The following is a 60,948-nucleotide window of genomic DNA, read 5'->3' as shown; positions in this document are numbered from 1 at the left end:
GAGTTGGAGAGGAAGTGGAGAAACTGGAACTCAGATTGCTTATGGGAATGTAAAATGGTAAAATCACTTGGGGGAAATAATTTAGCAGATTCTTGAAAAGTTAAACATATTCTACTCAAAATTCCACTCTTAAATATTTACCTCAAAGCTTGTACATGAATGTTTTAGCAGCTTTAGTCAAAACACATGGATGAATCTCAAAAATATTATGCCAAGGGATAGAACTTGGAAATAAAAGAGTAAATATTATATATTTCTATTTACAGGAAACTCTAGAAAAGGCAAATCTAATTTACTATATCGACAGAAAGCAGATCAACAGTTACTTAGTTATAGGAGATTTGGGGTGACTGAGAAGGCATACAAGGACACCTGTTGAGGTGATAGAAATGTTCTAGATCATGTCTGTGATTATAGTTGTATCAGTGTATATGTTTGTCAAAAATCTCCAATGTATATTAACTATTCCTCAGTAAGCTGATTTTTTCAAAGCAAGGGAAATATAAACAAAATATTCAGAGTGGTTATTACCTCTGAACAGTACATGAGGGTGGGTTAGGAAAGTCACACTCAAGTAGATGCAGTAGTATTTATGTTTTACTTCTTAAATTGAGGGGTGGATGGGTTCATGGTTTTTCATTTCATCATAACATTTCATAATCTGTATTCATATTACATTTTTTAATATGCATGTATCAACTATTACATTATAAAAATAAAGGTATGGCCATGTTCGGTGACTCATGTCTATAATTCCAGCACTGTAGGAGGCCAAGGTGGAAGGACTGCTTGAGGTTTGGAGTTCGAGAGCAGCCTGAGCAAGAGCAAGACCCTGCCTCTACAGAAAACAGAAAAATTAGCCAGGGGTAGGGGTGGTGTGCACCTATAATCTCAGCTACTCAGGAGGCTGAGGCAGGAGGATCACTTAGCTCAGGAGTTCGAGGTTGCAGTGAGCTACAATGACACCACTGTACTCTAGCCTGAGTGACAGAACGAAATGCTGTCTCAAAAAAAAAAAAAAAAAAAAAAAAAAAGAAAGAAAAGAAAAAGAAGCGTGAGAAAGCTTAAATTAACAAACAATGTATAGCCTTTAAATCTGTATATGAAAGAAGACATTAATTGGAAGAAATTGTGAAGGCACTGGAGCACAAGAGAAGATTTCATATGGAATCAACCTAAGTGTCCAGCAACAGATAAATGCATAAAGCAAATGTGGTATATATGTATGATAAAATACTATACAGCCATAAAAAGAATGAAATCATGTCACTTGTGACAACATGGATGAACCTGGAGGACATCCTGCTAAGTGAAATAAGTCAGACACAGGAAGATAGATACCACTGATCTCACTCATGTGTGGAAGAAAGTTGATACAGAAGCAGAGAGTAGAACAGTGGTTACCTGAGTCTGGGGAGAGGCGGCTGGGGGAAGGGAGAGGTTAGTCAGAGGTTACAAAGCAACAGTTAGGAGGAATAAGTTCTGCTGTTTTGTTGCACAATAGGGTCAACAGTAAGGTGCTGGCCGGGCGCTGTGACTCATGCCTGTAATCCTAGCACTCTGGGAGGCTGAGGTGGGCAGATTGCTTGAGCTCAGGAGTTTGAGACCAGCCTGAGCAAGAGTGAGACCCTGTCTCTACTAAAAATAGAAAGAAATTAATTGGCCAACTAAAAATATATAGAAAAAAATTAGCCGTGCATGGTGGCACATGCCTGTAGTCCCAGCTACTCGGGAGGGTGAGACAGGAGGATCGCTTGAGCCCAGCAGTTTGAGGTTGCTGTGAGCTAGGCTGATGCCACAGCACTCTAGCCCGGGCAAGAGTGAGACTCTGTCTCAAATAAATAAATAAATAAATAAACAAACAAACAAACAATCAAACAAATAAGCAGTAAGGTATTGTACACTACAAAATAGCTTAAAGAGAGGCATTTGAATTTTCTCACTACAAAGCAATGACAATGTACGAGGTGGTGGGAATGCTAAGTATCCTGACTAGATCACCATTATACAGCATACATATTATTGAATATTATGCCACATAAATATCTACAACTGCAATGTGTCAATTAAAAAATTTAAAAACAACAGATAAAAATAAGAGAGATGTGAAATAGTGTAGTGTATGCAAATAGTGTATGCAAAACAGCTTTACGGCCTGGGTTTACAGGGCTCTACATTCTCACTGAGGATTTTCTGTATCGGTCCTGAAACTTTAAACTAGGCAAACTTATCCCAAACGCAAGCTTCCCCAAACCAATTAGCAAAGCTGTGGGTGTATCCGTCTTGTTTTCAGGCACTGTCCCTGGTGCCTTCAGCCTGGCTCCCAGCATTGCTCCCTCCCTTTTCCTTCTAGTTTTGCACATCACTGACCCCTAGTTTCTTTCCTCATTCTTCCTCTTTGGATTTGATACCTTGCCTTAGATGTCATTACTAGATAACACCTTTCCATGTCCCCTAATAGCTTAACTTCCACATGTTGTCTGGTTGTTCTTAACCCTAGATACTGAAAGGTTTAAGAAATGTTAATAATTAAGATAGTTTATTCTCTAATCCATAATCTGAATTACATACAGGTTCCTGGTGGCAAGAACTGATAGCTCCAATGTGCTAAAGGAAGCAATGGGAGAGCTTATAGATACTCCGATTTGGGGTGAAAGGAAAGGCAATATTACAAATGTCTAGTTAGTGCTAATGGTGAACTCTTCTCAAGTGCCCCAAAGCTGATTGGATATGTTTATTTTCTTTTTCTTTTTAGTGTATTTCTTTTTCCCTCAGATTGTAATTTCCCGTGATATTGTTTCTCAGCTATTTAATGCTCATTTATTGGTACACTAAAACTTTCAATAGGGAAGCTTGCATCTATATGAACAGTTTGACCATGTACAAATCGTCATATGCAACAACTGTCAGACACTACACACAACCTGGGTGACAGTCCCCTTAGTCCCTGACTTAGTGCCATGTTTGCATAGTGTGACTGTACTAGAGAAAGTTCGCATAGTGTGACTATATCTCTGGGAAAGAGGGATGTGCTGATTAGACGTAGTCGAGGAGACATCCTTATCAAAGATGAGAAGTATGCTGTTTGAATGTCTGCAGGACACAGCCTGATGAGAGCCACCAAAGTCAGAAACTGCATTTGGAAATTTCCTCTGAGATACCTAAGTTCTTGAAGAGGGCCCTCAAATATTGATGTGTCTTATCTCCAAGTTGTGGAATTGAGCCAAACTATATAAAACAGCATCTTTAATTTTCTTAGCCATCACAGAAAAGGAAATGAATGGAGACTGGCCATTGGAGGGCTCTTCTTCCTCCTTCTATTTCTGTAGACTCGTGCTGAAAGGTAACTTCCTCAAACCTCTGCCAAACTGCTGCCGCTTGTCTGAGTTGAATTCTGTTTTTGATGAGAAGCATTTCCGGTCACCATCCCTGACCTGGTCCTCATGCTGCTGAGGCTCTTGCTGCTGATCTGTGGTGAGTGGGACAACTCGGCAGGGTGTGGGGTGCCATCCCACGGGCCCTGCTTCCTGAGGAGCTGTGGGCAGGTCTCGGGACTAAGCTCTGCCTGGTGCTGCTCAGGGCTGCTCAGAGATGCTCAGATCTCTACTTCCAACCGGGGGTTCAGCATCAGGCAGAAAGTGATAGATAAGCAGACTTTTTAAAGAAAGCCATCCATTTAGTTTGTATCTATTAGGAAGTGTTCACTGTCTGTCTTCCTTTCCACCATTAAATCTGTCTTAGTTCTCAGTGTATTCAATAGCCACAAAGAAAATCTGCACAGCAAATTGGCCTCTGAGTTCCTTGCCCTTCTTATTATCAACATTAATTCTTTTTATTCCTCGTTGAGTCCCCATTCCTACTGTCAAACCTCAGGACTTAGCATCATCCCTTTGTTTTCAGCGTCCACCCTCCCACAACATCATATTCCTAGCTCCCTTTCTCTAGCTCTCTATCTATCTCCAACACACGTTCAACTCCTCAGGATCATTTTTCCAGTATCAGTTACTACACTGCATGTGCTCACTTTTCACGGTGTTAGCTTAGATTCTGCAGTCCACCACCACAACCCTCCCTTGGGTACACCTTCATCTCTCTTCCCTGTAGCACTGTCCCGAACAACACATTCTTCTGCATGTGTCGCACCCATGCGTAAGCAGCTGAACGTGACTTTAACAAAAGGCACAACCTTGTTGACTTATCTCCTTTTAAATGTAGAACCCCAAATCTCAGGTGGCCAACAGCAGTGGCAGGCAATCCTCCTACACGTTTGCACTCTTGAGGACCACTATTTCATACCTTACCCTTCCACCTCAAACTTCTCCCTTTTCACTCTCAATTTATAGTCTTGCTTCATATTTCATTGAGAAGATAAAAGCAACAAGAAGAACATTTCCTCATCTTTCTATGGATGGCCAGGTCTGTCAACCCACCGGTCTCTGTGTTCATATACGCTGCCTTCTCTCCCCTGCATGAAGACATTGCCCCTCTTCCTATTGAAGACAAGACTCTCCACCTGTGCTTTGGCTTCAAGACCCTCTTACTTTCTCAAAAACTTTGCTCCATTGTCAAAATGTTTCTCCATTTTAGATTATTTCCATAAATATACAAACTTGCTATAATATATTTTAAAAATTATTTTATCTAGAGAAATTTAGAGGATACAAGTGTTTTTTTATTACATGGATAAATTATATCCTGCTAAAGTCAGGGCTTTCAGTGTACCTGTCACCAGAAATTCTCTTTCTTTTTAAATAAAACAGCTTTATTGAGATATAATCCACATATCATACAATTTGCCCATTTAAAGAGTACAATTCAATGATTTTTCGTATGATCATAGAGTTGTGCAGCCATCAGCACAAATCAATTTTAGAACATTTTCATCACCAAAGAAAGCAACTCCATAATCATTAGCAGTCATTCCCAATTTCTCTCCCAGCTGCCCACCTATCCTCACATACCCCAGAGCCCCATGCAATCGTTTATCTACTTTCTGTCTCTATGTATTTATCTATTCCAGACTCTCTTCCCTTCCTATCTAACTGTAGTTATTGTACTTTGACCAACATTTCTCCATTCCCCTTTCTCCCCTAACTACCCAAGCCTCTGGAAACAACTATTCTACTCTGTCCTTCTATGAGATCAGCTTTTTAAAATTCCACATAGGACTGAAATCATGTGGTATTTGTCTTTCTGTGCCTGGTTTATTTCACTTCACATGATGTCCTTCAGGTTCACCCATGCTATTGCAAATGACAGGATTTAATTATTTTTTATGGCTGAAGAGTATTTCATTGTGTATATATACCTCATTTTCTTTTATAGATTTAGAGGATACAAGTGCAGTTTTGTTACATAGGTATATTGCATAGTGGTGAAGTCTAGGATTTTAGTGCACAGCCTTATACCCATTAATTAATTTCCCATCCCTCACCCTCTCCTCACCCTCTCACCATTCCAAGTTCCCAATGTCTTTTATTCCACTCTTTATGTCCATGTGCGCATGTTACTTAGCTCTCACTTATGAGGGAGAATATGTGCTATTTGACTTTCTGTTTCTGAGTTATTTCACTAAGATAATGGCCTCCAGTTCCATTTATGTTGCTGCAAAAGACATGATTTCATTCTCTTTTATGGCTGAGTAGTATTCCATGGTACATATACAACAACATTTTCTTCATCCATTCGTTCAGTGATGAATACCTACTTTGATTCCATGTCTTGGCTATTGTAAATAGTGCTGCAATAAACATGGGAGTGCAGATATCTCTTTAAAATAAATGATTTAAATTCCTTTGGGTATATATATCCAGTAGTGGGATTGCTGGATCATATAGTAGTTCTATTTGTTACAGTTTGAAGAGCTTCCATACTGTTTTCCATAATGGCAGTTCCAATTTACATTCCCACCAACAGTGTGTAAATGTTCCCTTTTCTCTGCATCCTTTCCAGCACTTGGAATCTTTTGTCTTTTTGATAACAGCCATTCTAACAAGTGTGAGGTGATACATCATTATGGTTTTGATTTGCATTTCCCAGATGACTGGTGATGCTGAATATTTTTAAATATACCTGTTGGCCATTTGTATGTCTTCTTTTGAGAAATGTCTGTTCAGGTCTTTGGACCATTATTAATAGGGTTGTTTCTTTTCTTATAATTGAGTTGTTTGAGTTCCTTGTATATTTTGGATATTTACTCCTTATTGATGTATAGTTTGCCGATATTTTCTCCCATTCTGTAGGTTGTCTTTTTCACTTTGTTGATTGTTTCTTTTGCTGTGCATAAGTCTTTTGGTTTGATGTAATCCCATTTGTCTATTTTTTGCCTTTGTTCTCTTTGCTTTTGAGGTCATATTCAAAAAAATCATTGCTCAGACCAATGTCATAGAGATTTTCCTCCATGTTTTTTTCTTGTAGTTTCACAATTTAGGGTGTTACATTTAAGTCCTTAATCCATTTTGAGTTTATTTTATGTTTATGATGAGAAATAAAGGTCTAATTTCATTCTTCTGCATGTGGATATCGAATTTTCCCAACACCATTTGGTGAAGAGACATGTTCTTGACACCTTTTAAAAAAATCGGTTAGCTGTAAATGTGTGGATTTATTTCTGGGCTCTCTATTTTCTTCCATTGATCTATGTGTCTCTTTTTATGCTAGTACCATTGCTGTTTTGACTGCTTTAGCTTTGGCTCTGTAGTACATTTTGAAGTTATAGTTAGGTAGTGTAATCCCTCCATTTAGCTTTTTATTTTGTTTTCTTTTTGATCAAGGTTGCTTTGGCTATTCAGGGTCATACAAATTTTAGGATTGTTTTCTATTTCTGTAAAGAAGGTCATTGGTATGTTGATGGTGGTTGCATTGAATCTGCAGATCTTTTTGGTTAGTATGAACATTTTAACAATATTTATTCTTCCAATCCATGAACCTGGGACATCTTTTTATTTATTTGTATCTTCTTCAATTTCTTTTGCTAATGTTTTATAATTTTCAGTGCAGTGATCTTTCACCTCCTTGGTGAAATTTATTCCTAAGTATTTTATTTTATTTGTTGTAGCTATTGTGAATGGGAATATTTTCTTGATTTCTTTTTTTCAGATTGTTTGCTATTGGTGTACAGAGCACTACTGATTTTCATACATTTATTTTGTATTCTGAAAATTGACTGAATTAATTAATTAGATATAATAGGTTTTTTTGGTAGAATCTTTAGGGTTTTCTATATATAAGATCATCTCATTACAAACAAGTACAATTTAACTTCTTCCTTTCCAACTTGGAAACTTTTACTTCTTTTTATTGCCTATTTACTTTCAGGAATTCCAGTACCATGTTGAATAGAAGTGGCAAAAATGGGCATCCTTGTCTCATTCTAGATCTTGAAGAAAAGTTTTCAACTTTACCCCATTCAATATGATGTTAGCTAACTGTTCATTTGTCATATATGGCCTTTATGATGTTTAAGTACATTCCTTCTATACCTCATTTGTTGAGAGTTTTTAACATGAATGTTGAATTTTGTTGAATTTTGTCAGATGCTTTTTGTGCATCTATTGAAATGATCATATCCTTTATTTTGTTAATGTGATGTATCATGTTTATTGATTTGTATATGTGGAACCACCCTTGCATCACCCACTTGATCATGGTAAATGATCTTTTTAACGTGCTGTTGAATTTGGTTTGCTAGTACTTTGTTGAGGATTTCTGCATTTATGTTCATCTGGGATATTAGTCTGTAGTTTTCTTTCTTATTTCATCTAGTTTGTTGACCTTGTTTAACTTTTTAAAAATTCAACTCTTTGCTTCACTAATCTTTTGTATTGCTTTTACAGTCCTATTTCATTTATTTCTGCACTGATCTTTATTATTTCCTTCCTCCTACTATTTCTGGGCTGAGTTTGCTCTTGTTTTTCTAGCTCCTTGTAGTGTAACATTAGGTTGCTTATTTTAGATCTTTCTTTTTCACTGTAGGCATTTATTGCTATAAACTTCCTCTCTTAGAACTGCTTTGTCTGTATTCCATTGAATTGGATATGTGTGGTTCCATTTTCACTTTTTTTAAGAAATTTAAAAAATTCTCTTTTAGTCTATTTATTGAATCATTGGCTATTCAGGAGCATGTTGTTTAATTTCCATGTATTTGTAAAGTTTCTGAAGTTCTTTCTGTTACTGATTTTTAGTTTTATATGCTTGTGGCCAGAAGATACTTGATATGTTTCCAATCTTCTTCAATGTTTTAAGACTTGTTTTGTTGCCTGGCATATGATCTATCCTTGAGAATGTTCCATGTATAGTTAAGAAGAGTGTATATTCTGTAGCTGTTGGATGGAATTTCTGTAAATGTCTGTTAGGTCCATTTGGTCTAGAGTGCAGTTTCAATCTGATGTTTCTTTGTTGATTTTCTGGTCTGGATGATTGTCCATTGCTGGAAGTGTGGTGTTAAAGTCCCCTAATGTTATGATATTGCAGTCTACCTTCCCTTTAAGGTCTAATAATATTTGCTTTATATATTTGGGAGCTCCAGTGTTGGATGTATATATATATTTGTAATTGTAATATTAATATCTTCTTGATGAATTAACCTCTTTATCATTATATAATGACCTTCTTTGCCTCTTTTTATAGTTTTTGACTTAAAGTTTATTATATCTGATATAAGTATACCTAATTTTATTCTCTTTGGTTTCCATTTGCATGGAATATCTTTTTCTATCCCTTCACTTTCTGTCTAGGTGTGTCCTTACACAAAAAGTGAGTTTCTTGTAGGCAGAATATAGTTAGGTCTTGCTTTTTAAAAAATTCATTGAGCCATTGTATATCATTTAATTGAAGAATTTAATCCATTTATATTCAAGGTTAATGTTGATAGGTGTGGACTTACTGCATCCATTTTTGTTAATTTTTTTCTGATTGTTTTGTAGATCCTTTGTTCCTTTCTTTCTCTCTTGTATACCTTTGCAGTTTGGTGTTTTTTATAGTGCTAAGTTTTTATTTTTTTCTCCCTCTCATTTGTGTACCTGCTCTAATATTTTTCTTTGTGGTTACCATGGGACTTGCATAAAAAAATCTTATAATAGACTATTTTAAACTGCTAACAAATTAACGTTGGTCTAGTTCAAACTGATAACAATTTAACTTTGGTCTAGACTTACCCTCTCCTTCACAATTTATATTTTTATTGCCTGAATTTATATCACTTTATATTGTCTGTTCCTTAACAACTTATTGTAGCTATAGTTATTATTGACCATTTTGATTTTTAACCTTTACACTAGAGAATTGAAAGTATTACATACCATCTTTACAGAATTGGAGTTTTCTGAAATTAATTATAAATTTACCTCTACTAGTGAGTTTTATACTTTCATATGTTTTCATGATAGTAATTATTGTCCTTTCACTTCTGATTGGCGTACTCCCTTAAGCAGTTCTTTTAAGGCTGGTCTAATGAATTATATTAGCTTTTACTTGTCTGAGTGAGACTTTATTTTACCTTCATTTCTGAAGAATACCTTTGCTAGGTATAGTATTCTTTATTGACAGATTTTTTTTTTCTGTCTTACTGACAGTTTTATTTTGGCTTCATTTCTGAAAGATACCTTTGCTGGGTATAGTATTCTTTACTAACAGTTTTTTTTTTTTTTTCTCTTTCAGCATTTATTTATTTGAGACAGAGTCTCAGTCTGTTGCCAGGGCTAGAGTGCCATGGTGTCAGCCTAGCTCACAGCAACCTCAAACTCATGGGCTCAAGCAATCCTTCTGCCTCAGCCTCCTGAGTAGCTGGGACTACAGGCATGTGCCACCATGCCCGGCTAATTTTTTCTATATATTTTAGTTGGCCAATTATTTTTCTTTCTATTTTTAGTAGAGACGGGTTCTTGCTCTTGCTCAGGCTGATTTCGAACTCCTGACCTTGAGCGATCCGCCCACCTCGGCCTCCCAGAATAGGAGGCCCATAATTCCTGTAGGCTTTCTTCACTTTTTAACATAGTTTTTACTTTTTTACACCTGAGTTAGTTAAAAAAAAAAATCTATGTTCAAGGAGTTGAACATAGGAGTTTAGCAGTTCTTTCTTCCTCTTGATCTAGTCTTCTGTTGAAACTCTCAATTGTATTTTATTTTAATTGCATTCATTGTATTCAGCTCTAAGATTTCTATCTGGACTTTTTTCATGATATTTATCTCTTTGTTGAATTTATTATTCAGATCATGAATTATTTTTCTGATTTCATTAAATTGTTTATCTGTATTCTCTTGTATCTTGCTGAATTTCCTTAAGATCATCACTTTGGATTCCTTTTTGACCAATTCATAAATTTCCATTCTTTGGGGTCAGTTACTGGAAAATTATTGTGTTCCTTTGGTGGTGTCATGTTTCCTTGTTTTCTCATGTTTTTTGTGTTCCTGCTCAGTATCTTTGCATCTGGTGAGCCAGTTGCCTCTTGCACTTTTATAGGGTGTTGGTTGGAAAGGGTACATTGGCTTTGGTTCTAGTAGTGTGGGGTCTGTGTAATTTCTTCAGCTGCAATCAATGTCAGCAATGCCTGTGTGTCCCTCAGTGGCCTAGGCTGCTGAAGTTTGTGGAAGTGGTGGTGGCAAGGTAGATTGTTAGTGTTCTCAGTGGCAAGGGCTTTAGGGAACCTCCTGTTCTTTTTCTCTTTATAGTTGGGAGACTTACCTGAGTGGATCCCTCTTGGTGTTAGGTCTGACCAGGGCTACAGGCATCTACAATGGTGCTGTGTTCAATGATACAGATGCTCAGAGTGGCTGTGGATCTGGGGTCCTGGAGTCAGTGTCTTGTTGAACTACTGTGGCATGTATGCCTGGATGCAGTTTCACTCTCTTAGGCATGGATGAACATAGCTCTCCCATCAAGCCAAGGACTATGACTTGGAGACACCCCCTAGTAGCTTGGACCCGAGGGGCAGGGATGTAGGTGTGACTTTAATCCTGGTGCTCAGGGCACTGCACTGGCATGGCTCCAGCGATTAAGGATGTTCCAGAGGCTCAGACCTTGGGGAGCAGAACATACCTACAATTTGAATTCTTGATCTAATAAGCCATAGAGGCAACTCAGGCACTGAGAGAATACCACATAGTTGGTAACTCTGGACTCTGGAACAGTGGGACACAGCAGTGGGCTGGGCTCTGTGAGGTCACGTATAGTGGCAGCAAGGACCCAGGAATGGTGGTGGGGAAGCTGTGGCTTGGGCTCTTGGTGTGGGCAGCAACACAATGTTGGCTTTACTCCCCAGAAAGGTGCTGTGCTTAGTAGTTCCAACTCCAGAGGGCTGTTCCAGATCCAGGGAGTCAGGATACTTAGGCTGTTTGGCCCAGAGGGCAGGGTAATACAGATCAGTAAAAGCTATGTTTCCTGAGGTCGGGGGAGGCAAAACACAATCTCAGGCACCATGGTTGTGCCTATTCTCCTGGGCCAAAACTCTGTTTCCCCAGGCACGGAGTGCTAGCTGGTTTGCATACCAAGGAGGCATCTGTTTGGTCTAACAGCTCAGCTGAGCTTCCCTGGGGCGAGGGTGCTGGGCTGGTTCACTTGCTGAGAGGGCACATGGCTGGTTTGCTGGCTCAGGCTTGACTTACCTGCTGGGCAAGACAACCTGTTCTTTGGTGGACAGGGCACCATGTGGACTAGGGTGATAAAGTCACAGCTGTTCAATTGAGCCTAGGATTTGAGTAGCCAGAGTTGGGGCACTGCAGCCACTTGGATGGAGAAGATAGAGTGCCTCCTATGCAGCTCGTTCCCAGGGTTTAGGGAGCTACAGCAGCTCAGCTAGGGAATGGTATGCTACTATGTATGAGCATGGTGCAATGAAGGCGAAGCCCCAGGGATGGAAAGATGCAGTGGCTATTGGCCCCCAGAGAAGGATGCACTCTAGAGGTGGCTCCAGTTTCAAGATGGTGCCATACAGTAGTAGGTTGGGTAATGGGGGTGGGCACAGTGTGGGCTCCTTCTCTGGAATAGTGCAGCAATGTGAGCTCCAGGCAGTCTCCTAAACTGGGCTTAGGGCTTGTGAAGGCTGCAGGATTTTCAGTAGCAAAACAGTAATGGGAGCTTCTGGGGGCCTTCTGCTTACCTTTCCTTTGCAGGGAAAAGTCCCTGCTGGTTTTGAGCTGATCTCAACTAGGGAGACATGGTGGAGAGGGAGAGTGTTTCATTCTCTCCTTCATGCAGCCATCCTGAGTTTCTGTGTTCCACAGAATTTCTGCCATTCTCTTATTGTACTCCAGCACTCTCCTTTAGACAATCTAGCCAAAATGTAGCTGTTTATGCATTGTTTTGGTCCTTTTCTGGGGATGGGAGGAATGAAGGTTAAGCACCTCCAGTCAGCCATCTTGCTGACATCTCTTACAATGTCTTTTATCTTAAAATAATAGAAATATGATCTGATAGTCTCCTCCATTGACTGCACCACCTCTCTGTCTCCCTTTATAAAATTTTCAGTGAGTTTCTGCCTTTGTTTCACTTCCTCCCAGCCTTTCTTTCTTTGAAATTCATTTTTCATTTATATTACATTAAGATTCACTTTTCTGAAACATTGCTGATGATTTTTGACAAAGGTTTGGAGCCATGTGACTACCAGCAGAATCAAAATACAGAATATTTCTGTTACTTCAAAAATTTCCTATCCCATCAATCCATTTATTGTCAAATACTCCCCCGTCCCTAACCCCTGGTGACTATGAATCTGCTCTAAGTCCCTGTAGTTCTTCCTCTTCCTCTCCTGAGCCCACTGTAATCAATTATTTATCCTTACCATTCCACTAAAGTTGCTCTTGCTAATATCATCAATGACCTTCATGTCGCCTCATCCAGGAGTCAATTTTAATTTCTTATTTTACTCAACCTCCCAGGGGTATTTGATCACTCCCTCTTCTGGAAACACATTTTCACTTGGTTTCTGGAATATGATATTCTGCTAGTTTTCCTTCTAACTCAGTGTCTGCTGCTTCTCAGTCCTTTGTTGGATTCTCTATTGGCCTCAAAATGGTGGAACTTCCCAATGCTGATACCCAGACTTCTCTTTGAAATCCATACTCAGTTCTCCAAATTATATAATTTTGTCACTTTATGGGTTACTTTATGCTTAAACTTAAGCTTATTTCTCCAGCTTTGACCTCTGTTTTGAATCCTTCTCATGTATTCAACTACCACTCAGGTGTCTAACAGTCATCTTAAACTCAAATGTTGCACCTGTACCACCACCAAAACAAAACTGAACTTCTTTCTTCCCAGAATTTCTCCAATTCATTAAATGTCTATACCATTCACTGTGGCCCCAACTCTAGGAGTCATACTTAATTCCTCTCTTATTTTGAACTTTTTATTTAATCCATGAGCAATTCCTATTGATTCTACTTTCAAAATTTATACTGAAATGTGACCACTTGATAGCACCAGTACTGTCCAATCTGAGTCGTTATTCTTACTCTCCAAGACTACATTCCCACTAATGGTCTCCCTGCTTCTCTAGTACTTCTATGATCTGTTTTCCTCACACCATCAGAGTGATTTTACTGATGTAAATTAAGTCAGAACTGCCCATAGCTGCCCATCACATCTAGAATGAAATCCAAAACTGTTGGCCACATCTCCAGAGCCTCCCCATGACTGGCTCCTGCCTACTGCTTCCACATCAGTAACCACCAGTGTTCCCCTCCCAGGAAGTTCCAGGTGCACTTGCCTTCTCATTGCCACCTGGACAAGCTCATTCCCTTCTCAAGGCTTTTGCATTTGCTGTCTTCTCTGCCAGGGATGCTCTTTCCTAAACAGTCACAAGACTTGCTACCTGATTCCATTCAAGTTGTTACTGAGTTAGAGTCTATCTAGTCAAGACTATCCTAAGATAGTCTATAACTTATTTCTCTGTTTTATTTTTCTTATAGCACCTTATAGTATTTCATCCTCTGAAATAATATTGTATATTTCTTTTTAAATTGGCCCTATTCCACTATCATGCAAATTCCTTGACATTAAGGACTGTCATTCATGTTCACTCCTGTAACCCGAGCCCCATGCACAATGCCTGGCATGCAGTAAGCACTCACAATTATTTGTTGTATGGATGAATATATAAAGTATGATTTTTATGCTGGCTCCTATTGGGTCCCTCCTCCTACCTGGGGAGCTAATTATTCAAGTAATCATTTAACCTAAAAAAGTAGGTATCTCAAACTAAACATGGCCTAAAATAGATAACAATGAGATAATATTTATTGATTGCTAAGTAAATTCCAGGCACTATTCTAAGCTCTTTATGGATATCAACTTATTTAATCCTCACAAAAATTCTGTGAGGTGGGTACTATTATTATTTACATTTTACAGAAAAGGAAACTAAAGCATAGGCATCTTCGCAGGGTCACACAACTTGTAAAAGGAAGAGCCAGGACTCAAATCTATGTCATCTAGGTACAAAGCCTGCATTCTCCCCAGAATTTTTCCTTCTTGATCATTATGCCATAATATTATGGTCAAATCCTTGGGATAGAAGAAAATTTTCGGAGAAATCTGAATATCTTCTCTGGACCTAAGCCTCCTCTGATCTTCTGTTAGTAAACAAAGGGGCCCCATGCCTTGAGCAAGAGAACTTGCACTCCCCTTGCCTGAGTCTGCTGTTAGCATGAGACAGTGAGTCTGGAGCTGCATTGTCAAGACTTTTGAGAGGAGGAGGTGGGAGCGGGAAGGAGGGGCTTGAAGAGGGAGCTGCTGATTGGTTAAGAACAAAGACTCCATCTCCCAATCACAGATGACAAAAATTATTGGAAGTTATCTTATGATCATTAAAAAAAATGCATTGTTTTGTGGGCAGGTGTCCTGCAGTTGATAAGGAATTCGGGAAAAGGAACAGAGAGAAAGAAGGAAGGCAGGCAGGAAGGATGGGAGGAAGATAACCAGGGAGGGAGGGAAGATGAAAGAAGGGAGGGATGAGGAGAGAAAGAGGAAAGGCGGGTGGAAAGGGGAGAAGCAGGGAGGCCACGAGGGAAGGAGGGTGCATTGCTGGGAAGGCTCCTGGAGGAGTGAAACTTTGTGGATGTGTGGATTTGCTGCTTTGTACTGATCTCTGCTGAATTCTCTTCCAGCTCCACTCTGTGAACCCATCGGTGAGTTGCACTTCCCTTTCTTCTTCATGGTCTGTGGGTGCCTTGTCGCTCAGGGTAGCACAGGAGGCCTGTGGATGGCTGTCTGAGCCTCCCCTGTCAGACAGCAACCTGTCCAAGACCACATCAGGTGGCAGCTCCCTTGGCCCCGGGCAGCTCTGGGTTCACACCAGTTGTGCACCTGACACATGCCCGTTCCGCGAGGTGAGCGGGTCTTGCTCCAACCTTCCTGAGAACACAGTCTTCTCTCTGAGACGTCCCAGCATAGGGAGAGAGATGCCGTTTGCACAAGGAAGGCAGAGAGTACTGAAGACTCATGGTAGAAGAATCTCTGTCCTTCTAGACTCGGGGACTCCAAGTCCCCTGTGCTCCTCAGCTGGGTGCTCCACCAGGGGTGGTGGAGGAAATGGCGAAACCACACATCCGTGGAGAACAACAGTACAGTCGATCCTCGGGCCACGTGCAGAATGAAGTAGTATCGCTGCCTCTTTCCTATTTTTAGCTCCACTCTGCAGACACACTGGTTACCCCAGCTTGTTTTCTCTCTCACACCCCAGTTTATGCAAATTATTTCATTGCTGTGATCCTGATTCAAAGTCATACCATTACCAGAGGAGGAGAGGAGAAAATATTCCCTCCCTTCAGAAGAAATCTTTCACTAAAGCATGTTCAAATCTAATATAGGTGAGAACTGCCCGTCTGTGCGTAAAATACTAACCATGGGCTTAAAAGAGATTGTCCTGCTACCCCACGAACACAGGCTGCAAGTGCAACTAGGGAGCGCAGGGTCTCTGGGTGCTGTGGCCCCAGCCCTACCCCAGCGCCACCGAGAGGAGTGAGTTACAGGTGGCCAAATGCCTTGCTTAAAATTTCTTTCTCTGCTCATCTCCAAAAGCTGTGCTGCTGGTTGGTTTTCTGGCTACCACAGTTTTCCAAGGAAAGAAAGTGACTCTAAAATGCGAGGTATTCCATGTCCTAGGACAAAACAAACATTCTCATACCAAGGCTGGAACTGGTGTTTAAAAGTTCCCAGGGAAAAGTATGGCTGTAGAAAGGCTTGGTGATTAGATATATTGGGGCTAGGAATCTCCCCTGCCCCCTGCCGAGGAGATAAAGAGGCTTCTTTTAGGGAAATTATTAAAAATTCCCACAAGACAAAGCCTCTGAGGATTGGATAAACAAAGGCCTCCAAAGTCAATCCTATCAGGGATTGTGACATTTTTCGTGGGCTGCTGCAAGTAGGGGAGATAAGGAGGAGGGTGAAAGCAGAGCACAACTTTAGCCGTCTTTATTCATCAAGAAAAAAGTCTTTAAGACCCCAAAGAGCTTCAGATATGGAGTAACTGTGCTCCTCATGTCCTGGTTTCTACAGAGGTTTGTCTAGAATCCCAGACCGATGGAGCAGGGCTGTATACCCTGCATACAGGGTATTCCGGGCCAGTGGACCCCTCTGCTTCCAATAAAAATAGCAATAAGAGGGGCAGGACGGAGCCAGTGAGGAGAGGATTGAGTTGCTCCATGCCTCTCCCTGACTGACTGAGCCTCCAGGTCCCATACTCTGTCTTTGAAAGAGGTAGTGTGATTCTGAGATGTCAGAGGAAAGGGAACAGAAGAAAATTGCCAATATGGCTTATGACAAGGATGAAAGAAATGTGTTCGCTTTTACTACAACTTCAAGCTTCAGCATCTCCAATGCCAGGTCCAGGGACAGTCCTCAGTATTCCTGTACTGGCATCGGGAAAGGTGTTTCTAGCTCATGGCTAGAAACGTCAAAAATGAATAAGTCAAAGATAAGCATTGCCTTCTGGTTGGAGATGCCACTGCATGGGGCAGGATGTGCCAGGGTGAACAGGGTGAGTTCATGGCAAAGGAAAGCCCCCGGGTGAGGGGTGGTCGTGACATGAGGGGTGGTATGTGTGCCCAACCGGCTGTTTCTTTGAGTCTTGTCTGCACGTGCTGAGACACAAAGTGCCTCTCACCAGGAACTCGGAACCCCATTGCCCTGCCGTTGTGTTCGGTTTCTCTCTCCAGAGCTGCTTCTGATAGCCAGCCCCTCCCAGCCCACAGAGGGGAGCCCAGTGACCCTGACCTGTAGGACTCAGCCCCATCCACAGTCGTCAGATGATGGGCCCCAGTTCCGCTTCTTCAGAGACGAACGGGTCCTGAGGCTGGGCTGGAGCCGCTCCCGGGAGCTCCAAATCGCAGCCGTGCGTAGGGAGGACTCAGGCTTCTACCGGTGTGAAGCCAAGACAACGGCACCCAAAGTCTTGAGAAGCCGGATATTCCAGCTGGACGTGCGGAGTGAGTGCGGGTGGGGCCAGTCTCCCCGGGTGGGCCGAGGAGGGGCAGAGGCAAGAGGCCGGTCCTCCCTGTCTGTCGGGGTCTACATCTGAGAGTAGGAGCCGTTTGGGAGATGCACCTGACTTTCTCTTTGCTAGGGTCCTTAAGAGACCTTCTCTCGTGTTCTTGCTGTTTCCCTTTGGCAAACGGAATATTTAGGAAACCCTTCCTGTGTGTCTTCACTGTGCTGGAGGGTGTGAGGGGAAACAGCTGCACACCGCTCGGTCCCTGACTACAAGAAGTCGGTGCCCAAGTCCTTTGCCCATTTTTTAATAGGGTTATTTGATTTTTTTTCTTGCTGATTTTCGTGAGTTCTAAGTATATTCTAGTTATCAACCCCTTATCAGATGCGTAGGATGCAAAAATTTTCTCCCTTAAATTAGCCGGGCATGGTGGCGCATGCCTGTAGTCCCAGCTACTCGGGAGGCTGAGGCAGCAGGATCACTTGAGCCCAGGAGTTTGAGGTTGCTGTGAGCTAGGCAGACGCCACGGCACTCACTCTAGCCTGGGCAACAAAGCGAGACTCTGTCTCAAAAAAAAAATTTTTTTTCCTCCCACTCTGTAGGTTGTCTGTTTACTCTCATGACTGTTTCTTTGGCTGTGCAGAAGCTTTTTAGTTTGATCATGTCCCATTTATTTATTTTTGTTGCTGCTGTGATTGCCTTTGGGGACTTCTTTATAAACTCTTTGCCTAGGCCGATGTCTAGGAGAGTGTTTCCAACTTTTTCCTCTAGAATTCTAATACTTTCATACCTTAGGTTTAAGTCTGTTATCCAGCGTGAGTTGATTTTTGTGAGAGGTGAAAGGTGTGGGTCCTGCTTTAGCCTTCTACAAGTGGCTATCCAGTTTTCCCAGCACCATTTATTGAAAAGGGATTCTTTTCCCCAGCATATGTTTTTGTCTGCTTTGTCAAAGATTAGATGGCTATATGAGGATGGTTTTATATCAGTGCCCATCAATCCAAGAATGGATTAATAAAATGTGGTATATGTATACCATGGAGTACTATTCAGCTCTAAGAAATAACGGTGATATAGCACATCTTATATTTTCCTGGTTAGAGCTGGAACCCATACTACTAAGTGAAGTATCCCAAGAATGGAAAAACAAGAACCACATATACTCACCAGCAAACTGGTATTAAATGAACAGCACCTAAGTGGACACATAGGTACTACAGTAATAGGGTATTGGGCAGGGGGGCAGGGGGTGGGTATATACATACATAGTGAGTGAGATGTACACCGTCTGGGGGATGGTCATGATGGAGACTCAGACTTGTGGGGGGAGGGGGAAAGGGCATTTATTGAAACCTTAAAATCTGTACCCCCATCATATGCCGAAATAATAAAAAAAAATAAAATAAATAAATATCCCATTTAATTAAAAAAAAAAAAGAAGTCGGTGGCCAACCAGCACTCTGAGCAAGCAGGTTGGGCTGTGGGTGCTTCCTTGTGTCAGTAGAGGCTTGGGGGGCGGGGAGGGGAGACAACTGACTGAGGTGGTGACGAAGGCCCTGCAGAAGAGGAGCAGAGCAGAGCTTGTGGAAGGGAAGTTGGAGCTTGATTCCAAAAGATGAAAAGAGAAGAGTGTTTTGTGAGTTTGACCCATGTTACTCCACATCGGGGTTGACACTCCTGACATCCTCTCCCGTTCTCAGACAAAGACCCACCTGTGTGCCATGAGGCCAATGTCTAATACCTCCAGAAGGCTGGGCTTCCCAACCTTGCTAAGAATTCCACACCGGTGAAACCGGACCACCACCACAACAAAAATCATGGAGCAGTTCATATGCGGCAGGCCCCCGTTTTAAGGTTTCGCACGCTTTGTATTATATAATTGAACCTTCGCAAGCACAGGAGATAACTACAATTACCTTCTCCGTTTCACAGACGGGAAATTGAGTCTCAGAGAAGTTAAGTAATTTGATCAAGCACACACAGCAAGTAGGAGAGTTGGAACCAGTATTCAAATAAGGCAGGTTGACTTACGATTTGGAATTGTAGTCACTATACTGTTGTGCCTTGAAAGCTGAGAGTTTGCAAGATCAGGGTAATGGGAGTCGTGTTGTGCTGGGGAGAGAGGCAATGCCACACCCTCCGTAGTAATATTGTGGTGTCTTTCTTGCCCTACAACCACCAACCCAACCTATGCTGATTCTAAATCAGCAGAACTGCACCCTCCTCCATTAAACTATGTAATCACTGACTTTACTCGCAGGCTTTGCTTCCAAGCCTGTCACACCTACTCCATGTCCCTGAAATTCTCCCTACTCAGGGGCCCCCTATGTCATCTTGTGTTCACACAGGAGTCCCCATCTCTGATGTGAGCTTGGAGACCCAGCCCCCAGGGGGACAGGTGACAGAGGGAGGCAAGCTGGTCTTCATCTGCTCGGTGGCTAAGGGCACGGGAAACATCACCTTCATCTGGTACAAAGGGGCCCTGGGTTTAAACCTGGGAAAAAAGACCCAGCACTCACTGACAGCGGAGTTTGAGCTCCCAGAGGTGAGGAAGAGTGATGCTGAGCAATATTACTGTGCGGCTGACAATGGCTATGGCTTCATGCCCAGCGGACTGGTGAGCATCACTGTCAGAAGTAAGTGCCACGACCCCACGGCTCAGCCAGCACATCCCAGAGTGGGCTCCGCATTTCCCTGGGGCACGCTGAGGAAGTTCACGGGGCCGAGCCTCGGTGGGCAGGGACTATGAGTCTGTCACATGGTCAGAGGCCCGCTCTGAGAGTCCACCATCTCTGTCAGTTCCAGTGTCTCGCCCCGTCCTCACCATCACGGCACCCGGGGCCCAGGCTGCGGTGGGGGACGTGGTGGAGCTCCACTGTGAGGCCCCTAGAGGCTCCCCCCCGATCCTGTACCAGTTCTATCACGAGGATGTCACCCTGGGGAGCAGCTCGGCCCCCTCTGGAGGAGGAGCGTCCTTCAACTTCTCCCTGACTGCAGAACATTCTGGAAATTACTCCTGTGAGGCCGACAATGGCCTGGGGGCCCAGCGCAGTGAGGAGGTGACACTCAACTTCACAGGTATAACTCAGGCTGTGGGGTTGTCTTGGGCGGCGTCTCTTTCCCAGCATCCTGGGAGAGTTTCGCTGTCGCCGCCTGCCTCTGGAGGTGGCTACCCAAGTTGGGGCTCCTGTGGGCTCCTGTGGTGCTGTCATGGGTCATGTATTGGCACGGCTTGGAGGACAAGAAGGTTGGGTGCCTCTCTTCTTGTTTCATCAATGTGATAAGTTGCATGTCCCCAGACAAATAAGCAAGTCCCGTCTTGGAAGAGCAGACCTTGGGCGTGCCCCACATCCAGGATGCCTGCTCCCCGAACCCCTAGCCCTTCCTCTGAGCAGCTCACGCGCAGGTCTTTCCCCCCAGTGCCTGTCGAGGAGAGAAGGGGTCATCTCTCATCAGGAGTCATCGAGGGGCTGCTTGGCACCCTGGCTCCCTCCACAGTGGCCCTCTTATTTTGCTACTGGCTCAAGAGAAAAATAGGTTAGTATTTATAGGGACGGATATTTTGTTACGGTGACCTTTGTTTTCACTGAAATGGGCTGGATTTGTGACATGTATACTGCAAAAGATGAATTCGTGTTGTTAGCCACCTTACCTAGGAAGCTGCTCACACCCCTAGCACACGGGAACAGGGCCTATTAAAATAGTTCAAAATTTTTGGTAAAGTTCTCCACTCTCCATGTTATTAGTTGAGGCTCAGCTGACGTTTTGTACTTTTGTTATTTAATTGCTATATGGAAATATAATTCATTTAAAATAATTAATTGGTCCCCAGAAGAGAAATACAGTAGCAGCTCCAACCATCCTAACAACCTCCCAGTTCTTAATGCAATGTGTCAATTCTTATGCACCTTAGACTATTGTCACATGCTTTTCCTTTTCTCTGAAATGCTTATTCACACATCCACACACTCTACTCACTATTGGATTTTTCTCACTTTTCTGCTGAAGTGCCATTTTCTCCAAGATTCTTTACCTGGCCACCCAGCCCACAATGGTTCTCTTCCGAGATGCAAGTTATTTAGTTTCACAGTTTACCACAATTGGTAATCACATATTTATTTGTATGTTTAATCTTGGTCTCCTATTCTTCATTCAGCAAGTTGGAGACAAGGCAAAAGAAGACAGTGTGAGACTCTCATTTAAATTCTAAGTGTTTCTGGCATCTTTGAGCATCTCACTCCACCCGTAATATGGTTGTGTCAGCACATGCTTTCGAGGACCTTAGTCACGATAAGATTGGGTGGTGTGGTTGCAAAACCAAAACCAAAACATTTAACATACGTGAGGGCTCAAAGACTTAGGTTCAAGTCCTAGATCTGCTACTAATTGGCTTTGGGAAGTTCGCTTCATTCTCCTGGACCTGAGTCTCCTCATCTCTGCAGTGAACACGCTACACATTGCCAGGATGTCTGCAGGGCACATGGTGGCATCTGCAACAGGCATCGGGGCATGAGGCACACCCTGCACAGGGCTGTATGAAAGCACTGAGGATTTCCCTCCACTGATGTGTGTGCATTTGTTTGGCTTGCAGGAAGACGTTCAGCCAGTGACCCACCCAGGTGAGGCCTCTACTTTCTTCATATACATCAATTATGCAGAAAATCCATTTTTTTTAAATTAAAATTATTCTTTCATGAATTTTTTTCCTGTCTTATCATACCCGAAACTCACTCCCGCATTCTCCCACTGAACATTCACTGACATTTCCCATCTTTAAGATCTACATATTAACCAATTACATTAAATCTTTTCATTATTTTTCCTACTGATCCTCTTAAATACTTATCCGCAGAATAAGAACGTTGCACTGATTGGACCAAAACCATGCATTTATTCACTCAGTCAACCAGTATCTGAGAGCCTGTAAGTCTTTTTGTTGAGTGCAGGGAGGTGTGAAAATATGGAAAGATCATGAGAGTCTTAAAAAATTTTAGGGTAAATAAGATATATACACATTTCTGGAATGCAAGACACACAGTAATAAACATACTGAACAGATTGTTGATGAAATTCTTCAGAAGTTTAGAAGAGAGAAGGAAAAGATTTAAAGAATACTTCCATCTAGAAATATCAATGTTTAGTTGATCTATTTTATAGTGTATTATTATTTATACCAACAATTAGCAGAGAGTTTTTCCAAATCAGAGTAGCACTCTTTCAGTGCTACATGTACATATTCATGACCATTTTCTTCTGCCCCTTGCTCAAGTTGCTTGTTCTGTCCAGACACCTGCTTTCCACCTGGGGTGAATTAATATTTCTTCATTTAATATTTACGGGGCACCTATGATGGGAGTGGCACCATTCTGGGTGTGCACCTTACTACAGTGAGCCAGTCAGATAAGGACCTTACACTCGTGGAGGACACTCTCGTGCACGCTCAGCAATGCCCCATTCAGCCCACGGACGGGCCGTGGCTCGTGCCACACTGCTGTGCCTTCCGGTTGCCAATTTCCCCATAAGTTTACGTTCTGCTCCAACCCATTTCTTCTAACAGGCGTCTCTCCTTCAGCGTCTTATCCAAAGTCTCAAATAGCGATGTCTGTGATGTGGTCCCAGATAGATAGCACCTGTTTCTGTGTTTGCAGGACCCCTCCCAGACCTGTACCCCGAGAATTCACCTACCTCAACTCACCTGCCCCCGTGCAGCTCCCGCCTACATACGAAAATGGTGAGGCTCCCCAAAGACCTGGGCCAGAGTGGGTAGAGCACGCCAGGGATGGGGCAAGGGGGTGACACCTGCTAGCCAAGCCTGACCCTGCTGGGCCACGGCCTGCTCTGCAAATGAATGACTCAGCTTTCATCATGGCTGTGATAGGTGGCAGGCGTGGAGCAAGTCGAAAGGCAGGAATGAGGGACTATGACTCTGCCATGATCTTGCCTTTCTTTTCTTCCAGTGAATGCTGTCAGTGGGGATGAGATTTATTCGTTGGTGTACAGTAACCAGCAGGAACAGGCATCAGCAGCAGGTGAGACACGAGGGAGCAAATTCGTCTCTGATTTTGTCTCTCCCGGAACCCCGAGGACACTCAGTGTCTGTGCGTGGCAGATAGCAGCTGCTTCTGCCCTGGGAGCTGTCTAGGGGCATCATCACTGTGCCTATTTGGAGCCTGATCTTGGGTCTGGAAGCTGCCTCGAGTAGAGCCCAGGGCTGGCGCCGACTTGGCCTACTTTGTGCCTCCCTCCCCAGTCACACAGAAGCGTCAGGATGGTGGCTTCCGCCTGCCCTCTTAAGGCCGTCCCGCACACTCCAGCGCCTCGTCACAGTGGCCTCGTTGGCGCTGTTGTCTCCTCCCACACAAGGCAGGCCAGAAACGCTGAGAGGTAGAAAGACCCGTTCTAGCATGGGACCCTCCTGGCATTACCCTTCTACACCCAGGCTGCCAATTTTCCTCTGGATACTAAAGAAACCATCCTTGCTATAAACGGAAAAGTGAGACAGAACTATTAATGGAAATCAACCCATAGGAAACAGATGGGAGAGGAAGAAGCCTTTACTAACACAAGTTTAGTGAAGGACTTTCAATATAAGTGGAATCTCACAGCACTTACATTTTTTCCACAGTGGTACCCCTGGAGACACATATAGAGAGTAAGGTAAGAGTCCCCCTTGTTCTTTCCTCCCCGTTCTTTCTCTCTTTTCTCTGGTGACTGGTTCTCAGACTTCCTAAAATACAGCCATGTAGGGAGAGCAGAAATTCCATGGTCTGCCTCCTCCTCCCTATTGCCTGAAATAATGGAGGTATTAAAAATGTTTGGTTATCTCAGGAGTTCAAGACCAGCCTGAGCAAGAGCGAGACCCCGTTTCAATTAAAAAAATAGAAAGAAATTAGCTGGCCAACTGAAAAATATATACATAGATATAAATTAGCCGGGCATGGTGGTGCGTGCATGTAGTCCCAGCTACTCGGGAGGCTGAGGCAGGAGGATTGCTTGAGCCCAGGAGTTTGAGGTTGCTGTGAGCTAGGCTGACGCCACGGCATTCTAGCCCAGGCAACAGAGTGAGACTCTGTCTAAAAAAAAAAAAAAAAAAAAAAACAAAGAAAGAAAGAAAGAAGTTTGGTTATAACAATAAGATATCATTGTACACGGAAACTTTGGAGGGTTACATGCATATTCACTTTAGCAAAGGGCATATGGATGATTTGTAGTCAAACTGCAGTGCATGCTTAGTCTAAAATTCTATTTATTTAAAAACCTCTATCCTAAAATACTGTTGAACCAAACATCCATCACTTTGTGCTATAAAGCACACTAGCAAACTAAATTAGTATGGAATGAAGGAAGCTAAGCTAATAGTGATTTGTGTCATTAAAAATCATCCATCTTTAAAACTCGAATATTTCAAGAAACTCAAATTGATGTCACAAAAATACTTTCTGAAAAGTGCAGGAATTCCAACTGTGTGCGTGTGTGCAAGGGCAGGAGGTGCTTTGCAGTTTTGCCTAGTGTCGTGTAGCAGCCAGATGTTTCAGGACAGAATTCAGCTCCTCGGTAAATCCCAGTGACATGCTACATTTAGTGTATGGATACGAAATTCTGACAACCTTGGCAAAAATGACAACCCAGGGGACTGCCTAAGAATGGCCTGCAAGAACAAGAGAAGGCCTCGTATGTTTAGATCAGTTGGCAGCTCACCAGGAGCAGCTTTCTAGCTCACCAGTGAGATGCAGCCCTCTGGGAGTGCTGGGCCCCAGTCCTGCAAGAGGCTGTCTTTCACGTGCTGTCTGGTGTGCCAGGACGGGGTGCATCCAGGCTAGTGGGGAAAGAGGACCAACAGAAGGCATGTTCTACTTGTCTTCCCTGCTCTGATCCTATCCATGTACCTTTTGCTTCTAGGACCCCTTAGACATCTACTCTAGGCTGAGGAAGGCAAACGTTACAGATGAGGACTATGAAGATGCTATGTAAAGTTACAGAAGATTCTGCTCTTTGGAAACCATCCATGACCCCAAGCCTCAGACTCCGTATGTTCTTCAGAGATTTCTGGCAAGTCAGCTTTCCAGTCACCTCGCCCAAGGGCTACTCTCCACGAGCCCGTTTCTGTATCTAGCGTGGGATGAAGTTGATGCAGCGCTGAAGAAAACACCCAGGAGAACCAACATAATAGGCACAGGAGTGGGAAGGATTTTGTCATCAGAACCCGATCCCTGCTGGTTCTTTTGGGAACAGGTCAAATTGTGTTCTTGGTTCTTTTTATAAGAGGAAACAGGATGGGGTAAAAGAAATTGGGGTGCTGGGGTGGAGGCACAGTGAAGCTTAGAGGGCAAGAACCCAGGGTGAGTGATTTTGCAGGACTGCTCCACCAGGGAGAGCTGTGGTGTCCATCATTTTGTGCAAGTGTTTTCTCTGCCCAGATAGTGCAAAACCCCAGTCCTACCACTTAAATTGATCACCTTATTTCCACCTAGAATATGTGATTCAGTTTATTTTGAGTCACTGCTATCAAATGAGAATTAAAACCAAAGTGACATAAAAAGTTATTGTGATTACACTCAATTTTAGTGACATGTATTATATACACAGGCCAGTCCCACAGCCTCCATATTTATTAGTCTTTGTAAGTTTCATCAGATCCAGAGTTCTATGTTTGGTGTAGCCTCTAGAGGTTTTATGAATGCAGTGTTTCTTCTTTTATTCACAAACTTTTTGAAATCTTAGTAACATGGTTTGAAGTCTGTATTTTAATTTTAAAACAATCACATATTCAGTCAAAAATTAAAACAATTTAGAGGTATATAAAGTAAAAAGTTAAAGTCTTTCCCATAAGCTAACATGACAGGTGGTAACCATTGTTAAAAACTTAAGCATGTAGCTCTCTAGCTATTTTTTATTTCTGTATAAACATTTATATGTATATATTAGTATAGGTATTTAGAAGTATTTCTGGTTAACCAACTGTCATGAAATGTTTTCAAATCTGTGTATAGATCTATTATACTATTTTAAAATGCTGCATAGTATTCTGTTTTATAGATAAATCATATGTTTTCTTTTTAAATTGTGGAAAATACACCTAATATAAAATTGATCATTTTAACCATTTTAAGTGTATGATTTAGTGACATTAAGTATTAGCATAATGTATTTTAATCCTTTTCACCACTGATGGACATTAAGATGGTTTCCACAAATTTTACATTATAAAAACAAAGTTCAAACAAATGTCTTTGTACAAGCATATTTATACACTCCTGCTGGATTATCTGAAGGATAAATTTGTAAATCTGGGATTATTACATTTTAAATTATGCACATTAGATATTTTTGTTAAATACTCTTAAATGTCACTCCAGTAAGATTATATATAGATTTATGCATCCACCAAGAAAATATGAGAGAATCAATTTGTGGGGGAAGAGTATCACTGTTAATTTAATTTAAAGTTTTAAAAATTATTAACACAATTGAGCATCTTTTCATAAATTCACTGTTAATTTGTAGTTCTTATAAAAGTTTCTTGTGTTTAGCCTTTGCCTATTTGCAATGTATTTATTTGTCTTTTTCTTATAACTTCTTTTTTTGGGGGGGGGAGATCGCAGACCACTTGTTTTCACATTCTTGACATTTTATACATTTTATACATATGTAATTTTAGGTTCAAGCTATATAAGTTCCTCACAATTTCCACACTTTTTAATATAAAAAACAAAGAGAAAGAAACAAGAGAAATGTCAAGGGTAACTTCAAGTTTATTCACAACTACATACAATAAACTAGATGCTTCAGAAACTGAGGATTTCTGAGGTACAAAAAGAGGAAAACAACGCAAAACACAAATTCTGTGAATGCACAAAATAACTCTTAAAAATTATCATGGTGTTTCTATGTTTTTTTAACAAAATAAGGTACCCTACCAGAATAACATGTATCTCACATGCTTAGCCTTACTGCCACAGTAATATAGATCCAATAATTTCTTGAGGAATGTAGGTAAATGTTACCATGTCAGAGAATGAGTTCCCAAGTATGCCTTTAGAAATTCTGGGTCAGAATCAAATATACATACAAATTTTCTATTACAAAAGCTAAAATATTATTTTAGTTATTATTACAAAATGATATATTTGATAATAAGAACACCTACTTTTCACTTTGATAAGGTAGCAAAAAATCAAGAGGGGAATACATTTTATTGTAAAGTTCCTTAAGAGCTTGGACCTTAATACCATAGCAGTGTTTTTAAATGTAACTCTGCCACTTATTAGTTGTGACCTTCGATAAATGTTGTAATATCTGTACTTCTTAGTTTTCTCATTTGTAAAATGAAAATAATTATAATTACCTACACTAGTAATGCAACTCTTAGGACTATTATGAGTATTAACTGAGTTAATATACATATATATAGCACCTAGAAATGATGGTTAGCAAACAGTAAGCACAACTGAAAATTAGTACAACCTCTATGGAAAACTATGGAGATTTCTCAAAGAACTAAAAGTAGACCTGCCATTCAATCCAGCAATCCCAGTATTGGGTATCTACCCGAAGGAAAAGAAGTTCTACCATCAGTGTATAAGCGTTCTTGTCTCTCTGCATCCACACTGGCATCTATTGTTTTGGACTTTTTAATGAAAGCCATTCTAATTGGAGTAAGGTGATATCTCATGTGGTTTCAATTTGCATTTCCCTGATGATTAGTGACATCAAGCATTTTTTCATGTTATTGTCCATTGTCTTTCTTCTTTTGGGAAGCTTCTGTTTATGTCTTTTGCTCACTTTTTAATGGGTTGTTTTTTTCTTTGTTCCTTATAAATTCTGGATAGTAGCCCTTTATCAGATGTGAAGCTTGTAAATATTTTCTCCCACTCTGTAGGTTGTCTATTTGCTCCATTGATGGTTTCCTTAGCAGAAGGTTTTTAATTTAATCAAATTCTATTTATTAATTTTTGTTGTTGCCATGATTGCATTGGGGGTCTTAGTCATAAATTCTTTGCCTAGGTCAATATCTAGAAGAGTTTTTTCTACTTTTCCTGTAGAATTCTTACAGTTTCATGCCTTAGATTTAAGTCTTTTATTCATCTTGAATTAATTTTTGTAAATGGTGAGAGATAGGGGTCCTGTTTCATTCTTCTGCATATGGCTATCCAAATTTCCCAGCACCATTGATTAAATAGAGCTTATTTTCCCCAATGTACATTGTTGTCTGCTTTGTTGAAGATAAGTTGGTTGTGGGTAGATGGTTTTATATTTGAGTTCTCTGTTCTGTTTCATTAGTCTATGTCTCTATTTCTGTACCATTACCATGATGTTTTGGTAACTATAGCCTTGTAATATAGTTTGAAGTCTGGTAATGTGATGCCTCTAGATTTGTTCTTTGTGCTTAAGATTACTTTGGCTATCCCAGCTCTTTTCTGGTTCCAAACAAAGTGCAGGATTAATTTTTATAGATTTGTAAAGTATGACTTTGGTAATTTGATGGGGATTGCATTGAATTTGTATAATAAATCACTTTGGTTAGTATGGACATTTTAACAATGTTCATTCTACCTAGCCATGAGCATGATATCTTTTTCCATTTGTTTGTATCCTCTGTGTTTTCTTTCCTCAGAGTTTGGTAGTTCTCCCTGTAGAGATCTTTCACCTTCTTGATTAAGTATATTCCTAGGTATTTTATTTTCTTTGTAGCTATTGTGAATGGTGTTGAGACTTTGATTTGATTCTCAGCTTGACTATTATTGGTATACAGAAATGCTACTGATTTATGTACATTGATTTTGTATCCTGAGATTTTGCTGAATTTATTTATCAATTCCAGAAAATTCTTGGTGGAATCTTTGGGGTTTTCTGCATATAAGATCCTATTGTCAGTTAAGAGCAATAGTTTCACTTCCTCTTTCCGGTTTTGGATATCCTGAATATTCTTCTCTTGCCTGATTGCCCTGGCTAGGGCTTCCAGCACTATGTTTAATAGTAGTGGTGACAGTGAGAATCTTTGTTTTGTTCCAGACCTTGGGAGAATGCTTTCAACTTTTCCTCATTCAGTATGATGTTGGCTGTGGGTTTATCATATATATGGTTTTTATTATTTTGAGGTATGTTTCTTCTATGCCTAGTTTGTTGAGGGTTTTTATTGTGAAAGGATGCTGGATTTTGTCAAATGATTTTTCTGCATCTAGTGAGATGATTATATGGTCTTTGTTTTGCTTTTGTTTATGTGTTGTATTCACATTTATTGATTTCCATCTGTTGAACCATCTTTGCATCCCTTGGATGAAGTCCACATAATACTGGTGGATTATTTTTTTGATGTGTTGTTGAATTTGGTTTGAAAGTATTTTATTGAGGATTTTTGCATCTACATTCATAAGGAATATTGGTCTGTAGCTTTCTTTTTTGTGTGTGTCCTTTCCTGGCTTTGGTATCAAGGTGATACTGGTTTTGCATTATAGAATGAGTTGGGGAGAATTCCCTCTTTGTCACTATTACAGAATAATTTCTGTGTTAGGAGTACCAGGTCTTCTTGGTAGGTCTGATAGAATTTGGGTAGGAGTCCATCTGGTCCAGGGCTTTTATTGGTTGGGAGGTTGTTTATGACTGATTTGATTTCACTGTTCATTATTGGTCTGTTCAGGAACTCTATTTCTGTGTTATTGAATTTTGGGATGTTGTGTGTTTCCAGAAACTTGTCCATTTCCTCTACATTTTCTAGTTTATGCATATAGAGATTCACATAGTATTCATGGGTGATTTTTTTTGTATATCTGTGGTATCAGTTGTAACGTCACCTTTTTCATTTCTGATTGAGCTTATTTGGGTCCTTTCTCTTTTGTTCTTGGTTAACCTAGCAGGAGGTCTGTTGATTTTGTTTACCTTTTCACAGAACCAACTTTTTCTTTTGTTAATCCTTTGTATTGTTTTATTGTTCTCCAATTCATTTAGTTCTGCTCTAACCTAAGTTATTTCTTTTCTTCTGCTGACTTTGGGTTTGGTTTGTTCTTCCTTCTCTAGTTCCTTGGGGCGTGACATTAGGTTGTTAATTTGTGATCTTTCTGTTGTTTTTTTTTTTCTTCGTTTTTTTTTTTTCTTTTTTTTCGGCAGGTGAGTTGTTACACACTCCTTAGCGGATTCCAACTTCCATGGCCACCGTCCTGCTTTTCTGTTTTTTTAAGTAGGCATTTAGGGCTATGACTTTTCCCTTGAGGAATGCTTTGGCTGTGTCCCATAGATTGTGATAGCTTGTGTCCCATTTGTCTTTTAGCTCAAAGAATTTTTTTTTTTTTTTTTTGAGACAGAGTCTCGCTTTGTTGCCCAGGCTAGAGTGAGTGCCGTGGCGTCAGCCTAGCTCACAGCAACCTCAAACTCCTGGGCTCGAGTGATCCTTCTGCCTCAGCCTCCCGGGTAGCTGGGACTACAGGCATGCGCCACCATGCCCGGCTAATTTTTTCTATATATATCAGTTGGCCAATTAATTTCTTTCTATTTATAGTAGAGACGGGGTCTCGCTCTTGCTCAGGCTGGTTTTGAACTCCTGACCTTGAGCAATCCGCCCGCCTCGGCCTCCCAAGAGCTAGGATTACAGGCGTGAGCCACAGCGCCCGGCCTCAAAGAATTTTTTGATTTCCACCTTAATTTCATTCTTGAGGCAAGAATAATTCAGCAGCAGATTGCTTTATTTCCATGACTTTGTGTAGGTGTGAGTGTTGTTCTTGTGATTGATGTCTAGTTTTATTCTGCTATGGTCTCAGAAGGTACATGATGTGATTATAACTTTTTAAAATTTTTTGAGACCTGTTTTATGTCCTAAGATATGATTAATCTTGGACAATGTCCTATGTGCTGCTGAGAAGAATGTGTATTTTGTTGTTTTGGGGTAGAATGTTCTGTAAATATCTGTTAGGTACATTTAATTTAGAGTTTGGTTTAAGTCCATTGTTTCTCTATTTATTTTTTGCATTGATGATTTATTGAGCTCTGACAGTAGAGTACCAAGGTCCATGGCAATAATGCTGATACTATTCATTTCTTTGCTTAGCTCTAATAATATTTGCTTTATGTATCTTGGAGCTCCCATTTTGGATGCATAAATATTTAGAATTGCTATGTCTTCTTGTTGCATAGCTCCCTTTACCATTATATAATGACCCTCTTTGTTTGTCTTTACCTTTGTTGGCTTAAAACCAATTTTATATAATATTAAAATTGCTGCACCTACTGTTTTTTGATTTGCATTTGCATGGAATATTTTTTTTTTACCATGCTTTCACATCAAGTCTGTGTATTCTTGTGGTTTAGATGTGTTTCCTGGAGACAGTAGATACTTGGGTTGTGTTTTATTATCCATTCAGTCAGCCTATTTTTGAAAGGAGTCAGCTCCTTTTGAAAGGAGCATTCAGTAGGTTAACATTAATTGATAGAATTGATATGTGGGATGTTGATCTGTTGATCTTGTTGGGTAGTCCCTTATTGCTTTGTTTTATCTCTTGTTCTATTATTTTATAAGAGTTGTGAGTTTTGGGGGGGATTTGCAGGTAATTGTACACTGGTGGGTATCTGTTATGCTGATTTGTGTATAGTTCTCCTTTGAGTATTTCATGCAGAGCAGGTCTGGTCATGGAAAATTCCCACTGTTTGCTTGTCTGGAAAGGACTTAATTTCTCCATCTATTATGAAACTTGGTTTTGAAGGATATGAAATTCTAGGCTGGTAGTTATTTTAAGTTGATTGAAGATGGGGTCCCAAGCCCTTATGGCTTATAAGGTTTCCACTGAGAAATCTGCCATTTGCCAGATGGGTTCTCCTTTTTACCTTATATGATGCTGTAACCTTGCAGCTTGCAGAATTTTCTCTTTCATTTTGACGTTGGTCAGGTTGGTTACTATGTGTCTTGGAGATGACCTATTTGCTGTGAAGCTCCCAGTGTTCTATGTCCATCTGGTATCTGTATGTCTAAATATCTGGCAATGTCTGGGAAATTTTCCTGAATAATTTCATCAAATAGGTTTTCCATGGTTTTAACTCTTTCTTCTTTGCCCTAATGGATACCTATAATTTGAATATTAGCATGACATAGTCCCATATCTCTCTCAGGGATTGCTCAGACTTTTTTATACTATTCTTTGCCTCTTAGAGTGAGTGGATTATCTCAAAGCCTTGTCTTTAAGCTCTGAGATTCTTTCTTCTCCTTGGTTTAGGCTGTTGTTAAAGGTTTCAAGTGCATTTTGCAATTCCCTGAATGACTTTTTCATTTCTTTAAGTCTATTATATCTCTCCTTATATTGTCTAGCTCTCTAGTAATTTTTTCTCTTTTTTTTCATTGATTTACTGAATTTTTTAAGCTTCTTTTTGCTGGTTTTATCTTTCTTTTCAATTCAAATCATCTTACTTACTATCCATATTCTAAATTCCCTTTCTGTCATTTCGACCATTTCATTGTGGGTAGAGTTCACTACTGCAGCTCCATTGTGTTCTCTTGGGGGTCTGAAACTATTTTGTTTTTTCATGTTGCCAGGGTTCTTTTGCTGGTTTCTTCTCAACTGGCTTCTCTTCTCTCAGCTCTGGGTTAATAGGTATGCAGGGCATCTGCTGTCCTTTCTGGGGACTATCTCAAATCAAGTCTAGGAGTGATGGCTGCTCAGGACTGGGAGATTCTAAGTGAAATGTTGGACCTCAGAGAGGTTCTGCCAGCCCAGCAGTAGTGGTGGAGACTCAGTAGTGGCATCTTGGGGTCCAGCCACAACTCCGGAGTCTTAGGGGTGGAGATGTAATCCCAGCAGAGGCCCTGGAGCTACAGAGGCAGAGCTTCAGTCTCTGGCACAGTGAGAGCTTCAGAGTGGCTCTGAGGATTTTGTGGGTAGAGCTGTACATATGGGGGCTATTGCACCAGTGTGGGGGCTGCTCATGCCCTGTCACACAGGCAGGGGTTTGTGTCAGTGGCCCAAGTTCCACATAGGAGTGCCAGAGGTGCTGGTTGGCCAAGGTTATCCCTCCACACCAAGGACCCAATGAGGGAGTTGCCTGAGGCTTCCCAAGTGGTACCTATGTTGTCTGAGGCTCCCCCTCTGTTTAGCTGCCATGGCAGGGAGTAGGCATTCTCAGCCCTCAGTCACAGGACTCAACATGGAGGAGCATCAGCCCAGCCTGTCAGGAGTGATGCTAAGTTTACTTCTGGAAGGCTGAGTCCTGAGTAGACCTGAGTCCGTGCACCAGAGTGATCAGAATGCCATTCATTGCAGTAGCTTGGGATTGGCAGGCACCAGATCTCTGCTGCACATACTCTCTGGTGGAATGTCTCTGCACAGACTCTGAGCAGCTCCCCAGTCAGCCCAGAGGTTGCAGTGGAAGAGGGAGACCCCTCACAGATTGAGCTGCTTATAACTTTTGTTTCTCTTCTAATACATTTCCAGCTCAAACTGCTTTCCCACTTGCAGTGGATGGGGAAAGGATGGGGAAGAGAAAGCATCTGAATGGAAGGGAGCCAGCTCCCCAGCCTCCCGGGTCACTCTCTTTGGACAGGATCCTCACATGGACTATCCATGCTCTGGCATCACGCATGTTCTCCCCACTGTTCCATGTGTGCCGCTGTGCCTGTGCTTGTGTGGGTGGAGAAGCCTACAAGAAACTTATTAGCCTGCTGGTCACTGAAGGCACATGAGAGGGGGAGAGAGATGGATCCCCCCTTACCCATTTACTCTGAGCCTCTCTGGGTTTGATCCTCATCAATATCTTTTTTTTTTTTTTTTTTTAATCTTCTTCATCCTCTGCTTTGCAGTTTTCCTCCGTGAGGTCCCTGGCAGGCTCTGGCACCTCTCTCTATGATCTACACCCTGGCTGCATCTCCTCTTCCCTCCACTTTATCTGAAATCCTACCTTCCCTCAGGGATGGTCCAGCACGCAATGTCTCTAGTCAGCCATGCTGCCCCCTCCCCCCCTAGCCTGCTTCTCAACTTTTTAAGATAACAAGGCCATTATTCTGATGGTTTGGGTTTGTGAAAATTTTCTTAGTCAACAGGGGCCTTTCTAGAATGGGATTTTACTAAACTTCAAAGCACTTGTTCTATATCACTGAAAACATAGTCCCGTTTCCTATTTCTAATCTGTATTGCTTTTTGTACCACAAGCTGATCCTAACATAGCTGTCCCTCCAAAGCTAAGCATGCATCGTGCCAGGGCCTATTCTCATGCTCACTCCAATTAGATCTAGTCCCCATGAATGCTGCATGTAACTGTCTGCTCAGGATCAAGCTGTCTGGGCAGATGCCAGTTGCCCTTTTGAACTTTATGCAGCATGAAACTTTAAACCCTAAAAATCATAGGTGGACTGGGTGCATTGGCTCATGCCTGTAATCTTAGCACTCTTGGAAGCTGAGGTGGGAGGATCACTTCAGGTCAGAAGTTCAAGACCAACCTGAGAAAGAGCAAGATCCTGTCTCTATGAAAAATATAAAAAAAATTATCCAGGTATGGTGGTGTGAACCTATAGTCCCAGCTACTCAGGATGCTGAAGCAGGAGGATCGCTTGAGCCCTGGGTTTTGAGGTTGCAGGGAGCTGTGATGATGCCACAGAACTCTATCCAGGTTGACAGAGTGTGTTGCTATCTCAAAAAAAAAAAAAAGTCATAGGTATTTGTAACCTGGTAATTGACTGATAGTGAAGTATTCATAGACTCAATGTCATCTGTTCATGTGAATACTTATTACTCACTGTAAACATAATTTTACTTTGGGAAATGCTAATATTTGTATGTGATGTTCAACAAAGCCTTGTTTACAATAGTGTAAAACATACTAAAAAATACACGAGGACAGATTAAAAAGTAAATAATGTATAAAAATTGTGTGGAATACCAAGCAGCCTTTAAAATAATTCTGTTAGAAAATATTTAATAGCAAGATAAGATTCCTAGGATGTAATGTTAAGGGAAAAGTGACTGCAGAATGCAATTTATCTGCTGCATACAACCTCCCACTTTCCAATAAAAAATGTCTGAGACAATAAACACCAAAGTATTACTATAATTATATCTGAATAATAAAATTAAAAGTGATTTTTATTGTCCTCACTTTGCTTATCAATGTTTTCTAGTATTCCTATATAAACATATGCTATTTGTGTATTTTTTAAATATTCATAAGAAATAAGAACTGGGGCCAGGCGCAGTGGCTCACGCCTGTAATCCTAGCTCTCTGGGAGGCCGAGGCGGGTGGATTGCTCAAGGTCAGGAGTTCAAAACCAGCCTGAGCAAGAGTGAGACCCCGTCTCTACTATAAATAGAAAGAAATTAATTGGCCATCTGATATATATATATATATACATATAAAATTAGCCGGGCATGGTGGCACATGCCTGTAGTCCCAGCTACTCGGGAGGCTGAGGCAGTAGGATTGCTTGAGCCCAGGAGTTTGAGGTTGCTGTGAGCTAGGCTGACGCCATGGCACTCACTCTAGCCTGGGCAACAAAGCGAGACTCTGTCTCAAAAACAAAAAAACAAAAACAAAAACAAAAACAAAAAAACAAAACAACAACAACAAAAAAAGAAATAAGAACTGGGTTTTATGATTTCTATCATCTCCAAGTATATGAAGCAATGCTCCTTTGACTTTCTGTGTAGGCAAATGGTTTGTGCGTGTTTAAAAGAACAAGTTGTTCTCTCCCTGGGACCAAAGCTGGTCACTGATTCTCTCGCTTCCTGCCTGCTGGATGTGTTCCTAGGTGTTCCATAATTCTTCCCCATTCTGAACAGCCAGAAAGGCATAGAATTCTGATGGATACAGTAGAATTCTGGAAGGAAGTAGAGAGAGGAGCATGCAAAGATGGTGGAGGATTGGGTATCAGGTTTTCATAGAAATATGAGGAGATTTTTCAAAATGTCCATGTCCTTTCATTGATTCCAATATGCCTTCGATGAAAATGTGACCTCTGCTGTTGATAATCAATATTTCTTCAGGTGTTATCAAATGGTATTAGGTAAAATCCCTGGTTGCTGTGAAAGTTGCAGGTGGAAAGCCACAATGAAGTGTTGTTAGAGACCAATATTGCTGCAGTGAGGTGGGTGGGCCACAAAGGTGGCCAATGGTGGCAACAAGTTAAGATGCTTAATATGCTCCATGTGGGTGCTGCTCTGTATTTAATAGTGGATAGACATTTACATGTGGATAGACATGGCCTGGAAGCTTACCTAAACTTGAATGCAAATTAGGCACCACAGCCAGGGATTAGGAAGCTTAACAGTTTCTTAGAGGAAAAAGCAACTTAATGATTATGGGCATAGTGGCAAAAATGAAATTGTGTGTACATGGGTTTGGCCACAGTGAGAGATAACAATACTCCTTGTGCAAGGATATTTAACCACCAAGGGGCTGGAGTCACAGGTCCCAGAGGGAAGCAGCAATAGACATACATATGAACGCCTCTTGGATCAACCAGGTAGACCCTTAACTTAAAGACTGCACAGGTGGTAGCACACAGTAGCATAGTCTGCCAGGTGCAGAGCAACAGTTGTCTCTCTGTGAACCATGTTCAGTGTCTTGGACGGGACAAGTACCAAGTCAGGGTATGATAGGATCGAGCCAGAGAAAAATAGAATCTTTATGAAATACAAGTCAGAACAAAACAAATTACATCTCCTTCTTGACAAGATTGATTTCTAGGACAGTTAGAGTGGAAGAATGAAGTCAGTGAACTTCAAAGATCTCTAGACATCTTTGATTAAACTTGGAACTCCAAGGTCACTATGACAAAAGTAACTGTCATAATATATATAAATCGCTAACCATAGTAATTGCTGTATAAATGGCAGCGGGAGTAGTCGCAGTTGTATTCACCATCGTTGTTATGGTAGTAGTGGTGAAACTGGTTCCATAAGCAAGAAAATGTTTTCTCAATAATGTTTTTAGCTCCTCCATATTTCGAATGAGTTTTCAGTGTTCACAAATATGGCTGGGGCTGGCGGCTCTAAGTGACCTTAGCAGAAAGTTTTATCTCTGTCCTGGTAGCTTAACAGCTACAGTCTCAAAAAGACAGAAAATAGAGAGCTCTCAGTAAGATTTGCTGCCCAGAACTTTGTAACTTCCTGTTGCACTGATGAGTTCTCTTTTGAGTTTCTTTCCTGGAAATGGTGGAACCTCCAGGCCACCACGAGATAACTACAAAGCCTCACACCACCTGTTTGTTCAGATAAGACAAGTGATACTTCACCACAGATCATGCCCAAAGACCCACTGAGCCTGAGCACAAGGCTACAAGAATGACCAATATTAACCCCTAGTTCATTATAATACTAAAATCTCCACTCTGGAAACGACTTACCCACCATTTTTGATTATGGGACATATGTCCTAGCATGGTTTCACACTGCACTCATGCCCTGGACTCCATCCCAAAGACGTAATGATGCTCATTCCCCTCATGCATTATTCATTTTCCTCCAGAAAAACCCCTGACCCTGTTGGTCAGGAAGGCAGTTTGTACCTGCCCCTCCCAGCAATGCTTCTTCCTTTCTTCTTTGACAATCCTCGTTGTCTCTATAATTGGCTTTCTGTGCGGCGAACTACTTTGAACCACCCCCCTTGTGGATTCATTCACAGGGTAGTAGTAATTTTAATAATTACCCGCAATATCCTGAACACCATATGTCTGTGTTGAATGGGGCCTTACCCAAGAATGTCATGTCCCAACGTTTTATATATATATATATATATATATATATATATATATATATATATATATATAATGACTTTCTTTATATATATATAATGACTTTCTTTATATATATATAATGACTTTCTTTATCCTTCTTTACATTTGTTGGCTTAAAGTCAATTTAATATGATATCAGAATGGCCACACCTGCTCTCTTTTGATTTCCATTTGCGTGGAATATATTTTTCCATTCTTTCATGTTGAGTTGGTGTCCATCCTTGTGGTTTAGATGTGTTTTCTGGAGACAACAGATATTTGGGTTATGTTTTTGATTTTTTTTTTGTTTTTTGTGGGGTTTTTTTGAGACAGAGTCTCGCTTTGTTACCCAGGCTAGAGTGAGTGCCATGGTGTCAGCCTAGTTCACAGCAACCTCAAACTCCTGGGCTCAAGCAATCCTCCTGCCTCAGCCTCCCGAGTAGCTGGGACTACAGGCATGCACCACCATGCCTGGCTAATTTTTTTCTATATATATTAGTTGGCCAATTAATTTCTTTCTATTTATAGTAGAGACGGGGTCTCGCTCTTGCTCAGGCTGGTTTCGAACTCCTGACCTCGAGCAATCCACCTGCCTCGGCCTCCCAGAGTGCTAGGATTACAGGTGTGAGCCACCGTGCCCAGCCTGTTTTTTTTAATTCATTCAGTGAGCACATGTATTTTGAGAGGAGTATTGAATTTATTTACATTATTGATAGCATTGCTATGTGGGATGTTGGTTTGCTCATCTTGTTGGGTTGTTATATTGTTTTACAAGAGTTGTGAGTTTTGGTTTTGGGTTTTTTTTTTTTTTTTTTTTTTGAGACAGTGTCTCACTTTGTTGCTTGGGCTAGAATGAGAGGTGTGGCATCAGCCTAGCTCACAGCAACCTCAGACTCCTGGGCTCAAGTGATTCTTTTGCCTCAGCCTCCCTCGTAGATGGGAGTATAGGGGTGAGCCACCATGCCCAGCTAATTTTTTTGTTTGTTTCTAGTTTTAGCTGACTGGCTAATTTTTTTTTTCTATTTTTAGTAGAGACGAGGTCTTGCTCAGGCTAGTCTTCAACTCCTGACCTCAAGCGATCATCTTGCCTTGGCCTCCCAGAGTGCCAGGATTACAGGTATGAGCCACCATGCTCAGGTGAGTTTTGGGTTTTTTTTAGGTGAATTTACACTGGTGGGCATCTGTTGTGTTGATTTGTGTATAGTGTTATTCTGAGTATTTTATGCAGATTAGGTCTGGTCATGGCAAATTCCTTCAGTGTTGCTTATCTGGAAAGGATTTAATATCTCCATCTATTATGATATTAGTTTTGCAGAATACAAAATTCTAGACTGGAAGTTGTTAGTTTAAGTTGACTGAAGCTGGGGTCCCAATCCCTTCTGCCTTGTAAGGTTTTCTCTGAGAAGTCTACAGTTAGCCTGATAGGTTTTCCATATTATGCTATTTGATGCTATTGTGCTGCTGCTTGCAGAATTTTGTCCTTCATTTTGACATTGGCCACATTGATTACTATGTGTCTTGGAGATGACCTATTTGTACATCTCAGTGTTTCACGTCCATCTTATATCTATATGTCAAAATTTCTGGTGATGCCCAGGAAATTTTCCTCAATAATTTCCTCAGATAGGTTTTCCATGGTTTTTAGCTCTTTCATTTTCACCTTCAGGGATACTTCTAATTCCAATTTAGTACATTTCACATAGTCCCATCTCTCTCTCAGTGATTGTTCATACTTTTTATACTCTTCTCTGCCTCTTGGAATGACTGGGTTATCTTGAGAGGTTTGTTTTCAAGCTCTGAGATTTTCTTCTGTTGTTAAAGTGTTCAACTGCATTTTGAAACTCCCTGAATGATTCTTTCCTTTCCTTAAGTTCTATTATATCCTTTCTTATATTGTGTAGCTCTCTAGTGACTTTTTTCATTGATTGATTGAAATATTTTTAGCTTCTTTTTGTTGGTTTTCATCTTTCTTTTCAATTCCAATCATCTTACTTACTATCCATATTCTGAATTTCATTACAGTCACTATTCACAATTTCCTTGTGGGTAGAGTTCGCTACTATAGCTCCATTGTGTTCTCTTGGGAATGTCAAAGTATTTTGTTTTTTCATGTTTACAGGGTTCTTTTGCTGGTTTCTTCTCATCTGGCTCCTCTTCTCTTGGCTCTGGGCTACTAGGATTACAGGGCACCTGCTCTCCTTTGTTGGGGACTCTCTCAAATCAAGTCCAGGAGTGATGGCTGCTCAGGTCTGGGTGTTCCTTGGTGACATGTTGGAGCTCAAAGAGGTTCTGCTGGCTCAGTGGTTGTGGTGGAGACTCTGTAGTTGGGTCTTTGGGTTCAAGCACAACTCTGGAGTCTCAGCTTGGAGTCATCATCCCAGCAAGGGTACTGGAGTTTCAGGGGCAGAGCCTTGGGCTCAGACACAGTGAGAGTTTAAGAGCTAGCTCTGGGGATTCAGGGGCAGATCTGCCCATATGGGGAGCTATTCCACCAGCGTGGGTGCTGCAGATGCCCAGTCTCAGAGGGAAGAGTTTCTCTCAGTAGCCCAGGTTTAATGTAGGTGGGCCAGAACTGCTACTTGTCCAAGGTTCTTCTCCCCACACCTGGGGCCTATGAGGCAGTCACCAGAGGCTTCCCAAGTAGTACCTGTGATGTCTGTGGCCCCTTCCACACTAGGGAAGAGGCGCACTCAGACCCCCAGTCACAGGACTCAACACAGGGGAGCATTTCTTCCCTCCCCAGCCTGGCAGGTGTGATGCTAAGGTTACTTATGGAAAGCTGCATCCTGAGTAGACCTGGGTCCATGCACCAGAGTGATCAGGATGCTGTCACTTACAGTAGCTTGGGACTGGCCATCACCAGATCTCTGGTGCACCTGCTCTCTGATGGAATATCTCTGCACAGACTCTGAGCAGTTCTCCTATCATCCCAGTGGTCTACAGTGGAAGAGGGAGACCCCTTGCAGATTGAGCTGCCCATAACTTTTGTTTCTCCCCTAATAGACAGTGTCCCCTTGAGTTGCCTGTATCCTGCTGCCTTCATATCTTCCCAACAATGTGTATTGTATTGGGTCCCCAAACTTATCTCTGAGATGGGGGGGTGGTATTTGTGAGTAAGAATAGGCAACGCACTGTTTGATTGAGTTGGTATATACTGTGATGAGCTATAGCATTGTTCCCTCAGTGGCTGATGCTTGCAGGAGAGAACCATCTTCAGAGGTGTTCTTTTGTGCCTATGGTAAGCTCTACTCCCTCAGGTGGAGCTCTTGAATGCCCCAGGCTTTGGAAGGGAGCCTGTAGCTCCCAGTGTGTTGCTTGATCTCCACCACAGCAGAGACAGCAAGGCAGTGAGGCAGAGCATGGTTAGGTTATGCAAGCCTGGAAGAGGAAAGTTAAGGCAGTCTCTCCAGTCCAAGAGGGCTGATCCTGGGGGAGGGGCCTGAACACTTGGCTGCTATGGTACCCTGATCTGGGCCCTTGCTGGAGGACTGCTCTAATCTAATAGCATAGTTTTCCTAAGGGGTGATGGATGCTGCCTGAGATCTTTGTATCTTGGACCCCCACACTATTCTCCTATCAGTTCTGGCTTCGTGGGCTCCCTCACCACCTGAGTTTAGCTCCCAAACCTTCCCCCATGTCCCCCAGCAACCTGCTCAAGTACAGTGAGCAAGGGATCTGGTCTGCATGTCCGACCCTCTGACATGCATCTCTGTGAAATGTTGGTGGGCAGGGAGCTCCCAGAAGGGGTACCCTAGGTCCACTACAGGTTCTCAAGGGGAAATTATGGGTTCCACCATCTGTGGCAACCTCAGCCTGGAGTATACACCAGCTGGGGAGAGGTGGCCGCTTACCAAATTCTTGGCTCAAACTGCTCTCTCAGTTGCAGTGGTTGAGGGAGGGGCCACAGTCCCTCAACAGCCGGAGTGCCTGGATGCACTAGGCTTGGTTGCTATGGCTTCACAGGTGGGTCCTGTAGAGCACCCACCCTACCCCAACAGCGAGGCTTTTCTGTGTGGGGGATAGGCACTTTCCCAGGTCACTGTTTCAGACCTCCCTGATATTGTCCAGTCAGTTCTGTCCATGTGGCTTCCCTTGCCCCCTGAGTCCAGTTCCCTTGCTCCCTGTCCCCGAGTGACCTGCTCAAGTCAGACATGGGACCTGGCCTGCATATCTGACACACTGGCATACATCTCTGTGAAATGCCAGTGGGTAGGGAGCTCCCAGATCAGGTGGCCTGGGTCCCCTGGAGGTCCTTAAGAGTAAAAGCACAAGCCCTAGTCTCTGTGGAAACTTCAGACTGCAGGATGCAGCAGCTGGGGAGATGTGGTGGCCCCCCAAAGTCTTGGCTCAAACTGCTCTTGCAGTTGCAGTGAGTGGGAGAGGGTGAGGGAGGAATAAGAGTCTGAATGGAAAAAAGCCACTCTCCAGCCTTTTGGGTCACTTTCCTTAGAGGGGAACCCCACAGACAATGTCCAAGCTCTGGGATCATGCAAGTTCTCCCCACAATTCCATGTTTGCCACAGTTCTTGGGCTCATGGGGGTGGGAAAGATTCCACAAAACTTGGTAGCCTGCTGGTCACTGAAGGAGTGCGGTGGGGGAGAAAGTGACCCCCACCCTTACCCTTTCACCTGGCTCTGAGCCTCTCTGGGTTTGATCCTTGCTAATATCTTTTTTCTTTATGGTCTTCCTTCTCTGTCTAGCAATTTTCCTCCTGAGGTCCCTGGCAGTCTCTGGCACCTCTGTCTATGATCTATACCTGAGCTGCATCATGTCTCCCCTCTCCTTTACCTGAAACCCTACCTTCCCTCCCTGACAGTTCAGCAAACAATGCCTCTAGTCAGCCATCTTGCCCCACCTTTTATTTTCTATATTTTGAATGTTCTTCTTCTTCTTGTTCTCTTATTTCCTGCTTTGCTTTACATTTGCTGCTTTGAGTTTCTGTTTGTGGCCCATGTAAATTTTTATTTTTATTATTATTTTTTTAGGACAAACATGGCTTTTTATGTTGTCTCTGTCACTTCTATGTGTTTGGAGCTCAGGGAGGGCCTCAAAGGATGAAATGGAGCACCATATTACCAGAAGCTTGAACTTCTTTGTATGAGTGTTCCTTTAACTTAATACTTATAATAAAACACTTATCCTTGGCTTCTTTTTTTTTTTTTTTTTTTTTTTTTTTGAGACAGAGTCTCACTTTTGTTGTCCTGGCTAGAGTGAGTGCCGTGGCGTCAGCCTAGCTCACAGCAACCTCAAACTCCTGGGCTCAAGCGATCCTCCTGCCTCAACCTCCCAAGTAGCTGGGACTACAGGCCTGCGCCACCATGCCCGGCTAATTTTTTGTATATATGTTTTTAGTTGGTCAATTAATTTCTTTCTATTTTTAGTAGAGACGGGGTCTCGCTCAGGATGGTTTCGAACTCCCAACCTTGAGCAATCCGCCCGCCTCAGCCTCCCAGAGTGCTAGGATTACAGGTGTGAGCCACCGCGCCTGGCCTTATCCTTGGCTTCTTACATTCCACTCCTTACTTCTTAATTTCTTTCTTCATGAACTCAAACTTTCTAGTCCTTTTTGATAGGACCTGTGAGTTCATTTGTCCAAAAAGTCCAAAAGTAAAATTTAAGATTTATAGCTTAATTTTGTGCTCAACAGTTTAAATATTTTTTCCATGGTCTTCTAGCTTCTATTATCGCCTTTGAGAACCGACTTCAAAGGTGTTCTTTTGTACCTATGGTAAGCTATACTCCCTCAGGAGTAGTTTAATCATTGTTCCTTTGTAGTTAATTTATTTTTTCTCTCTAGCTGCTTTTAAGCCTTTTTATCTTTGGTATCATGTATTTTCCCTATGATTTGCCTAAATGGATATTTATTTTATTTAAGATTAATGCTTATTTTTAAAAATTATTTATTTCAAAATATTTGAGGAATGTGAACAAACATGACTTTTTATGTTGTCTCTGTCACTTCTGTGTTTGGAGCTCAGGGAGGGCCTCAAAGGATGAAATGGAGCACCATATTATTTTTGTTACATGGATACCATATATAATGCTTAAATTGGGGCTTTTCATGTTTCCATTGCCAGAATAGTGTTCATTGTACCCAATAGGTAAGTTTTTACCTCTCTCTCTCTCCCATGTGGGCATGTATGTCCATTGTTTAACTCCCAATTATTAAAGAGTGCATGTGGTGTGTTTTTTTCCATTCCTGTGATACTTCACTTAGGATAATGGTCTCTAATTCTATTCAAGTTGCTGCAAATGACATTATTTCATTCTTTTTTATGGCTGAGTAGTACTCCACGATGTGTGTGTGTGTGTGTGTGTGTGTGTGTGTGTGTGTATACCACATTTTTTTAAGTCACTCATGAGTCAATGGGTGCTTAGGTTGATTCCGTATCTTTGTACTTGTGAATCGTGCTATAATAAACATTTGAGTGCAGGTGTTGAACCTGGATGTTTTTATCTTTTCCTAGATTTGTAAAGTTTTCAGCCATTATTTTATTAAATACATTTTCAGTATTTTTCTTGTTCTGTTCTCTATAAACTCGTACAATATGAATGTTATCTCTCTTGATGCTACTCCATAAATCCTGTAGACTTTCTTAATTCCTTTTTGTTCTTTTTTCTCCTCTGACTGAATGTTTTCAAATAACCAATCTTCAAGTTCACAAATTCTTTCTTTAGTTTGATCAATTCTGATGTTGATGCCTCTATTGCATTTTTAAATTTCATTATTATATTCTTTGTTTTTTTAAACAATTTTAATCTCTGTGTTAAACTTCTCATTCTGTTCATGTGCTATTTTCCTAATTTTGTTAAATTGTTTTGGCATTCTCTTATAGTTCACTGAGCTTCCTTACAACAATTTTTTTGTCAAGCAATTCATAGATCTTCATTTCTTTGAAGTCAGTTACTCAAAAATCATTGTGTTGTTTTGGTGGTTTTATATTTCCTTGGTTTTTCATGTTTCTTGTTGCCTTTCTTTGATGTCTGCACATTGATGGAGAGTTACCTCTTCTAGACTTTATAGACTGGTATGGACTGGTTTCTGTGGGAAAAAGGCCTTCTCCTTCATGCGAGTGAGAGAGTGTTGGCTGAGTGAAGTGTAGCAGTTCTGGCTCTAATGAGGGCACAGCAATATAGTATCCATGCAGCTCTGTCAGCTAAGGTTGATTTCGGCAAAGATTGTAAGTGTTCTCAGAGGCCAAGGCTGTAGGTGTCCTGAGCAATGGTGAGGGCTATTGGAGTCTAGGTGTTGAAGGCTACTGAGGTCCTTTCAATCTCTTTTCCTCCTATCAGGGAAGACATGGCTAAGGGGGAAACCTCTTTGTTTCAAGTCCAGTTTGAAGGTGTACTTGCAGTGGTTGTGGCACCATTGTCTGATGTGTGGTGCTTGTGGAGCAGGTACAAAGCTGGGGTCTGAAGAATAGTTATGTGTGGAGGATCCATGGCTTGGATCTAGGGTGGGGGTAGCAATGGTGCCCAGGACACAGGTACCCCCACTGCTGCACTGATAATGGTGTACAAAGCACTGGTGCTTGTGGAACAACTTCAAAAGCCAAGGGCCACAGTATGGGTACGCAAAGAGGGGTACACAATGACTCTGGGGTCTGGGTGCAGGCTAGCCCATTGTGGTGCCAGATCTAGTGACCAGAGCACAGGGGCATGTAGAGAGGCTGCAGCTCTGGGGCCCATAGTAGACTAGCCAATAGCAGTGGTAGCTCCAGTGCTTAAGGCTTGGGTACATGAGGTGCAGCCACAGAGCCAGGGTCTGGAGTGTGGGCATGTGAGGAGGTAAAATGGCTCTAGGTTTCAGACAGTGGGGTAGCTTTCAGTGGTGGTGGTTCAGATGTCAGAGGTGCAAACACAGAGCAGCAGCAGAGCCAGGGATGGTGTCGTAAGCATGTGAAGAGCAATGCCAGGTGATGCTAAGATGCCTGGGTGGGGTCATAACTTCAGCAATAATGGCACTAGTTTTTAAGATGTAGGTGCCTATGGTGGGGCCAGAGAGCCAGGGTCTGAAATGTGGGCACATGAGGAATGGCTGTGGCTTCCGGGGCTGAAGTGCATGCACACACAAGTATTATGGGGATTGGCAGTCCTGGTCCTGGGACAGCACAATAGAGCCCTCTTCTTGAAGGGTGAGGTGCAGCAGCATCACCCTCTCTGGAGGCCTGCAGCAGGGATGGCTGTTGCTCAGCTCAGTGGTGAGAGATGCTGATGTTCTCTGCAGGTCAGGCCACTGGGGACTGTGGTGGACCCTGCCACATGGCTGATACTGGTGGTCCCTGCCTTTCTTCTTTGTTCCTATCCATCTCCAGATTTATCAGGCATGCTGATCTCCCCAGCAATCCTTTCTGTGAGGTTACCATTTTTCTTTTTCCCTCTATTGTGCTGCTGCAGATTCTTAAATGAACCCTAGTCCCCTCCCCAGGTTATTCATGGATAACTGTCTATTTGGTTTTTATGAATGGAGGGGGGAAAGGATAAAGGCTAGTATCTCCTAGTCTGCCATCTTGCTGATGTCACCCTTACCTGGGCTTCTGACCATGTCCTTCAAAATACATTTTGCCTTTGTTTCTTCCTAAGTCCTGGGAATGTCACAGGCCCACAACCAGTTTTTATGGTACTTCCTCATTGGGGGTTTCCCAGAGTACACTTATGAATGTGGCACTGTCCTGGGGGTTTTGTTATTTCAGGTGAAACTTTCTGTTTTCCTCAGAACTCATACAAAGACAAACTTATTTGTCATCTGACTGTGCGAATGGGTGGATTTTTTTTTTTTTTTTTACCTCACTGACCACTCATTTATGAAAAGGAATGTCTTTTCAGGGTCCAGACCTTAGGCAGGTGTTTTAGTTTCAGGTTTCTGCCTTTTGCAGGCCCAAAGTTTTGTCTCCTCATTTAACCTGGACTTTGAAAGCTACAATCATAAAGATTACCTAGTATAGAATTTCCTCCCCCACTCCTCCAGGGGGAACAGTAATGCTGATTTATATGTTTAACACTCTGTCTTCACTTCCTTTTTTATCTGTAATAAGGGGATTTCCCTTCTTTCTTATATGCTTAGTTATGTATCTAAAAATTACGTTGTATTTATTCATCACTTGTAAGTATTTAAAGTGGGAGAATTTTCAGGTTTTTTAATCTACCACAACTTTCCAGAACCAATATTCCCCAATTCTTGTATTCCCAGTGGGTATATGGTTTTGTTTTGATTTATAAATTTTTTTCATCATCCAATGGGACTTTGAAAGTGAGCAGATTTAAATATCAGTGCTAAAAAATATAAAATAAAAATAAATAAATATCAGTGCTTAGTTTGCCATCTTGGATCATCAATTACTTATAATGGAAAACATACGTGTTTTATTTAACATAATAATAAATCCTAAAAATATTGCTAGCTGGAGTCAGAGGCTTTCTGACAATATTGATGACCCTTAACTTTCTGTTCATTTGTGGGGTTCTATTATTCTATGACTGTCTTTCTCTTGCAGCCAACATCTTTTTTACTCTCCCAGTATTGTATCCACCAAGCCCACAATCAGATTTTAAAATTTATTTTTCTTCTTAGTTTCCTATGTATCCAATGCCACAAAAAAGGGAAACATTTTTAATTAATAGGAAAATGCTGGAAGGAAGCTCTAATTTTAGTTACGCACAGAAGCCGAAATCGTTAGAAGGCAACTTGAGAACTGATCACCCACCCTTTGCCTTATCTTGTTTCAGCTCTGGACTTACTGCTAAGTGGGGCATTTATCACTTTGCCATATACTTTATCATGCCTGGTCTTGCTAGACAAGTCAATAATAGTATGTGGTTTCTTGCCACCAGGAGTGGAAGTTTACTGTGAGACACAGACAAACCTGTCACGTGGATATTCAGAAAATGACAATGCTAAGTTTGGTTAAAAAGAGAAGAAAGAAGAAAGGAGACTAAAGCTGAGACAACATTTCAAGAAAGCATCTAGTCTGGTAGAGCCTTGCAGAGTTTAGATACTGAGATTGCGGTTAGCTTGATCACAGGAAGTCTGCAATGGCTTCTAAGGGGAATCTCAGGGTGAAGAATTATTAAAAAAAAAAAAAAAAAGAAGACATCAGTCAAGAGAATCAGAGCAAGCTGCTTTAAACAAAACCAAAGTAAATTTGTAAATTGGTAAAAACAAGGTTCAGGAACCTGGGAGTCTGCCTGGATTCTGACTTGCCTTTCACAACCCACATCTGACCAGTCACCACGGCCTGTAGATTTTGACTCTTTGGTATTTCTTGTATTTATCTCCTCCTCTCCATCAGCATGGCCTTAGTTCAGTCCTTCTTCCTTTCCATCCTGGATCCTACCAGTGGCCACCCATCTCTTCTATGTTTCCCTAGTTTTATCCCATCCAATTCAAATATACTCTGCTCTCAAAATCCAAAATTACCATGTTCTGACTATGGTTAAAAAGGAGTCCCTGGGTGGTTCTCACCTCACATCTCCTCTCCAGGTTCTGAACTAAGTTAAGAATAAAGTAAAATTGGAGACAAAATAATCAGCTTTATTAATGACCACGCTGGACTAGATCATGGGGCTCAGATCTGAGTCAAATGGACATTTTCTCCACTTTTCTTTCTGTAGACTTTGGGACTTATCTTTTTTTTTTTTTGTTTTTTTGACAGAGTCTCACTCTGTTACATGGGCTAGAGTGCTGTGGGATCAGCCTAGCTCACAGCAACCTCAGACTCCTGGGCTCAAGCGATCTTCCTGCCTCAGCTTCCTGAGTAGCTGGGACTACAGGCATGTGTCACCATGCCTGGCCAATATTTTCTACGTATTTTTAGTTGTCCAACTAATTTCTTTCTATTTTTAGTAGAGACAGGGTCTTGCATTTACTCAGGCTGGTTTTGAACTCCTGACCTTGAGTGATCCACCCGCCTTGGCTTCCCAGAGAACTTCGAGACTTATCTTTTACGAGAGTTGTGTTTAGCCAGCAAACAGAGGACCCTGGCTTCTCTGACAACTCATTGAGATAATTCCACATGGGAAAATGAACAGGAAGAGATCACTTTCTGCTTGAAGACAAGTAAAAAAGAGGGAGTAAGAGGTCATGAGCTGGTATCTTCAACCCAACTCACCAAGCAGATGAGCCTTTTCCCTCATGCAGAGGAACAAGTGGTAGGGATGAGGGAGAATTGGTAAAAGAATGAGAAGAGTTTTATCAAATGCTGTAATACTGTTCTTTCCTGGTGAATGGAGTGGATATCTCCTGTGCCCTATGAAAATATGAAGACTTTCCCACCTGCCCACCTTTGGGCCCTATCTCTTGTGATTCTCCTCCTTGTATCTGCACATCTTCCATTCTAAAGTGTTGTGGTTACCTGAGCAGCCCAAATAGGTTCCTGCCCTCTTATGTTGCTCTTGCTGTTTTCTAGGCCTGGAACTTATCCCTCTTCTCAAGTCTTATGTTTTTGATTAAAACCTATCAATCTCTCAATATTCATTTCTTCTGGAAGCTTTTACTTCTCTACTCCTTAATCTCCACTGTGTCTATTCATATGAAGCACAGATTTCCACCACGGGACACTTGCCACACAAGTGTGTTTGCTTTTTTCTGTTAGTCTTCTGATGCTAGACTGTAATTCCCATAAGGATAGGGAGCATATCTTTTTTCTGTGTATATTTAGTGCCAAGAATATTACTCAGAATTTAGGCAAAATTTTATTGAATAACTGAATACATGAATGCATACATGCATGCATGAATGACTGAATGATTGCTTTCTCTGCTTGGGGTTCATCCCTTGAGCTGGGAAGAGGTTGTTAGCAGAGTTATGTTAGAAGAGTGAGCAAAAAACCATGGGTGAAACCAAGATTGAAAGCCAGAAATATAATCTGAATCTTAGTTCTTGGCTCTTGGTCTGCCACAACACAACTAATGCTCAACTGCTCACCAGGCCGACACCCACAGGAAGCTGCTGTGGGTGACTCTATTAAGGGTTGTATAGTCAACGACCCTTGGCTCACAGTCCCCTCTGGTCATTGGCCTCCCTGCCTGGAAAGTCATAACCCATTCACCTTCTGGAAAACCCACACATGCACAATTAAAACAGAAAGTAGAGGCTTCAGATTGAATTGTCTCTGACCCTTAGGGGCCCCTGCCCACCTGCTGTTCCGAGGGAGCCTAGGCCACTTACCAGGAGGTATTTTCACACATGGACGGAGGGCTGCTCCCTCTGGCAGATGCTGCTCTAATACCTTCCAACAGCCTCACTAACGTTCCCTGTGCTTCTGCCTCTCCTCAGACTCCAAGAATGGGTTCCTCTCTTAGGAACAGGAATGCCTTTCGTGAGCCGGGATTTATCATAGATTCTATTGCTACTGAAGGAACTGGTGCCCTTCATGAAGAAGACAATTTTGAGCTTTGTAAGACTCCTGTCCCCTAGAGAAGTTACTATTTAAAACTATAACTTACTCTTGCCATTCTCTAATTGCCTGGAGCAAATATGTGACTGAAAGTGTTTTAGAAACTGGATCTCTGGGGCATCTCCATCTTCATATATGCCAGAGAGGTAATGGGTTATAGATTCCAGGCATTCTTCCCAGTCTGGATCCTCTGTCATACTGTTTGGTCTATGCAGGGCCCCAGTGGGCTTCTATAATTTGATGAATTGTAGAGGATCTTCTGGCCAGAAGGCTCTGCCTAAATAATATCTGGAGAGTATTTACATAAACGACACCTGGAGTTCCAGCAGCCAATTCTGCTCCAGAATTTCTTCAATAAACAGCATCACCTCTATAGCAACTCCAAAAGTGCATATATATGTGTGTGTGTGTTGTTAATGTATATATTTTTAGTTATTTTATTTTTAAGTTAAATCAATATTTTTATTTCATTTCATGTAAATATTGTTCTCTTTGATGTAATTATGTTTAAATATTCTTTCACATTCAATATTACATTTTTCTTGGGTAACGGCATTTTTTCATTTCAAAATATTAAGAGGGTACAAATGTTTTAGGTTACATGGATCACTTTCGTAATGTTGAATCCCAGCTAAAGGTGTGCCCATCATCCAAATAGTGTTCATAATACTTGTTAGGTAGATTTATGTCCCTCCCCTTCCCTCCTGATTGATTTTTCCTGAGTTTTACTTCCCTCTATGCACATGTGTGCTCATCAGTTAGTTCCAATTAATAGCCAGAGCATGTGGATATATTTCTAACCTTGGACATGACATTCTTGGATAAGGCCCCATTCAACACAGACAGATGTTGTTCAAGAAAATCTGGGTAATTATTAAAATTACTACTACCCTGTGAATGAGCCCACAAGGGGGGTTCAATGTTGTTCACCACACAGAAAGTCAATTATTGACACAAAAAGGATTGTCAAGGAAGAAAGGAAGACACATCTGCTGGGAGGGGCAGGTACAAACTGCTTTCCTCACCAACTGGGTCAGGGGTTTTTCTGGAGGAAAATGAATAATGCATGAGGGGAATGAGCATCATTACGTCTTTGGAATGGAGTGCAGGGCACTAGTGCAGTGTGAAATCATGCTAGGACATATGTCCCATAATCACAAATGGTGGGTAAATCCTTCCCAGAGTGGAGATTAATGAACTAGGGGTTAATATTGGTCATTCTTGCAGCCTTGAGCTCAGGCTCAGTGGGTCTTTGGGCATGATCTGTGGTGGAGTTTCCCTTATTCTTGTCTTATCTGGACAAACAGGAGGTGTGAGGTTTTGTAGTTATCTCATGGCGGCAAGGAGGTTCCACCATTTCCAGGAAAGAAAGTCAAAAGAGAATTCAGGCCGGGCGCGGTGGCTCACGCCTGTAATCCTAGCTCTTGGGAGGCCGAGGCGGGCGGATTGCTCAAGGTCAGGAGTTCAAAACCAGCCTGAGCAAGAGCGAGACCCCGTCTCTACTATAAATAGAAAGAAATTAATTGGCCAACTGATATATATATAAAAAATTAGCCGGGCATGGTGGCGCATGCCTGTAGTCCCAGCTACTCGGGAGGCTGAGGCAGAAGGATCACTCAAGCCCAGGAGTTTGAGGTTGCTGTGAGCTAGGCTGACGCCACGGCACTCACTCTAGCCTGGACAACAAAGTGAGACTCTGTCTCAAAAAAAAAAAAAAAAAAAAGAGAATTCATCAGTGCAACAGGAAGTTACAAAGTTCTGGGCAGCAAATCTTACCAAGAGCTCTCTGTCTATTTTCTGTCTATTTTGAGACTGTAGCTGCTAAGCTACCAGGACAGAGATAAAACTTTCTGCCAATGTCACTTAGAGCTGCCAGCCCCTGCCATAATGTGAACACTGAAAACTCATTTGAAATATGAGGGAGCTAAAAACATTATTGAGAAAACATTTTCTTGCTTATGGAACCAGTTTCACCACTACTACCATAACAACGATGGTGAATATAACTGTGACTACTCCCAGTTTATACGGCAATGAGTATGGTTAGTGATTTATATATATTATGACATTTAATACTGTCATAGTGACCTTGGAGCTCCAAGTTTAATCAAAGATGTCTAGAGATATTTGAAGTTCACTGACTTTATTCTTCTACTCTAGGACTCTAACTGTCCTAGAAATCAATATTCTCAAGAAGGAGATGTAATTTGTTTTGCTCTGACTTGTATTTCATGAAGACTCTGTTTTTCTCTGGCTCGATCCTATCATGCACCAACTTGGTACTTGTCCCGTTCAAGACACTGAACATTGTTCACAGAGAGACAACTGTTGCTCTGCACCTGGCAGACTATGCTACTGTGTGCTACCACCTGTGCAATCTTTAAGTTAAGGGTCTACCTGGTTGATCCAAGAGGCATTTATATGTATGTCTATTGCTGCTTCCCTCTAGGACCTGTGACTCCAGCCCCTTGGTGGTTAAATATCCTTGCACAAGGAGTATTGTTATCTCTCACTGTGGCCAAACTCATGTATACACAATTTCATTTTTGCCACTATACCCATAATCATTAAGTTGCTTTTTCCTCCAAGGAACTGTTAAGCTTTCTAATTGCTGGCTGTGGTGCCTAGTTTACATCCAAGCTTAGGTATGCTATCAGGCCATGTCTATCCACATGTAAATGTCTACCACTATTAAATACAGAGCAGCACCCACATGGAGCATATTAAGCATCTTAACTTGTTGCCACCATTGGCCACCTTTGTGGCCCACCCACCTCACTGCAGTAATGTTGGTCTCTAACAACTCTTCATTGTGGCTTTCCCCCTGCAACTTTCACAGCAACCAGGGATTTTACCTAATACCATTTGATAACACCTGAAGAAATATTGATTATCAACAGAAAAGGCCACATTTCCATTGAAGGCATATTGGAATCAATGAAAGGACATGGATATTTTGAAAAATCTCCTCATATTTCTATGAAAACCTGATACCCAATCCTCCACCATCTTTGCATGCTCCTCTCTCTACTTCCTTCCAGAATTCTACTCTATCCATCAGAATTCTATGCCTTTCTGGCTGTTCAGAATGGGGAAGAATTATGGAACACCTAGGAACACATCCAGCAGGCAGGAAGCGAGAGAATCAGTGACCAGCTTTGGTCCCAGGGAGAGAACAACTTGTTCTTTTAAACACGCACAAACCATTTGCCTACATAGAAAGTCAAAGGAGCATTGCTTCATATACTCGGAGATAACAGAAATCATAAAACCCAGTTCTTATTTCTTATGAATATTTAAAAAATACACAAATGGCATATGTTTATATAGGAATACTAGAAAACATTGATAAGCAAAGTGAGGACAATAAAAATCACTTTTGATTTTATTATTCAGATATAATTATAGTAATACTTTGGTGTTTATTGTCTCAGACACTTTTTATTGGAAAGTAGGAGGTTGTGTGCAGCAGATAAATTGCATTCTGCAGTCACTTTTCCCTTAACATTACATCCTAGGCATCTGATATTAAATATTTTTAATATTTAATAGGCATCTGCTATTAAATATTTTTCTACAGAATTATTTTAATGGCTGCTTGGTATTCCACATAATTTTTAGACCTAAATTACTTTCTAATGTGTCCTTATGTATTTTTTAGTATGTTTTACACTATCGCAAGTAAGGCTTTGATGAACATCACATACGAATATTAGCATTTCCCAAAGTAAAATTATATTTAGGCAAGTAATAAGTATTCACATGAACAGATGGCATTGAGTCTATGAATACTTCACTATCAGTCAATTACCAGGTTATAAACACCTGTGGCTTTTTTTTTTTTTTTTTTTTTTTTTGAGATAGCAACACACTCTGTCAACCTGGATAGAGTTCTGTGGCATCATCACAGCTCACTGCAACCTCAAAACCCAGGGCTCAAGCAATCCTCCTGCTTCAGCCTCCTGAGTAGCTGGGACTACAGGCTCACACCACCATACCTGGATAACTTTTTAATATTTTTCGTAGAGACAGGATCTTGCTCTTACTCAGGCTGGTCTTGAACTCCCGACCTCAAGTGATCCTCCCACCTCAGCTTCGAAGAGTGCTAAGATTACAGGTGTGAGCCAACACACCCAGTCCACCTATGATTTTTATGGTTTAAAGTTTCATGCTGCATAAGGTCCAAAAGGGCAACTGGCATCTGCCCAGACAGCTTGATCCTGAGCAGACAGTTACATGCAGCATTCATGGGGACTAGATCTAATTGGAGTGAGCATGAGAATAGGACCAGGCATGATGCATGCTTGGCTCTGTAGGGACAGCTGTGTTAGGATCAGTCTGTGGTACAAAAAGCAATACAGATTAGAAATAGGAACGGGGACTATGTTTTCAGTGATATAGAACAAGTGTTTTGAAGTTTAAACAGATGTTGACTAAGAAACTTTTTACAAACCCAAGCCATTGTAATAATGGCCTTATTATCATAAAAAAAATTGAGAAGCAGGAGGTTGGGGGTGGGAGCACAGGATGGCTGAGTAGAGACATTGCGTGCTGGACCATCCCCGAGGGAAAGTAGGATTTCAGATAAAGTGGAGGGAAGAGGAGATGCAGCCAGGGTGTAGATCATAGACAGAGGTGTCAGAGCCTGCCAGGGACCTCACGGAGGAAAACTGCAAAGCAGAGGATGAAGAAGATAAAAAAAAAAAAAAACGATATCGGTCAGGATCAAACCCAGAAAGGCTCAGAGTAAATGGGTAAGGGGGGATCCGTCTCTCTTCCCGTCCCATGCTCCTTCAGTGAGCAGCAGGCTAAAACGTTTCTTGGAGGCTTTTCCACCCCCACAAGCACAGGCACAGTGGTAAACATGGAACAGTGGGGAGAACATGCGTGATGCCAGAGCTTCGATATTCCGTGGGAGGTTCCCCTCCAAAGAGAGTGACCCGAGAGGCTGGGGAGCTGGCTCCCTTCCATTCAGATGCTTTCTCTTCCCCATCCTTTGCCCATCCACTGCAACTGGGAAAGCAGTTTGAGCTGGAAATTTATTAGAAGAGAAACAAAAGTTACAAGCAGCTCAATCTGTGAGGGGTCTCCCTCTTCCACTGCAACCTCTGGGCTGACTGGGGAGCTGCTCAGAGTCTGTGCAGAGACATTCCACCAGAGAGTGTGTGCAGCAGAGATCTGGTGCCTGCCAATCCCAAGCTACTGCAACGAATGGCATTCTGATCACTCTGGTGCACGGACTCAGGTCTACTCAGGACCCAGCCTTCCAGAAGTAAACTTAGCATCACCCCTGGCAGGCTGGGGTGGGGTGATGCTCCCCTATTTTGAGTCTGACTTGGGGCTGAGTATGCCTCCTCTCAGCCATTGGAGCTGAACAGAGGGGGACCCTGATACATCACAGGTACCACTTGGAAGCCTCGGGCAACTGCCACATTGGGTCCTCAGTGTGAAGGGAGAACCTCGGCCAACCAGTAGCTCTGGCATCCCTATGTGGAACTTGGGCCACTGAGACAAACTCCTGCCCATGTGACAGGGCATGAGCAGCCCCCACGCTGGTGGAATAGCCCCCATATGTATAGCTCTACCCACAAAATCCTCAGAGCCACTCTGAAGCTCTATCTCTGTAATTCCAGGGCCTCTGCCAGGATTACATCTCCACCCCTAAGAGCCTGGAGTTTTGCCTGGACCCCAAGATGCCAGTACTGAGTCTATATCACTACTCCTGGGCTGGCAGAACCTCCCTGAGGTCCAACATTTCACTTAGAACCCACCAGCCCTGAGCAGCCATCACTCCTAGACTTGATTTGAGAGAGTCCTCAGAAAGGAGAGAAGGTGCTCCGTGTACCTTTTAACTCGGAGCTGAGAGAAGAGAAGCCAGATGAGAAGAAACTAGCAAAAGAACCCTGGCAACATGAAAAAACAAAATAATTTGAAACCCCCAAGAGAACACAATGGAGCTACAGTCGTGAACTCTACCCACAAGGAAATGGCTGAAATGACAAAAAATGGAATTTAGAATATGGATAGTAAGTAAGATGATGGGAATTGGAAAAAAAGAAAAACCAGCAAAAGGAAGCTAAAAATTTCAGCAAATCAATGAAAAAAAGAGAAAAAATTACTAGAGAGCTAGACAACATAAGGAGGGATAATAGACTTAAAGAAAGAGAGAGAGCCATTCAGGGAATTTCAAATACAGTTGAAAGCTTTAGCAACAGCCTAAACCAAGAGAAGAAAGAATCTCAGAGCTTGAAGACAAGGTTTTTGAGATAATCCAGTCACTCCAAGAGGCAGAGAAGAGTATAAAAAAATCTGAACAATTGCTGAGAGAGATATGTATGTGTCATACATACTAACATTCAAATTAAAGGTATCCATGAGGGTGAAGAAGAAAGAGCTAAAACCATGGAAAATCTATTTGAGAAAATTATTGAGGAAAACTTCCTGGACATTGCCAATATTCAGACATACAGATACAAAATGGACATAGGACATTGAGAGCTTCATAGCAAATAGATCATCTCCAAAACACATAGTAACCAACCTGACCAAAGTCAAATGAAGGAGAAAATTCTGCAGGCCACCAGGTGAAAGCATCATATAAGGTAAAAAGGAAAACCCATCAGGCAAATGGCAGATTTCTCAGTGGAAACCTTACAAGCCATAAGGGCTTGGGACCCCATCTTCAATCAATTTAAGCAAAATAACTGCCAGTGTAGATCTTCATATCCTGCAAAATTAGGTTTTACAATAGATGGAGAAATTAAGTCCTTTCCAGACAAGCAAACACTGAGGGAATTTTCAACGATCAGAGCTGCTCTACATGAAATACCCAGAACAGCACTACACAGAAATCAGCATAACAGATACCCACCACTGTACAATTACCTGAAAATCCCCCCCCCAAAACTCACAACTCTTACAAAACAATAGAATTAAGAGGTAAAATAAAGCAATAAGGGACTACCCAACAAGATGAACAGACCAATATCCCATATATCAATTCTATCAATTAACATTAACCTACTGAATGCTCCTCTCAAAAGACATAAGCTGGCTGAATGGATGATAAAACACAACCCAAGTATCTACTGCTTCCAGGAAACACATCTAAACCACAAGGATACACAGACTCGATGTGAAAGCAGAGTAAAAAAATATTCCATGCAAATAGAAATCATAAAAAAGCAGGTGTAGCCATTTTCATATCATATAAAATTGATTTTAAGCCAAAAAAGGTAAAGACAGACAAAGAGTGTCATTATATAATAGTAAAGGGAGCTATCCAGCAAGAAGACATAACAATGCTAAACATATATGCACCCAATGCATGAGCTCCCAGATACATAAAGCAAATATTATTAGAGCTAAGCAAAGAAATAAATAGTACCATCATAATTGCCAAGGACCTCAATACCCCAGTGTCAGAGCTGGATAAATCATCTAATCAGAAAATAAATAATGAAATAATGAATTTAAACCAAACTCTAAATCAAGTGTAACTAACAAACATTTACAGAACATTCTACCCCAAAACGACAGAATGCACATTCCTCTCAGCAGCACATGGGACGTTCTCCAAGATTGATCATATCTTAGGACATAAAACAGGTCTCAACAAATTTAAAAAAGTTATAATCACATCATGTACCTTCTGAGACCATAGCAGAATAAAACTAGACATCAATCACAAGAACAACACTCAAACCTATTCAAAGTCATGGAAATTAAACCATCTTCTGCTGAAAGGTTATTCATTCAAGAACGAAATTATGGTGGAAGTCAAAAAATTCTTTAAACTGAATGACAAAGGGGACACAAGCTATCAAAATCTATGGGGCACAGCAAAAGTATTTCTCAGGGGAAAATTCATAGCTCTAACTGCCTATATCAAAAAGAGAGAAAGATCACAAACTGAAAACTTAATGTCACACCTCAAGGAACTAGAAAAGGAAGAACAAACCACCCAAAGCAAGGAGAAGAAAAGAAATAACATAGGTCAGAGCATACTAAATACATTGGAGAACTATATATATATATGATTAATAAAACAAAAGGTTGGTTCTTTGAAAAGATAAACAAAATCAATAGACTCTAGATTGATTAACCAGGAAGATTAACCAGGAAGACGCTAGATTAACCAGGAATAGAAGATAAAGAACCCAAATAATCTCAATCTGAAAGGAGAAAAGTAACATTATAACTGACACTGAAGAAATATAAAATATCATTTATGAATACTACATAAATCTCTATGTGCCCAAACAGAGAATATAGAGGAAATGGACAAGTTTCTGAAGACACACAACCTCCCAAAACTAACTAAGAAGAAACAGACCTCCTTAACAGACCAATAATGATGAGTGAGATCAAATCGGTAATAAAAATCCTCCCCAAAAGAATAACAAAAAAGCCCTGGACCAGATGGATTCACCCTGAATTCTATCAGACCTACAAAGAAGATCTAATATCCATAATACAGAAAATATTACATAATATTTAGAAGGAGGAAATCCTCCCTAATTCATTGTATGAAGCCAGTATCACCTTAATACTAAAGCCAGGAAATGACACAAGGAAAAAAGAGAACTATAGACCAATATCCCTTATAAATGTAGATGCAAAATAAATGTAAATATAAATGCAATATATATACATCATATATATTATAATGTATATATGTATATAAATTATATATACATGTATATGTATATAAATTATATATACATGTATATGTATGTATGTATATGTATATATAAATTATATATACATTTATATATAATGTATATATAAATGCAATAAATATATATATATAAATGCAAAATAAATGCAATATAAATGTAGATGCAAAAATCCTCAATAAAATACTAGCAAAGCAAATTCAACTGCACATCAAAAAATACTCTACCAGAAACAAGCAGGCTTCATCCCAGGGATACAAGGATGGTTGAACATACGTAAATCAATAAACATGACTCACTACATAAACAAAAGCAAAAACAAAGATCATATGGTCATCTCACAAGATGCAGAAAAAGCATTTGATAAAATCCAGCACCTTTTCATGACCAAAACCCTCAACATAGTAGGCACAGAAAGAAAATATCTCAGAATTATAAAAACTATATATGACAAACCCACAGCCAACATCATACTGAATGAGGAAAAGTTGAAAACATTCCCCCTAAGAGCTGGAACAGGACAAGGATGCTCACTCCCACCAGTACTATTCAACATAGTGCTGGAAGTCCTGGCCAGGGCAACTAGGCTAGAGAAGAATATTAAGGGTACTCAAATCAGAAAAGAGGAGGTGAAACCATTGTTCTTCACTAACAATATGATCTTATATTCAGCGAACCCCAAAAATTCCACCAAGAGTCTCCTGGAATTGATAAATAAATTTAGCAGAGTCTCAGGATGCAAAATCAATGTACAGTAGCACTTCTATATACCAATAACAGTCAAGCCGAGGGTCAAAGACTCAACACCATTCACAATAGCTACAAAGAAAATAAAATAACTAGGAATAATATATTTATGCATTGTTACTGGGACTGCACATTAGTATAACCTCTCTGGAAAACACCACGGAGGTTCCTCAAAGAGCAATCCGGATACTGCATATTTACCCATAGGAAAAAAAGTCACTTTATCAAAAAAAACACCAGAACTCAAATGTTTATTGCAGCACAATTCACAATTGCAAAGATGTGGAATCAATCCAAGTGCCCATCAATTCATGAGTGGATTAGTGAAACGTGGCTTATGTACACCATCGAGTACTACTGAAGCATAAAAGATGAATTAATAATATCTTTTGCAACAATCTGGATGGAACTGGAGACTATTCTCCTAAATAAATATCTCCAGAATGGAAAAACAAACACCATACATACTCACTATTAAATTGGAACTAACCTATGAGCACAGAAGTGCACAGAGGGAAGTAAAACTCAGTGGAAAGCCACCAGGGGGGTAGGGGGGAGGGTAAAGGAGAGGTGGGGAATAAGCCAACCTAATGGGTATCATGAAAGCTATTTGAGTCATGGTCACACCTATAGCCAGCATGCAAGCATTACATAAATCATCCATGTAACCTAAAACATTTGTACACACTTAACATTTTGAAATTTTAAAAAAGCATATTAAAACAAATCTGATTTAAAGAACAATGAAGTCGGTAAAAAAAAAAAAGAGAGAGAGAGAGAAGCAATATATCATGGTGCTATAGCACACTGTTTAAGAGCTAGACTGTGGAATTGGACTGTCTGGGTTTGAATCCCAGCCTTGTTACTACTAGAAATTGGCCATATTGATCTTGGCCATCTTACTTGCTGCTATGGTCTTTAGGTTTGTGTTCCCCAAAATTCATATGTTGAACTTCATCCTCTATGCAGTAGTAATAAAGGTGGGCCTTTAGGAGTTGATTAAGTTGTGGCAGTGGAACCCTCATGA

At 41.3% G+C, this 60,948-nt stretch overlaps 1 protein-coding gene across 1 annotated transcript; it reads left to right on the top strand.

The window, feature by feature from the left end:
- The first annotated feature begins 4,145 nt into the window (after positions 1-4,145).
- Positions 4,146-26,259, top strand: FCRL1 (Fc receptor like 1). The gene is made up of 11 exons (XM_076010418.1): positions 4,146-4,149; positions 15,103-15,123; positions 17,152-17,421; positions 19,769-20,056; positions 20,220-20,498; positions 20,841-20,957; positions 22,012-22,039; positions 23,069-23,151; positions 23,378-23,472; positions 24,060-24,077; positions 25,320-26,259. Exons 1-11 carry the CDS (start codon positions 4,146-4,148, stop codon positions 25,389-25,391), a joined length of 1,275 nt encoding a protein of 424 aa, XP_075866533.1. The 3' UTR covers positions 25,392-26,259.
- Positions 26,260-60,948: the final 34,689 nt, after the last annotated feature.

The sequence above is a fragment of the Microcebus murinus genome, chromosome 2 (assembly GCF_040939455.1).
Source record: "Microcebus murinus isolate Inina chromosome 2, M.murinus_Inina_mat1.0, whole genome shotgun sequence".
Classification (NCBI taxonomy): domain Eukaryota; kingdom Metazoa; phylum Chordata; class Mammalia; order Primates; family Cheirogaleidae; genus Microcebus; species Microcebus murinus.
This window is presented reverse-complemented; position numbering and strand designations above follow the sequence as displayed.

Excerpts from the sequence above, each read along its gene's own strand:
- FCRL1 (XM_076010418.1), top strand. Across the intron at positions 17,422-19,768 it reads ATTCCAGCTGGACGTGCGGA|GAGTCCCCATCTCTGATGTG; the intron begins GTGAGTGCGGGT and ends GTGTTCACACAG. Across the intron at positions 20,057-20,219 it reads GGTGAGCATCACTGTCAGAA|TTCCAGTGTCTCGCCCCGTC; the intron begins GTAAGTGCCACG and ends CATCTCTGTCAG.